Source organism: Ruditapes philippinarum, unplaced genomic scaffold, assembly GCF_026571515.1.
Source record: "Ruditapes philippinarum isolate M1 unplaced genomic scaffold, ASM2657151v2 ctg3163_1_1_1_1, whole genome shotgun sequence".
In the NCBI taxonomy this organism is placed as follows: Eukaryota; Metazoa; Mollusca; class Bivalvia; order Venerida; family Veneridae; genus Ruditapes; species Ruditapes philippinarum.
The window spans coordinates 44483-116571 of record NW_026852395.1 but is presented as its reverse complement, the minus strand read 5'-3'; the positions used below and the strand labels follow the sequence as shown (position 1 = coordinate 116571).

The 72089-nt window shown below is 32.5% G+C and overlaps 7 protein-coding genes across 8 annotated transcripts in view; 4 read left to right on the top strand and 3 right to left on the bottom strand.

Moving 5' to 3' along the window:
* The window catches only part of LOC132759041 (uncharacterized), a 20144-nt gene extending 7782 nt beyond the window's left edge, over nucleotides 1–12362 (top strand). The window contains exons 4-10 of the mRNA XM_060750767.1: nucleotides 352–511; nucleotides 2349–2409; nucleotides 4910–5188; nucleotides 6983–7186; nucleotides 8358–8396; nucleotides 8897–9034; nucleotides 9714–12362. Of these exons, the coding sequence (XP_060606750.1) occupies nucleotides 352–511; nucleotides 2349–2409; nucleotides 4910–5188; nucleotides 6983–7186; nucleotides 8358–8396; nucleotides 8897–9034; nucleotides 9714–9757 (925 nt within the window). The 3' untranslated portion in view covers nucleotides 9758–12362. The remainder of the gene's footprint in view (nucleotides 1–351; nucleotides 512–2348; nucleotides 2410–4909; nucleotides 5189–6982; nucleotides 7187–8357; nucleotides 8397–8896; nucleotides 9035–9713) is intronic.
* A 3484-nt stretch (nucleotides 12363–15846) lies between these two features.
* LOC132759009 (uncharacterized) lies at nucleotides 15847–22921 on the top strand. The gene is made up of 5 exons (XM_060750736.1): nucleotides 15847–15948; nucleotides 17321–17436; nucleotides 17942–18098; nucleotides 18584–20467; nucleotides 20999–22921. The coding sequence occupies exons 2-5, from the start codon at nucleotides 17347–17349 to the stop codon at nucleotides 21691–21693; spliced, it is 2826 nt and encodes a 941-aa protein (XP_060606719.1). The 5' UTR covers nucleotides 15847–15948; nucleotides 17321–17346; the 3' UTR covers nucleotides 21694–22921.
* A 1513-nt stretch (nucleotides 22922–24434) lies between these two features.
* Nucleotides 24435–25810, bottom strand: LOC132759030 (uncharacterized). Its single transcript, XM_060750757.1, has 3 exons — nucleotides 25653–25810; nucleotides 25209–25362; nucleotides 24435–24707 (listed from the first exon to the last, which is right to left on the bottom strand). Exons 1-3 carry the CDS (start codon nucleotides 25698–25700, stop codon nucleotides 24511–24513), a joined length of 399 nt encoding a protein of 132 aa, XP_060606740.1. The 5' UTR covers nucleotides 25701–25810; the 3' UTR covers nucleotides 24435–24510.
* A 2134-nt stretch (nucleotides 25811–27944) lies between these two features.
* Nucleotides 27945–29515, bottom strand: LOC132759020 (uncharacterized). The gene is made up of 3 exons (XM_060750746.1): nucleotides 29367–29515; nucleotides 28581–28743; nucleotides 27945–28205 (listed from the first exon to the last, which is right to left on the bottom strand). Exons 1-3 carry the CDS (start codon nucleotides 29412–29414, stop codon nucleotides 28009–28011), a joined length of 408 nt encoding a protein of 135 aa, XP_060606729.1. The 5' UTR covers nucleotides 29415–29515; the 3' UTR covers nucleotides 27945–28008.
* A 697-nt stretch (nucleotides 29516–30212) lies between these two features.
* On the bottom strand, nucleotides 30213–58122 carry LOC132758995 (DNA topoisomerase 3-alpha-like). Of its 2 annotated transcripts, none has more exons than XM_060750721.1 (30): nucleotides 57847–58122; nucleotides 53334–53467; nucleotides 52850–52925; nucleotides 51621–51729; nucleotides 51174–51225; nucleotides 50074–50165; nucleotides 49491–49661; nucleotides 48636–48681; nucleotides 47867–47921; nucleotides 47162–47236; nucleotides 43183–43363; nucleotides 42539–42756; nucleotides 41731–41805; nucleotides 41315–41365; nucleotides 40104–40182; nucleotides 39642–39755; nucleotides 39255–39324; nucleotides 38797–38825; nucleotides 38297–38355; nucleotides 37526–37595; nucleotides 36348–36429; nucleotides 35694–35793; nucleotides 34713–34783; nucleotides 34140–34237; nucleotides 33196–33576; nucleotides 32787–32901; nucleotides 32149–32283; nucleotides 31500–31627; nucleotides 30746–30880; nucleotides 30213–30316 (listed from the first exon to the last, which is right to left on the bottom strand). In XM_060750721.1, exons 1-30 carry the CDS (start codon nucleotides 57982–57984, stop codon nucleotides 30285–30287), a joined length of 3171 nt encoding a protein of 1056 aa, XP_060606704.1. In that variant the 5' UTR covers nucleotides 57985–58122; the 3' UTR covers nucleotides 30213–30284. The 2 variants fall into 2 exon arrangements, with proteins under 2 accessions (XP_060606704.1, XP_060606708.1); XM_060750725.1 differs by having other exon boundaries at nucleotides 30746–30877.
* Nucleotides 58123–60257: 2135 nt separating this feature from the next.
* LOC132758987 (uncharacterized) lies at nucleotides 60258–65350 on the top strand. The gene is made up of 2 exons (XM_060750711.1): nucleotides 60258–60412; nucleotides 64400–65350. Exons 1-2 carry the CDS (start codon nucleotides 60348–60350, stop codon nucleotides 64770–64772), a joined length of 438 nt encoding a protein of 145 aa, XP_060606694.1. The 5' UTR covers nucleotides 60258–60347; the 3' UTR covers nucleotides 64773–65350.
* Nucleotides 65351–68203: 2853 nt separating this feature from the next.
* Nucleotides 68204–72089, top strand: part of LOC132758959 (ankyrin repeat domain-containing protein 11-like) — a 4364-nt gene continuing 478 nt past the window's right edge. Inside the window, exons 1-3 of the mRNA XM_060750670.1 lie at nucleotides 68204–68858; nucleotides 70801–71795; nucleotides 72036–72089. The exon at nucleotides 72036–72089 is cut by the window's right edge and continues 478 nt beyond it. Of these exons, the coding sequence (XP_060606653.1) occupies nucleotides 68704–68858; nucleotides 70801–71795; nucleotides 72036–72089 (1204 nt within the window). The 5' untranslated portion in view covers nucleotides 68204–68703. The remainder of the gene's footprint in view (nucleotides 68859–70800; nucleotides 71796–72035) is intronic.

Sequence of the window (72089 nt, the reverse complement as noted above, 5' to 3'; positions counted from 1 at the left end):
AGTTTTACCATCTTAGCATGAATATTAATACTGTATGCCAACAGTCAAAATGTTTGTCAGCCAATAATAAACAATGTTAACTATTCAATTTTATCCTGATAATAAAATCCTTATACTGACAATGTTCAATTTCAAACACTAAATCAGAAAGAGAAAAATAATAGATAATTAGCGTGGTAAAAATTGAGAAAAAAGTAAAATAACCAAATAATTCAGAAAACTTAAAAAATAGGAGTTATCTATACTCTTAAATGTTTTAAGAACCCTAGTTTATAATGTAGTGCGATCAATTAAGCAATACAGAATTCTTCAACTTTTTCCCTAAAATCGAACTTTTTTGTTTGGTTTTAGCCGCCGACTATTCCGTGACTTTCATAAAGAGAAACAAATCCTGAAGCATGACAAAAAGGACTTCCTAGACAGTAAATTGAGCCGAGCTGAACACATGCAAGATGTATATGAACTTATTGATGAATACAACAAGAAACATGACAAAAAAGTTCATATGAAGGTAAATAGATTAATCCTTACAATGCTTAATTTCCTAAATGCTTTGGTAGTTTAGCGTGGAGGAAGGTAGTCTAGTACTGTAACTCTCTAGGAACGAATGTAAGGAAACTACCCGCCTATATGACTGAAATACTGTTGGGAAAAGGCGTAAAATGAAACAAACAAACAAACAAAAATCTTAAATGAACTTGTCAAGCTTCCTTATTTTGAAATTGTCCATTACCAATTTTTGTTATATCAAGATGAAAATTCAAAGTTAGTAAACCAACAGTATAGAGTCTGGTCAGACTAAACTTAAATGCAGGCTGGCCTGTCTCTCTAATTGTGGCAAACACTAAATACTTTACTTTCCAGCAGAGTAAGGGTGAAAAGAGTAGCAATGGAATTGTGATTAATGTGCCTGTGCCACAACCCAAAGATCATGGTTTGAGCATTTTGTTCCAGCCATTTTGCCTCATGTGGTAACAGTATTTCTCACTAACCAGATAGAAAAATCCTTAAATGTTACTAAAAATAGCGGTGTTGGAAAATCTTATCTCACATGGGCTTATCTCACACTCAACGTGCAGCACTTCTAAATAATACGCGATTCACTCCTATTTTAATAAAAATGAAACGTCAGAAGGTCAAAATGTATTAAATATTTGTGAGCTAATCTATTAAATTGTCTACGGAATCAAAATAGATTGATATTAACTTTCACACTGCAATGAGTCCTACTCTACCTAGATCCGCCCTTTTCAATAACGATCTGTTACTAAAAAAAAAATAGCACACTTTAAAATATCGAAACATTTTTCGTAAAATCGGATATTATGACACTTTGCCTGAAAAACATTCATGTTTTTTGTTATGATAACGATGCTTCTTGATGACGAATCTCATTTTGATATATTTTAATTGAATATTCGGCCAAAATAACCGAAAAAGTAGAAAAATCTTTGCAAACGGTAAACGCTTTTTTGTCAACCATTGAAGTATGGACTGAAGTCCTTATAAACACTAATATTATGGCACTTTCCGTTTTTAATATCGATGTGTTTTATCATGATAACCTTGCTTTTTGATGAGGGATCTTATATGAATTTATTCTCATTAAATTTTTCACACATAAACTTGGTCAGAAGAATTTTTTGCGGACGTACATAATGCTTTTTAATCCTAAGCCCCGCCCCCTTTTCAAAACTAGGTACGTTGTAATGCGCGTAGCAAGTAGATTCACTGATATTTGTGTGTCCAGGTGAGTGAGAAAAATAATCAACCATTGGGTTAGCTAGAGGATAGGGAAATCCCAACCCTCGGGCAATCGGTTCCATCGGGAACTCGCCAAGGCTCGTTCCCGATGGAACCGATCACCCTCGGGTTGGGATTTCCGTATCCTCTATCAAACCCAATGATAGATTCTATTAGTCTTCCTGGTGGTCTTTCTGGTGTCAGACCTATCTACATTCTAGATCTTTATCTGACACCAGTACTGGTTTAGTTTTGAAAGCAGGCCCTTAATTGATTATTATAGGTTAAAACTTTTTTATAATCAAACTAAGATATTCAAGTGATTGTTTCAAAAGGTTATAGCTTCCAAGATAATCAAACTAAATTATTTTCAAATATCTAACTTTTAAAACTAAATTGAAATATGAATGTCTTAACTATGGTACAATAAAACCAAGATAAGTTGAAAGTTGGTGACATGAATTTTGTTTGATCTTAAGAGATAAAACAGTTAATTAAACAGGTGCATGTTTGATATGATTGCATGCATTTTAAGATAGCATTATTTCTTAAGACTGGCATAATTGATGATTAAATTACTAATGACATTCACTTTAATCTTTCAGCCAGTATCTGCTAAGACATTAGACGAGACTCCAACTGAGGTTGCCACGGATACTGCTCAAGGTAATGTATATATAAAATATTTAATATTTGTTCTCTAAATGCATAATTTTGCCAAGTTATTTTATTTCCAGACATCATAATCATATCCTCCGTTTATGTTAAGTGATATGATAAGTTTGTTGTCTGTTTAAAATGTTGCCTTGGTAGCAGTTATACAGAAATAAATTTCTCTGAAAGAATCAATAAATAAAGCAAAAAAATCAAGATGCGAAGATATATTAATGCAACTTTGATGTCTTTGATATATGACATGTTTATTTAGGATTGTAAGAAGAACAAAATATTTAGCACTCCATATTGATTTTTGTAGAGATGATAAAGGTCACGTCTACCTTTAGACGTGTTGTATTTTCCAATTTCAAAATAAGAAATCAAAAGAATAAAACTGTTCTCATTTAAATTTTACACAAATATATTATATTGATGTTAATGTATGTTTTTTGACATGCATTTGTAATAATAAAAATAAAAATAATGCCATACAGATCCTAGTAAGTAAAAATAACATGTCCTCAAATTAGTGATAAATAGTGTGGAGTTATGTCCACTCTATAAAATTTTGATATGTGAGGTATTGACGTGTGGGATTTTGTTTGTCTCCCCTTTCTTTGACTTACGAGTACTTTTGTCATATCATTATTTTTATATGCCCGAAAGGGCATATTATGTTATACCCCCTGGCGTCTGTCTGTCCGTCCGTCCATCTGTCCGTCCGTCCGGTTTCCGGAGCATAACTTAAGTTCCATTTGGCCCACAATGTTCAAACTTCATAGGATGATTGTCCATATTTGGTAGAAGACCCCTATTGATTTTGGGGTCAAAAGGTCAAAGGTCAAGGTCACTATTACCTTAAAACTGTAAACAGTTCCGTCCGTTAGCAATTTGGTTTCCGGAGCATAACTTAAGTTCCATTTGGCCCACAATGTTCAAACTTCATAGGATGATTGTCCATATTGGGTAGAAGACCCCTATTGATTTTGGGGTCACAAGGTCAAAGGTCAAGGTCACTATTACCTTGATACTGAAAACAGTTTCCGGAGCATAACTTAAGTTCCATTTGGCCCACAATATTCAAACTTCATAGGATGATTGTCCATATTGGGTAGAAGACCCCTTTTGATTTTGGGGTCAAAAGGTCAAAGGTCAAGGTCGCTATTACCTTAAAATTGAAAACAGTTTCCGGAGCATAACTTAAGTTCCATTTGACCCACAATATTCAAACTTCATAGAATGATTGTCCATATATGGTAGGAGACCCCTATTGATTTTGGGGTCACAAGGTCAAAGGTCAAGGTCACTATTACCTTAATACTGAAAACAGTTTCCGAAGCATAACTTAAGTTCCATTTGGCCCACAATATTCAAACTTCATAGGATGATTGTCCATATTGGGCAAAAGACCCCTATTGATTTTGGGGTCACTAGGTCAAAGGTCAAGGTCACAATTACCTTAAAACCAAAAACAGTTTCCGGAGCATAACTTAAGTTCCATTTTGCCCACTATATTCAAACTTCATAGGTAGATTGTCCATATTGGGTAGAAGACCCCTATTGATTTTGGGGTCACAAGGTCAAAGTCACTTTTACCTTAATACTGAAAATAGTTTCTAGAGCATAACTTAAGTTCCATTTGGCCCACAATATTCAAACTTCATAGTATGATTGTGCATATTAGAGAGAAGACCCCTATTGATTTTGGGTCACAAGGTCAAAGGTTAAGGTCATTTATAACTTAAGTATTAATCAACCTACAGCTGTAAAATTTTATAGGATGAACAACTAATTCCCATGTCTTACAAATGCTTCATCCTTACTAAAAAAAACACTTTCGGGCATATAATGCTCCGCCTAGCGGTGCTCTTGTTACTATATTGTTTTGCTTAATAGTTACACCAATATTCAAAGATTTATATGGTAACCTTCAACCTTTACTGGTGTATGTAGAAGTCTAATGCACATCTCTGTATTATTACTAGCAAAGGTGTACACCTTAGTGAAAATACTGCAGACTTTCCTTTAAAGATATATGGATAACTTTGTCATATGAAAGAGCTCTGTAATAGCTGAGGTCATATTAGGAATTGTTGCATTAAGCTCTATTAAGGGGAGTGCAAAATCATTTATCTCTGATGCCCAGCTTGGCCCACAGCAAATACGGACAAGTGACAATTTTCCCGATTTCATTTATAAATGTCATAATAATGGACATGTTACAAAATGTTTTAGAAAAAAGTTAGACAACAAGTAAGTCAAGATCACATTTTGCTGGCCTTGATGTCCAATAGTTTTGAAAGGAAATGTAAAAGAAATGTTATATTTTGTGTAGACCCATGTCATATATATTTTTTTTATGGTTTTCATACAGTACTGTTTATCACAAAATTATCAGTGTATTATATATGTAAATATTTCTGGACATTACTTATACATGTATAGATAAACTGTAGTTTACATTACTATAACAACAAAGGTATATGAACAAATTGTTTTTGTATTTAAGAATGTCGTCCCACGGAGCTATATGAGCTGAGAAAGCGAATGGTTGGTTGGTTTGTTTTGTTGCACACTGAAAGCCGTAGAAGTCGCCATAAGATGAATCACAAGAAACACGGCAAACATGGCCGAAAATATCACAAGAAACACTACGACTTCATGGATAAGAAGCACAAATTTGATAAACTTGATTTTATGGATAAGAAGATTAACATGAAGAAAGCTGATATGAAGGAGATTAAACGAGGCAAGCGTGCTGTAACAGACACTGTTGCCACAGAATCACGTAAGTTAATTTATTAATGTTGTCAATATATTCTTATGTTATACATAGAGTAAAACAGAAAAGCACGATGTCCAGTCCAGTTTTCATAGTTTTAAGCTCTCACACAAAGTTGTAAGGGCTTGTATACTAAAATTGTCTAGCCATTGGATTTTTTAGCTCGACTATTCGATAAGAATAAGTAGAGCTATTGCAGTCACCCGAGCGTCGGCGTCGGCGTCGGCGTAACCACTAATGTTAAAGTTTTTGTAATAGTTCAAATATTTTCAAAGTCCATAGACATATGGCTTTGAAACTTTGCACACTTGTTCACCATCATGACCCCAACCTGTAGACAGGAGGAGGTAACTCTATCAAGCATTTTGACAGAATTATGCCCCTTTTTCGACTTAGAATTTACGTTAAAGTTTTTGTAATAGTTCAAATATTTTCAAAGTCCATTGACATATGGCTTTGAAACTTTGCACACTTGTTCACCATCATGACCCCAACCTGTAAACAGGAGGAGGTAACTCTATCAAGCATTTTGACAGAATTATGCCCCTTTTTCGACTTAGAATTTACGTTAAAGTTTTTGTAATAGTTCAAATATTTTCAAAGTCCATTGACATATGGCTTTGAAACTTTGCACACTTGTTCACCATCATGACCCCAACCTGTAAACAGGAGGAGGTAACTCTATCAAGCATTTTGACAGAATTATGCCCCTTTTTCGACTTAGAATTTACGTTAAAGTTTTTGTAATAGTTCAAATATTTTCAAAGTCCATTGACATATGGCTTTGAAACTTTGCACACTTGTTCACCATCATGACCCCAACCTGTAAACAGGAGGAGGTAACTCTATCAAGCATTTTGACAGAATTATGCCCCTTTTTCGACTTAGAATTTACGTTAAAGTTTTTGTAATAGTTCAAATATTTTCAAAGTCCATTGACATATGGCTTTGAAACTTTGCACACTTGTTCACCATCATGACCCCAACCTGGAAACAGGTGGAGGTAACTCTATCAAGCATTTTGACAGAATTATGCCCCTTTTTCGACTTAGAATTTACGTTAAAGTTTTTGTAATAGTTCAAATATTTTCAAAGTCCATTGACATATGGCTTTGAAACTTTGCACACTTGTTCACCATCATGACCCCAACCTGTAAACAGGAGGAGGTAACTCTATCAAGCATTTTGACAGAATGATGCCCCTTTTTCGACTTAGAATTTACGTTAAAGTTTTTGTAATATTTCAAATATTTTCAAAGTCCATTGACATATGGCTTTGAAACTTTGCACACTTGTTCACCATCATGACCCCAACCTGTAAACAGGAGGAGGTAACTCTATCAAGCATTTTTTTTACTATCAAGCACTAAGAATAGTCGAGCGTTGCTGTCCTACCGACAGCTCTTGTTTCTGTTATGTACCACAAATAATGTAGAAGGTATCAGGATGAAACTACATAGGTAGATTGAAGACAAGACGGTGTATTAATAAAGATTTTGTGGGGGGGGGAGAGTTTTAGATTATTTGTGCTGCAACAGTAGCAAACATGAAAAGAGGTAAAACTGTAAGTTCATATTTGGTCGATAGTGAATAATGTACTATCGCAATTCTTAAAGATTTCTGTTAAGTATAATTGATACACAACATAAAATAATAACATTAATATTAACCAACAAAAAGTACTTGTTGAGGGGACATTTATGTCACTATAATGGGCACATGTCTCTAAGTTTCTGCTCTAAAGTGATGTTTTCATTAATATGGCCACTAAACTTTAATAATTTTAACATTTCATTTCAGACAAATGTAAATGTGCCAAGTCAGTGATGTGGGAGTTCAGGAAACAAGACAAAGATAGGAACAGGATACTCAGTGATAGCGAGCTTGAAGTGATGGCGGCAAACAGACGCGAGCCTTGTATGAAGCCACTGTTGAAGTCATGTGACACTGATGCTGATGGAGCCCTCACACATGGTGAATGGTGCTGCTGTATGGCATATACAAGTAAGTATTATATTTTGAAATAATCTGCACATGTTAATTATTTTGAATGGTTGGTGAAACTGACAGTATAGTAGCCTCCCTTTAGGTCAAGAAAAAATGTTGTTTCAGGTTACCTACCTTCTCTTTAAATATGCTGTAATAGGGAACGCGGCTTCCTATACATGATTTATTCATTCTTTTATTCAAATTAGACATATTCTGTAAGAATTTAATAGATTTCAATAAATTTCTGTGTTTAAAATATTTTACTTAAGGATGAACATAGTCCATATCTTTAAACTTTACCCTGCTTATTACAAATGAATCTATAGATATAACTGTCAGCTGTTCAGTCAGTACTAATCTTGAAGTTTCCCCAAAAATGATGAGAAATATTAAAGGGATACTCAGGCAAATTAAATATTACAATGATCTTATTATATACTAAAATCAAGCTAAAACGACATTTTCTTAAAGTCCCAGCATGAATGTCTGTTTAAATTCTATATACATGTATTTATGGTTTGAAGCATAAAAATATCTATATATGTTGAACGAAATTTAAATGCTGACAGAATCACCGAGTAGTTTTAAAACAAGTCATGTGACTTGAAAAAACCCTGAAAGACAAATAACAGATATTGTGGATATTGTATAATTGAAACAAGTCTAAGCAATTCATTTGACATGTTCATTAACGTTAATTTCCAGAGTTCACTGTGACAACTGTTATGAAATTTTAACAATCTATAGTTAGGAAACCAACATTTTATTCTTTATAAGAAGAAAAGTTTTGCTCCTGTGACTACCTAGTGTATTCATTTTGAGGACATTTACAGAATAATGAATGAAAAATTTTAAAGGAAGAAATTGAAATTTTGCCTGTGTCTCCCTTTAAGTCTTATGGTATTTTCAGTCAAAAAAGGGTTTTCAAATTTTAAAACTCAAATATTTAAAATTGATAACCTCAATAGTAAGTTTATTTTATGCAAAATATTTGTACAACATGTCCTATAATATATATAATTCAAACAATCATAATTCAAGAGAAACGTTGTTGAAAAAAAAGTTGATATTTCCATCTATTGTAACAAGTAAGAACCATTTAAATTGAATGAAGGCATATTTAATTATTTTTTGTCACTTTCTGTATTTTCTGTTTCTTGTACTGTTACCTTATTTATCGTTTTAGTTCCACCTTGCCTGGAGAAGAAACGCCTTACAGATCCTAGTAAGTAAATTAACATTTATTTTATACAGGTCATCATATTGGCATTTTAAATTGGCAAGTAAATATAGTGGATTCTTTTTGCTTGATTACCCTTAATTCAAGAAAGATAATTTAAGCATAAAAGGGATTGATAAAAGGACATGCTGTTATCTGTTACCATAGTAACATAACAGTAGAAGATTCTTTATGCAGGTTTTCTATATTTAGATAACTAGTATAGATAATTTTGTAAAGCAAACCTTCAAGTAAATACTCATATTTCACTGAGATATTTTTGTAGACAAGTAATAACATAAAGAGTTTAAGACAGAGGATTTTGAGTATTCTGACAAGCCTTGGAATGTAATTAGTATAGACATGTTAAAGGGACTCCACTCAGGTTTTTTTATGTGACTGGAACTGGAATTTATTCCTGTTAAAGTCCACTTTTTGTTTGTTAATTAAAAAAGGGTGTATTAAGTATAATCATAAAACTGATTGATTAAAATTGACCCTTGTAGAGGACTGGGTACCACAATGTGACAAGGAAGGTTTCTACAAACGTGAACAATGTCACAAGTTATCCGGGTATTGCTGGTGTGTAGATATCAACGGAAATGAAATTGTTGGAACAAAGAAGTTGGGAGGTGGTCATTGTGGTAAGATTATACTTATATTTTGTAACCTTAAATGTGGCTATGCCATATGATTATGGTCTACACTGTTTGCTATTCAGTCAGTACATGTATATATTTTGAAATTTACCTGAAAAAAAAAAGGATGAATGGTCTTGTTCAGATTGAAAGATTGACAAGCCATTGATGATAGTTAGCATTGCAAGGGCTAATTTAGGTCTTAACATTGTAGAAAAGTTTACCAATAAGTTTTGGCAAGACTCTGCAGTTTATTTATGTCAAGATAAGGTAGAACAAAATACCAAATTGGATTAAAATGTCCAGGCCCAGAGGGCACTGGACTGTTTGTTTAAAATATAAAGCTTTTACAAGTAAATAACACGACATAAAGTTGGACAGCAACTTGTCAACCACTAGTCCAACCAATGAGACTTGACAGGCGCAAATTTAAAAAAAAACATATGTCATTTTAGTCAGATTAGCGATCTTTTTATGTTTTACTGTTTTTATCTATTGATAGTTTCAACATAAGATATAAATGAGAACATTTTGTGAGCTTTTCTTAAAAATTAACCACCCTTCAATGATTTTGTCAGATAGTTTAATAAATTTTGTTTTCCCTTGGAACTTGAACATACCTTTACAATAGGTAAGCTATGATGGTAATATATTTTGTTATATATGTTCATTATATTTATTTCAGGTCAGTATGACCCAAATGGTCGTCTTGATGTGAAGAAGCAGTAGAGATGCAGAGAGAGAGGGTGGTTCAAGAGTAACAACAATAACAACATCAGTTACAACAAAAACATCAGCAGTGCTTAAATATCCTAATTTTTCAACATAACAGTAAATCATGAACATAAGAAAAAAATAATTATTGAGTTATACTCTATGCTGAAATAATCATCAATGTAAATTATTTGATAGAGTCATTGGGATATTAACAAGAACAAGAACAATAATTAAATATACCAATATGTCATCATTATGATACTGCAACATTTTAAACATTTCCTTTTGAAAAAAAAAAAGTTAAATGCAGAATCAGATTTCTTAGCTTTCTTTGTAAATCAGGACCTGGAAATTAAAAAAAAGGTTAAGTTAAACAGGTGTATAGTATATTAAACATGTATTTGTACCAAAAAAACGTAAATGTTCTAGTACAAAATTGTTTTACAGTTTTTCACTTGCTGTTGTTGAATGCATAATTTTAATGAAGAAGCCAACAAGAACTAATGCTCATCAATTTTATCATTATTAAAAATTCTCGAGAAGGTTTTTGTAGAAATTTTTAAAAATTTATTCTATCACAATTATTTCATATATTTTACAAAGTCTTTATATTTCCTTTTTATGATACCTTTTTTAAAAAAAAAGAGAATTTCATTGTATTTTTATTGAACAATGTTAATTAATTTAGCTTTTTTATTATTGTTAAATAAGTGTATTTTAACTAGCATTATAGATAAAGTATTGTTTACCTTGCTTAAGGCAAACATTAAAGCAGCACTTTATATAATTAACATTTTGCTCTCATATCAATATTATATTCATTTTACAAACATAACATTGATATGCTTTAAAAATGAGAAGAATAACGATACCTTTTTAAGATACAAGTGATGATTTTTATTAAATATATTCATAGATGCATTTTATCACAACCTTTTCATAGATGCATTGCATTGCAATCAAATAAAAAAATTATAAAAAAAAAATTTACTATGAGTACATTATGGTATAATATCAAATTTATTTACCTTCTTTTTCAGCTATACTAACTATATTTACAGTCTTTGCATGGTTTTTATGTTTTAGCATTAGAATCAAATGTTTTCTGTTGGAATATCAAGTGATATTTGTATACATTTTTGTAATGTTATGTAATGTGGCAGGATTAATTCCTACAACGAAGTGCTGTAAATTTGTTAAAATGTTCAATGTTTTGTTCCAGATATTTGTAGCTGATTATGAACATAGATTCATATCTTATAAGCTTCTGTTTTTTTGTTATTATTTTTCCCAGAGAAAACTTTGCAGTAAACATGATATTTTTTAATGACTAATAATTCAACCTTTTCTATGATCAGAATTTGACAAGTTAACTTTTTATGAAAAAAGATAAATCTATTGTAGTTTTTTTAATTCTTGTGTTTAAAAATAAAGTATCTGATCTTCAACAGGGTACAATTTGTTACTAATATTTACATAAAAAACAAAGTCTGACACTAAAATATAATACTTTATTATATGTTTCTTTTTTAAAGATTATTGAATAATGTGTGCCTTATTAAAATATCTAGATGTGCCAAGTTGTTTTTCTGTAAAATTTCTATATGACTAGAGATAAGTGAGTTTTTGGAAAAAAAGTAAAATTTAAAATGTGATTTTCTTGTGATAATTAAAATAGCTACATTGTGTTCCTGTACAATAACGCTGGAGTTTTCCATTTGCTTTTTCAAATTTTGCTTTATGTTAACAGTGTAAAAATAGTTTCATGCAAATATGTACAATTAAAACAACAGTACGGTGGTGGTAATACATGTATATCTCAGTGAAATATCATTTATGTAATAATTATATCAATATGTGTGCCATATTATCCTGTAAGATCTGTAGCTATTCCCAACACTAGCACACCAAAATGTCGCAGACGATCTGTAGCTGTTCTTAAATTTGAGCACCATTGAAGTGGTAGAAGAATCTCTAGCTGGCTGTTCTAATTATTCGCACACTAGTCGTTTAACATATTTAGCTATTCTTAATTTTAGTTCATCATTTGTCATAGAAGATTGTAGCTATTTTTAATACTTAAAACTGCCATAATGTCGTAATAGATCTGTAGTTACTTTGTATACAAAGTTGTAACATAACACATTGTCTTAAAAGATCTGTAGCTAATCTGAACAACATGCCATATTGTCATAACATATCTATATTTAATATCATCACTTTTTTTTTCTTAAAAGATCTGTAATAACATAATCATATTAGTCATGGCATTAAAATAAAAGAGGAGCAGTTATTCTGTATAACATACTGTAGTTTCTGAGAAATTTTAGAGAAATATTACAATATTCATTAATTTTTGTATATATTTAATAAACAGAAAAGCTAATAATAAACAGAATAGCTAATAATATATTTTTCAACATAATGTGTGTGTTTACAAAATCAAAACTTGTTAGAATATAAAAAAGTGTACAATTATTCAGGTTTCTTATTTCTGTGTTAAAATTATGGTTGGCCAATTTAACATTCCATTTTTATGAAGATATTTTGTAGATCTATTCAGAGTTTTCAAAATTCATTTTATTATTAAAAAAGAATAAAAAGATTGTTCTATTAATTATTTGTGTTTGTTTTATTGAATGTCAAGAAGACTGGAAGATGCATTAATATCTGGATTTAGAGTTCAGTTTACATTACTGGTAATGGGGCGTCCGTGGCCGTGTGGTTATGGTCGTTGACTTCAAACCACTTACCCCTCACTGCTGTGGGTTCGAATCTCGACAGGGACTTTGGATTCTTTCATGTGAGGAAGCTATCCAGCTAGCTTACGGAACGTCGGTGGTTCTACTCAGGTGCCCGTTCGTGCCTGAAATAATGCACGGAAGGGCACCTGAGGTCTTCCTCCACCAGTAAAGCTGGAATATCGCCATATGACCTATAATGTGTCGGTGTGGCGTAAAACCCAAATAAACAAACTACTGGTAACTGAAACATAATCTTGTAAACCTTAATTATTATGTGCGTCAATTAAGTACTGGAAATCGTGGATTGAAGACATATTTTGATGTGCTGACATCAGATGACTTCTGTCTCTAAAGTATGTGCATAACTCTGAATAAACTTGGAGAAAGTAATCTTTGTATCAGAATATTTTTTGTTGTTTCTGCCCACTTAACTTAGGATGGCATATAATTTTTTAGTTGTCCGCTTTTTGTCCAGCCGTATCTTTGTGATTCACTGATGGTTTTTAAAAATAATACTGAACAAATGTGTAGCACATTTAGAGAATATGTCAAATGGAATATCCAGGTTTGTAGGTCAAAGGCCATAGCAACGCAAGGGCTTGTAAAGAATACCGGTATTTTATAAAAGAACATTGATGGTAGTGTCAAGACAATTTATTTATTATCTAAACAATGCAACAGAACATAAATGAACGACTGAGAACATAAGTACATACTAGAAAATCAAAAACCTGGACACCCCATGGAATGAAATATCTACAACAATAATGCTGAAAGGTACGATGTTTTACACACTTATACAAAAGATGAAATGAGTACATTGAACTTTATAGAAACAAAAAAACATAGCTGCATAATTTGCCATCAATTTTTCATATGATGAAGACGTTTTATGAGCAAGTGGGAGTTCAAAGTCAAACCTTAAACTCCAAAGTCATATAATGCTTGTGAATAGATGGTCATGTCTGGCTGCTGATTGCTTGGGTGCAAACCCTGTCGTGGGCAAGCTATTGTTTCCTTGAGCAAAAAGCTTTACACTCATTGCTTAGTACTGGTTCGTTCCAGGAACTGATTCGCAAGTGTTTCAGTAAGCTTATAGTTTCCAACACAAACTAAAATAAATCAGTATAAACTAAATTCTCACAAAACTGTTTTTAATTAAATACAAATGGCAAAAATCGATTTAACAGGAGGAATATAATGTTCTGCATACCTTAGTTTGCATTGAACTAAATGATAATCACTCAGGCTCCACTCTCGCAACTTTATCTTTTAATCAAATGTGAACTAACCTTTATATTTCGCTCCATATAATGTGGCTATCTACATGTATGAAGAAATATTACAAAAATAATTTTCTTACCGAAATTGTTTAAGTCCACTCACTAGATCAGAAACCACTATGTACTGATGCATCCTAGCTGGGCCAAATCTTTATGTTCTGTGAAAGAACTCACTCCCAGTTAGAAATTTTAAAAATGCCTTCCTTGGACATAAACAGCTTAATTTTCAGTTATAAAAGCCTAATTAGGAAAAATAAAGAAAATTAGGACTTGGTAACTCCTAGTTAGGACTTAAAAAGCCCTAATTAGTCCCCTACCGGTTTACCGGAGGGGACTTTAGGTTTACCCTCCGTCCGTCTGTCCGTCAGTCCGTCCGTCTGTCCGTCCGTCAGTCCGTCCGTCCACAAAACTGGATCCCGCGATAACGCAAAAAGTACTGAAAATATTTTAATGAAACTTGATATATGGATAGATGGCAGTATGGAGATTATGCACGTCTTTTTCTTTTCTTCCTATGTTGAAAATTCTGGTTGCTATGGCAACAAATAGACTGAAAATATGACAAATTTTACACATAAACTGGATCCCGCGATAACACAAAAAGTACTGAAAATATTTTAATGAAACTTGATATATAGATAGATGGCAGTATGGAGATTATGCACGTCTTTTTTTTTTTTCCTATGTGGAAAATTCTGGTTGCTATGGCAACAAATAGCCTGAAAATATGGCAAATTGAACACATAAACTGGATCCCGCTATAACGCAAAAAGTACTGAAAATATTTTTATGAAACTTGATATATGGATAGATGGCAGTATGGAGATTATACACGTCTTTTTTTTTCTTCCTATGTTGAAAATTCTGGTTGCTATGGCAACAAATAGCCTGAATTTCAAGATTTCTGATTTAAATTTTTCAGCTTTTCACTATAAGTTTTTTATTTCTTAAGGTGTTTACTTCAAACTTTAAATATAAGTTTCTGGTCATCAACCACATCATATGTGACAAGGTTTACAACTTTAGCACAAAAATTATCAGTATTACCTCCCTTGAACTTAGAATTTTTATGAAAAAAATGTTGTCTTTTTTAAATAACTTCTTCATTTCCTAATGTATCTACTTCAAACTTCATATATATGTTTCTTATTATCACTCAACATTTTTGAGAAGGTTAAATACTCTAGCAAGACTATTTCCAGAATTATGTCCCCCTTGAACTTAGATTTTTTTCGAGAAATTGGTATTTTTCACTCCAACTTCTTCATTTATTATAGGATTTACTTTAAAATCCCACATCATAATAATATGACAAGGTTGTATAAACATAATTTCCTTACTAGGCAGGGAAACTTAACACATTACTGTGATATAGACAAACTTAGAACTCAAAAGATTTAAGTTCATTCATGTCATTCATTCACTGGTAAAATTGACTGGCCAATGGCCCATCAGAAAGTTGCTGGGGTTCTAACCGGTAGGGGACTTATGGATTGCTTGCAATACTATGATAATTGCTTGTTTACAAAGTCCTTAAGCATAATTAGATTACATAAAAACCCAAGTAGAATTTTTTTACCCTTAATATGTAAAATAAAAAAGACTAATAATAAGAAATAAAAATGTAATTTAGATATTTAGTCTCTAATTAGAACTTACTAAAGCTCGACAGGATACACTTTCTCGCTCACCGGATAAACCTTCTCCATCCCGACATCAACCATGTATTTTCTATTTTCATATTTCATAAACTTCAAAAAGGTGTTGTCATTAAAAATTTCTAATAAGGAATTTTACAAGCCTCAAATTTCCATAGTACATTTTGTCTCTTTTTTGTATGAAAAAACTAGGTCTAAATAAGCCCCAGAAAAGTTGAAAATAATGATTTAAGTATATATAAAATATTTCTGATTAAGTATATATAAAAGTATAAAATATATTTTTAAGTCCAAATTTGACTTTTACAACTACTTATAAGAAATAATTTTTTGAAAACCACTAAGATTTGGTACAATGAGCCTTAAATCGAATTTGTACGGTATGGAACGTGAATAAAACTAAATATGTCATACAGTACAGTTGTAGTTGCTTCCCTTTTATAATTTTCGCCATTTGTACTAAATTTGAAGGATTTATTTTCCATTAACAAAAGAACACTTTGGACAAATCATTTCAGGTAAGATAGCATTGATATCACGCTAAAACATAAAGTTCATTAATGTCGATATTAAATATATATTTTTTAGGATAAAATTCTATTAAAAGTAATTTTTTATTTTTTTTTAACAAATATTTAAAAGGGAGAAAAACGCCCAAAATTGAAAATGCTGCAGGCTCGGTTTGACTTAGCCTGTACATAGAGAATAATAGGTTGGTGCCGTGGATGGAGAAAGTTTATCTGGCGAGGCGGAGGAATTTATTGGGTGAGCCAAAGGCGAACCCAATAAATTCCGGAGCAGATCCAGATAAACTTTTTCCATTCACGGCACCAATCTATTATTCTATTTATCCTGTCACCGTTTTTTTAAAGAATTTTATTAGGCAAACTACCTTTAATCACACTATCGAAAACGTTTCTATATAAACAAAGACACCGAAGCGTGCATTATTCTACAACAATGCACTCGCCGTTCTTATTATCTCCCTGTGTATTTTCACATTGAGGGCGCCATTTTGTTTGAAAAATGTGATAAATAAAAACAATTTTTTGTCGAATTTTGTTGTGAAAACTATCTAGAATGAAAGAAAATGGTCTAACTAAGAAAATGAATTCGAACATCAATATCTTTTATTCAGTCGTTAACGATGTACAGACGTTTAAAGTATTGTTTACGTGACGTCACAATGTAGCGCCAAACAGCACATGCAAAACAATCAAATCAAGTACGCTATTTTAATGTCGCAAACGAGTTAAGTTTTACATTTATTCACTTTTAATAATTTTTATTTCGCTTGAAAAATTATAGAGTGAAATAAAATTAACAAACAAAGTTTTATCAACGTTTCCAAAATTCGTTATTCTACACACAGAAGATTTAACGAACGTTTCTATTGGAAATTCTGAGGCGAAAACAAATTTAACCACCAAATATAATAATAATTATATTTTTTCTTTATGGAAGATACCACTACGTCTGTTTCAATTTTATTGATTTAACAATTTATTTTTGAAAAAATTGCAATAGATATTTAATAAAGGAATATTGATAATTTTCAAATGCATCATATTTTCACCTTTAACGGTAAAATAATGATAGAAAAATAGAAATATCTTGTAACTGTGTTACGTACTTCATTTGGTGTAATTCCCCAGAGCTAAATCCGTAACGTACCGGAAAACGGTGTTTAGCTTGGTTTTTGAAAAGGTCAATACTCTAATGTTGTCATGTTTTGACAACACACAGGTGAAACTTTTGTTTACCTTCTGCCAGATTAGCACATCTGCTTGATCAAGGATTTTGGTAAAAAACAGGCTTAAGGCAAACTCCCAATCTGTCATCAATTATTTATATTTCATATATCATAATGTACATTCAACAATATTTCAGGTCTTGTCTCAACATTAGTGACCAACATGAAGGTGTTGGATGTATCTAGTATACAGGATATACCTGGCTATGTTGAGATTTTGAAATTTGTCCTTAAAACTCAGATACAAAATCTGGTAAGTAAATGAAAAATGTCAGAATCTGATATATTGTATGAAATAATTCTATTTTAGGGGCCACCATAGTAAAGTTGTAAAGGTCCTTGAGGCTTGACTTTGAATCACTTGCTTTTCAATTTCACTGCACTGACGTTAAAATCCCTGCCAGTGACTTGAGATTCTTTTATGCGAGAAAGCAATTGAGCTAGCATATTGAAGGTCAATGGTCATGTGCCCACTTGTGCCTGAAATGAATGCATGGATATTGTTCATCACTAAAGCTGGAGAGTCCTTTACAGTATTTCGGATGATTTATATCTTAACAAAAAGTTTTTTTTGAAATTTAAATCAGTACCTTACATAAAAACATTCAGGCTTTAATCTGCTCAATTTTTTTCATGAATAAAAAGATGTAAGTAGAATTATTTATTGTCATCCAGAATAAAAATTAAGATTAGATTATAGATGCAATTTTGTATTGAAGTATATAATAGTTATCCTAATGTTGTTTATTTTATGACAGGTGGAGCAGTTACAGGATCATGCAGGGGAGGAAACTCTTGTTCTCTCTGCCAATCTTACAGCAGGAACATTAAGTCACCTGGAATCTGAGAGAGGTCAGGGGTTTTTAGATATGAGAGATGACATCAAGTCTCAGTTCCTGACTCATTGTTTACAAGGTTATTACTTCAACCCTTTCTGCTATTCTGTGCTTAACTAAGTTGTTTTAATTAGCCATTACCATGTCTTTATGAACTTGTCCATCTTTCAATTTAGACAAAACCATTAGTCGTTGGTAGGGAAAATTTTCAAAATAATTACTGTCAGAATTGCAAACTGTGTATGATCTTGGTCTTCATTGGCTGCATGGGTAGAATTAGTTGCCACCAGCAAGCTAAAGGTGAACTTTTAACCTTTTATAAATGATTCTATATGAGTCATAAAATGGTCGGATTTCATACCAGAAAAGTAGCAAAGGCTGGCATTTTCATATAAAAAAGTATTTTGCTGATATGGTGTACTGGGTTTCCAAGATAGATAACCAATTAACCAAATTATGTTTGTATTATGTTAATGGTTGAGTAAAGCAAGCTGAATAAGTAAAGGTGGTTTTGTTTATTATGTGAAAGATAAAATTACAGTGATAATTATTTTACTGTTTTAGGGAAGCAGAAATACCATACAGCTGAACCACCTGGTCAGAGAACTGCATGTCAGAGGGTAATAGTACCTCCTAATGTTGACCTTAAAGGTGATAGAGTCATGGCTGAACAACTTTCAGAATCTTTGAAATCTACTACCACTGAGAGGGAACCAGCCTGTACTACAATGTCACATGATGGTTCCACCATTCTATCTCAGTCAGAAAGGTTTGAGTTTATACATGCAGGAACCAGTAAATTAACAGAAATAGGAGATTTTGGAAAACTGAGTACAAGGTCAACACAGGCAGAAAGTTCAAGGCCATTTGAAAAAAATGCTTTAAAGTTATCAGAGTCAAGAAGTGTTGTGTTTCCCCAATTAAATTCAACCTTATTAACTCAGTCTAGTGGTACAGGGTATCACCTGTTTAACAAGAAGTTATTTGTTGATAATATAAGTGGAGAACCTACTTCTGATACTCATAATTTGTTGTTGCCAGGCAACCAAGCTGATACTCATAATTTATTGTTACTAGGTAACCAAGCAGAAACTCACAGGTTGCTGTTGCCTAGCAACCAGGGGCAGCCACAGCAAACAATTTCTAACTCTTTAACAAATCAAACAGATAATTTTAAAGATGCTCCAGTAATGACAAACATTCAACAGCATGACAAAGTTGACTGTATCCCCAGACAGAACTCAAACAAAATGATGTCTCCACTTAATACATTGTTGTCTGGCCAGCCAGTAACTAATTTACCATTTGTTGCACATTCAGTGTCGGGACAATTTACAAATCTACCAACTATAAACCAGTCCGCTGTAAAGGACATTTTGAATTTTCCTATGAATACTCCAGTTGTCCCACAGTTTTTATCAAATTTACAATCTAACATTTCCCCAGTAAAAGTTACTGATAAAAATCCAAGTGTAACATCTTCAGCAAAATTAGAACAAACTACATCTTTACTATGCCCCGATACTTTATACAACTTGTTTGGAAATCTGAAAAGTTCACCTGTTAAAACTGTACCAGTTTCCAGTGTACATGTACCAAATCAGGAAAATATAACAGGATTTAAAGTTAATGCAGATTTTAATTTATTACAAGATAACACACAAGTGTCTACAAACTGTTCACAGAATGCAAATTTAAAACAAAGTAGCATATCAACCGCCAATGAAGTTGTATGTAAAACTACAAAAAGAAAACAGAAAAGAAGTACAGGGCCAAAGCTTCAAACAGAAAATACTATCTTGCAAGATACACCAGTAAAGAAGGTTCGAGTTTTATCACCAGAATTTTCAGCCAATCAAACCATTGTAACAATGCATCAAATGACGTCATCCTGTCAGAGTAAAGACATATCAAATTCTCCTTCAGTGACCTCTATGATTACAAACTTTTCTACTCCAAATGTTAGCAATACAGCAGGATTCTCACTTCTCAAAATGCCGCCTGTTGTTTTAATAGATGATCCAAATCATGGAAAGAGAAAAATATTTCTGGAATCTGGTTCCCTGAATACTGCTGACAGCTGCAGTAAATCACTGGACCATTCTAAATCATTGCTGGACGAATCAAATGGCCAGAGTGTTCATTCAGTCAGTAGTGTAACCAAGCATGCCCTAGATGGGAAGGAGAAAGACAAAACAAAGAAAACTTTATCAAGTAAAATAGATGAAATCACACAGCGTATAACGAAGGATGATGCTATAAAGCAGCACACAGTTCAGACCAGTGACTGTGATCATGATAACAATATGACAACATGCTCTAATAATTCTAGAACAACACCAGCTGGTTACCATAGCAACAATGACAGTTTAAATAATGACAGTCCTAATGTATCTACTCCTCCTAGTGTGGAACATCTACATGATGGTGACCCTACAAAATTAAAAGGTTTGATTTTTTCTTTTATTCTTACATAAATACATTGTTTATCTTTCTATGTGTCAGAGCATTTTATATACATGTACTTTTATTGATTGCTGTAATCAGGGCTTTAATTGGTGTAATTTAAGCAGGAAACCATCATAGTTGATTTTAAACAGACTTTAACTAACAACTTGATGCAATCAATAGCTGAGCACAGTTTGTAGCTTTGCTGGTATTGACAAATGTAAAACCAATTATAATTTTGTCATCATCACATTGAAATGTGAGTTAGTTGCATTATTTTTGGACAATTCTCTTAAAACAATAGTACAGTATGAAAAAGTAGGACAATAGTTATAACCACTGTTATCAGCAGGGCACATTGGTTGTGGTGTATCTGTTTGGATAAATTTGATGAGTTAGACTTAGTTCATATCTTTTTACACTGATAGTTTACAGATATGCTGACATACTTTAATGTCATTGCAAGCAATCTTTCATATTGAATATATAGATTTTACAGAATTACAAATCTGGAAATATTTCTTTTTGCAGATGGCTCCAGAGCTTCACACAGGAAACCGAAACTACCAAGATACAATATAGGAGTAGCTAGTGATGACGAGGACAACTCGGAAGTTATAAAACCCCCATGCATCTCAAGCCCAGAAACTCCCATCAAATCACACATTAGTCAGTTCCCTATATCACCCTCAGCTGTTAACATTGGTCATGACGAGGCACAGGATATAATCAGTATTCAAGTTGCTGGGGAAGACTCTGAGACATCATTCCCTCATATAAACCTAGAGGAGCTAGCTGACGGACTTTTGTTGACAGATTTACCAATTGTTAGTTATTATAATAATGTTGAGGACTCTAGTAAATCTCTGATTGAAAGTGTGTTTAATTTAAAACCTGGTAGAGACCCAAACACTAAAAAACCTCTAAATTCTCAGTCTGTAATTGTTAGTGGTTCTAAGTTAGAGAAAGATTGGGTAAAATGTCCGTTATGTCCGGACAAGTTCCTCACAGTTGAAGCGCTTCAGTATCATATAAAGAACGTGAATCATGTTGCCAAGAGATACGAGTGTGATTTATGTAAACGTAAGTTTAGTCAGTTACGTGATATGGAGCGACATAGACGTATTCACACAGGTGAACGACCTTTTACCTGCGATGTTTGTAACAAATCTTTCTCTCGGAAAGATAATCTTAAATCTCATGCAAGGAAACATACTTTAAAGTAAATTACTAAAAATATTTTATATTGTTTTGAATAAGGACTGTTAGTGTTTATGTATGAATTTGCCTTGATGATAAGATTTGGTGGGTAATTAAATAAATGCCTAGATTTAACTATTTTTAGCTCACCTGTCACAAAGTGACAGGGTGAGCTTTTGTGATCGCTTTTCGTCCGGCGTCCGTCCGTCCGTCGTCCGTCCGTAAACTTTTGCTTTAAATGACATCTCCTCATAAACCACTGAGCCAATTTCATCCAAACTTCACAGGAATGTTCCTTTGGTGGTCACCTTTAAAAATTATTCAAAGAATTTAATTCCATGCAGAACTCTGGTTGCCATGGCAACCGAAAGAAAAATCTTTAAATATCTTCTTTTAAACAACCCTAAGAGCTAGAGCTTAGATATTTGGCATGAAACATCTTCTAGTGAGTGTCTACCAAGTTTGTTCAAATAAAAGCCCTGGGGTCAAAATTGGCCCCGCCCCGGGGGGTCATTGATTTTCCCTATATGCATATAGTAAACACTTAAAAAATCTTCTTTTAAAGAACTGTAAGAGCTAGAGCTTAGATATTTGGCATGAAACATCTTCTAGTGAATGTCTACCAAGTTTGTTCAAATAAAAGCCCGTGGGTCAAAATTGGCCCCGCCCCAGGGGGTCATTGATTTTCCCTATATGCATAAAGTAAAAACTTAAAAAATCTTCTTTTAAAGAACCCAAAGAGCTAGAGCATAGATATTTGCCATGAAACATCTTCTAGTGAATGTCTACCAAGTTTGTTCAAATAAAAGCCCGTGGGTCAAAATTGGCCCCGCCCTGGGGGGTAATTGATTTTCCCTATATGCATATAGTAAAAACTTAAAAAATCTTCTTTTAAAGAACCGTAAGAGCTAGAGCTTAGATATTTGGCATAAAACATCTTCTAGTAAATGTCTACCAAGTTTGTTCAAATAAAAGCCCTGGGGTCAAAATTGCCCCGCCCCAGGGGGTCATTGATTTTCCCTATATGCATATAGTAAAAACTTAAAAAATCTTCTTTTAAAGAACTGTAAGAGCTAGAGCTTAGATATTTGGCATGAAACATCTTCTAGTGAATGTCTACCAAGTTTGTTCAAATAAAAGCCCTGGGGTCCAAATTGGCCCCGCCCCAGGGGGTCATTGATTTTCCTTATATGCATATAGTAAAAACTTATAAAATCTTCTTTTAAAGAACCCAAAGAGCTAGAGCTAAGATATTTAGCATGAGACATGTTCTAATGGGTGTCTACCAAGTATGTTCAAATAAAAGCCCTGGGGTCAAAACTGGCCCCGCCCCGGGGGTCATTGATTTTCCTTATATACATAGCAAAAACTTAAAAATCTTCTTTGAAAAAACCCAAATAACTAGAGTTTAGATATTAAGCATGAAACATCTTTAAGTAAATATCTACAAAGTTTGTTCAAATAAAAGCCCAGGGGTCAAAACTGGCCCTGCCCAAGGGGTGTCATTGTTTTTAACTATATGTGTATAGTAAAAACTTAAAAAATCTTCTTTTAAAAAACCCAGTGAGCTAGAACTTAGATGTTTTGCATGAAACATCTTTTTATGGGTGTCTACCAAGTCTGTTCAAATAAACAAATAAAAGCCCTTGGGTAAAAATTGGACCGGGGGGGGGGGGGGGGGGGGCTATATACAGGTGAGCGACCTCAGGGCCATCATGGCCCTCTTGTTTTACATTTATCTTTAAATTGTATATACTTGGTTGAAGTTTGGTGGAAATAAAATGAAAGGATGACTGTGATTATTCCATTTTATGCTGTTTGCTCATATTAAATATGTTGATAAGCTTTCTTCAGTTATGGAATTAACATATATATACAGCTATATCCAAGTAATTGGGTTCACTATTAAAGTTTTACTGTCATGATTATTTTTGTTTAAGTAAACTGGTTAAAATTACATCAAGAAGGTTTCAGGATTAGTTAGATCTGATCCATACACTCCCTGTAAATGATTAAAATACCACTGTATTTTCTTAATCAGGACCAAGTGATCCTTGTAGCTTGTCCAGATACTCTCTATTTCTTATCCATGTTCTACCTGTATCTGGTCCAATTGTACTCTATATATCTGCTCAATGTACTCCTGAATGGTTATGTACTTGTGTATCTGTTCCGGTTGCTCCCTGTATCTGGTCGGTGTACTCATTGTATCTGTTCCGTGTGCTCCCTGTATCTGGTCGGTGTACTCATTGTATCTGTTCCGTGTGCTCCCTGTATCTGGTCGGTGTACTCATTGTATCTGTTCCGTGTGCTCTCTGTATCTGGTCGGTGTACTCATTGTATCTGTTCCGTGTGCTCCCTGTATCTGGTCGGTGTACTCATTGTATCTGTTCCGTGTGCTCCCTGTTTCTGGTCGGTGTACTCAACGTCTCATGAATCTCTGTTTCCTGTCCCATGTGCCCCCTGTCTGGTCCACGTGCCCGCTGTATCTCTTCTATTATGTACATTCTGTAACAAGTACGTCTGGCCCTTGTACTCTTGTATCTGATCAGTTTACCATCCGGTAACGGGTTTATGCACTTTGTAACGGTTCAGTGTATTTCCAGTATTGAGTTTGTTTACTTCCTGTATCTGGTTTAAATCCTTCCTGTGCCCATGTATTTGTTCAGCCCATCTTCTACTGATTCTTTACCCACTTATTCAATCTTTTTTTTTTCTTTAAAAAAAAAGAAGAAAAACAACACAAAAAAGACAATTAAAATCTAAGTGATTTATACACCAAATGAAACAATTTATTTATTTTTAATAATTTAATAAACGATTCATTTTACATTTAATAAGATTTATTTCTTGGAAGCAGCTTGTGGACTTATAGCACACCGGTATATTCCTAGACCAGCTATTGGGTATGGGCTGTAGGTCGGGTCAGTTTTTGAGAATTGACATGTTAGTCCCTTCTTATCATTACAGCTACAGCGTCCATTAGATTTATCGAGAAATCCACAAGTATCACCTTCATTAGAATATGCCTGACAAACACCTGTAATATAACAACACAATTTTTATAGCAAAATTGTTAAACTTTGCATAGAATGAATTTATTTAAATACAATGTATAAAAGTGATAACAGTGATTCTTCAATTTAAGTGTAGGGCAAAATCGCTACAACAAAAGCCTTTCCTTAAGAGACTGACAGGGAAGAAAAAACAGGTCTACCATGAATTCCTGACGGTGGAGTAAAAAGATCAGAACTTATTGGGGGCCAATACCGCAAACCTGTTCTTGTACAGCTTGAACATGACATTATCTACTTTACAGAAATTTAAGTTTCGAAAAAGGCCGTCGCTTGAAATTAGTCTACGTTCATTGCTCTTTCTCCCTTATCACTATAAAGTACGGTGAATCCAGGGCAAAAAAAAATATTCGTTGATACTTATTGTAATGAGACTAGTAGCAGAGTATGCCAGATAAATGTAACTCAAACTGGTTCACGTGTTCTCTTTTATTTATTTTAAACAGATTCAATTAATTTCTAGATACCTTTGGCGTCAGCGGGATGAATGGGGTTATATGGTTGTGGGACCTGACGTTTCTTGCTGACCACGAGGAACTCTGGCTCTTTGTAACAGCACTCATCAGCCGTACAGTCCGCGTCACTCATACATTCCTTAGGGGCAACAGTTGTTGGAATAGCCTTAAAAAATAAATAAAATAAATAAAAATAAATGTGGAAGTGATGAACATTTTAAACATTCGGTCACTTCATTAATTTTGCCAATTCGTAATTACGAAGATAGAGTAAGCATGTGTTCTTTTTTCCACCATAGAAAGGGCTTTTAAAGATGCAGGTACAACCGTTAATTGAATATCACATTTTTATTAATAATTATAAAACTAAGTTGAAATGATATATATTTAATAAATAAGTTGATTATACTGTGTATTGATGCACAGTGAAAGTATTGAACAAAAGATAAAGTATACCTGGCATTGCACAAGAATCACCACCAAAATACACACTGTAAATTTCATAGTTCTACTAGCAGACAATGTTAGATAAGTAATGGTAACTGTAATTAGTGACGTGTTTTATATAGTTAACATTTTATCTACAGTTTAAAAAGAAGTTCATTTACAATCTTTGAGGAATGGAATTCGTACAGGTGTGCAATAATTTCAATTTAATTTGTCACATTGATATATCGGCCTCAGACCAGCTGCGCCCACAATGTGGAGGTGGTCCGACTATACGTGTATACTTGTGTAGAGTTAATCAGTACAGTTCACATTTAAATACGCTCACATTTGAATTCGAACAGTTTATAATTGAGTATATTGCCTCTTTTCTTGTAAACTAAATTGCCAGATCTAGAAAAGCTAATTGAACTGAAAACAGTTCGTTTAATTATAGTCTGTGGCCTTAGTCAAAATACCGGTACTTCTCTCAGACTGACTGGCTTTTATACATGTATATCCATATGCCGTTACTTTATATGATAATGACACTTAACTTACAAATAAAGATTTTTGGTCGCCATACTTTTTAAAATACTAGGTTATTCATTAAAATTTTCAAGCATTCTAATATGCTATGAATGGAATGAACATTGGGTAACAGAGCAAAGGTGAAATACTGCAATTGCCGTGGATGCAGGACAAAACATTTTAATTGTCAAAAAAAATGTAACAGCAGCCAGAGTTTATGTGATAGGCCTTTACTTAACGTGATTAATGTATGTAATCTTGTCAGTGGGGTCCGTACTCTCAGTGCCTGAAAGGGCTGATGGAGCCTCAATAAGCCTAGATTACACACATATAATCATGCCAGTTAAAAAACTTCAATAGGCCTAGATATGACAGTGTGATGTCAGAGATAAGTTGATCATTTCAAAATAAAACGTAATCAACAAGTTCAAAATCTAATGGAGTTATGTGCCAATGTTCATTCTAATCTTGATCCATATATTTAAGAAGAATCATTTCGAGTTTGTTCTTAAAACATTTGATCCTGCAGATATATAAATATGATAACCTACAAGTCATTAAGGAATCTGGAACCTCCCCATACACAAATTTCCGTATATTCATTGTTTTTCATCTACATGGTCTAGTGAGTATTTGATAATAAATTTATTATTTACGCATTTTTGCTTTTCCGGACATTTTGCTTGGAATGGTTAGGATATAATTAATGTTGTTGTTTTTTTTAATTGGTTTTGAAACCTTAGGTACGGTCACTACATTGTTTCAAATCTTTATTTTAAATAACAAGAGCTTAAGTTCTTATGTGCACACCAACTTTGTACACAAACTGTGTATTGCTTTAATCTTTGATACAAAAACATTGCCCGCAATGAATACTAGTAATACGGAAATCGGCATTTCTTAACCTGATGCATATTTACTTAAGATCGAGTGTGATATCAGTATTTGTTGCAGACATTGCCATATGTTATTCTACAAGTAATTAAAATGTATTTTCTACTACATGTATATTATTTAAAATTCTGTTTATTATACTTTCTAACGGTGTTGTCGGAGTTAACGTTTTGCACGGATTTTTATCAGTTACCCTTTGCATCATGCACGTACGCTTATGTAAGATAAACCTATAGTCTTAGTCCCCTTTGTGCAAGAGAAATGATATTGTTCATGTTTTACATGTTTTTCGCTTCATGAGCGAGAAATTATTAGTATAAAAAGGGTGCTTTAATTTGTTACTTCTGAAATGACATGAAATAATTATAAAAGTGAGATGTTTATCTCATAAGAAATGAGTTATGTGAATACTTATATTGAAAATAGTATAATATAAAAAAAAGATTTGTTAGTTTCTTCCATTTTCATCAGCATGGACAATTAAAGTTTAAATGAACGAAATAAAAGGATATTTATGACATTATTCTCTTTCGAGTCAGCTTCATGGATCTATTCCAACGCTGTTAAATCTACTTTATGTATTTATTGACCAACATTATAAATTTATAAGAGGTCATGTATCTGAATATCGATAAACTTTTTTCAAGGTTATGACTTCAGTTTATCACGTGATCTTTTTCCTGGTCTCGTGCCCTTCGTCTTTTTTTCCAGGAACAAGAGGACGCCATCCCTTCATATAACAAGTTGACTATTTTCAGCATAATAGTAACTAATAAAGTTTTAAGTCTTTAGCAAGGTTGGAACCAGGAGAGACGAATGGAGAGATTAGAAGAATGGATCTTGAATCAATCACGAAGACCATTTGTTTGATTATCAATCATTAATGAAAGACCTGTGAATATTTTCTAGTAATTTTATTTTTTATTTTACAGAATACATCTCGCGACTACAGTTTTATTGTTTATGATACAGTTTGTAATTGTTGTTTGGCGCATTGGTATGATCCGAAGGCGTTGTCGAATTGTCTCTTGACGCTGGTCACTGGATGACGGACAAACTGACAGGACAATCCTTTCTTGTCGTTACAACTACAGTAACCATTTCTCTTGTCATACATACTGCAGTGATCTCCCTCGTCATGGTAACTCTGACATACACCTGGCAGTAAATATGGTAAAAAATAGTCAGACTTAGTCACCTGATTATTATCAGTTATACATGTACGTCTACTTTCTGTTCTTCCAAAAATCAGTTATAGAAGTGTGTGCAATTTTTTTTTTGAAAAAAAGCACACAATTTAAACTGATAATTGTAGAATTAGTATGAAAATGCAATACATATATTTTCAATAACCATAGAACTGAAAGATCTATAAGAAATTGTACCGAGATTATGAAATAAATGAAAGGCCGCATGTTGGAATTTGTTAAGCTTTGCTAATTGATGGAATTCGCAGTCGTCCATTTTTGCAGCAATGACCGAAAGCTTGAAGTGCCAAATATAAACCTTCACGTAATCACATCATTATTATACCTTTAGTGTGGGCTAAATCTTGATGGTTGATTGGGTATCCCTCAAATGTTCCCTGACGTTTCTTGCTCACTATGAGAAATTCATGTTTCTTGTAGCAACATTCTGTATCCATGCAGTCCGAGTCACTCATACATTCCTTGGGGGCGGGCGTGGTGTCGGCAGCCTATTCAAGGCAAAAATAGTCTTATTTCTATTAACATGAAAAAGAAGAAGTTGTTATTAAAAATGTATACTATTCAGATAACATATTTTCTTTCACAATTTCGGCTTATTTAATGTGGTCAGTCAATTCATCAATTTTATGATTTGATACATACATCTTTCCGCGCTAGTTCCCGGACTTCAAAAACTAATATCAGATATACGATAGATGGCAGCAAACAAACTGACAGTTAAATGTGCATGGAATCTTGTTTTTGAAATAATGCAGGAGACAAAGATAACATAATCTGAAGGCATTGTTGCCCTATTTTTCGTATTTTTTTCAAACGTATTACTTGTGTTTTGAAATAAGCTTTGAACTGGACATTTTTAAAAAGAAAAAAAAAATGGAAATAATAAGCTTCTTGAATATACGTGAATCAGCCAATTTTAGTTTAAACAATATTTTATTTATAATCCAGTAAATCCACACATTTACATTATAAAGTACATATAATAAAAATTACGGATTGAGTAGGAAGCTTGTAAAGTTTTTTTGAATACTCTCTCTAGCCAATTTTGACAGTATTGCGTATCTAAGATGACAAGACAAAAGTACATGTATATCAAAGTAAAATATCTTACCTGACTAAGCCCTACAATTACAGCAAGTACACAGATGGCAAGTTTCATTGTTTTATCAGTTTACTAACGTGTGATAATGACAGATTAATAAATGAACTCTAGTTTTATATACGTCATTCCTTATCTCCTCGTCTATATAGGGAACAATCAAATATATGCCAACAGTTCAATGGCATGTACATGTTAGATCCATGCTGCAAGACATTGTTCCGATACTTTGGGTTGTTTTTAACAGTATGACGAACTGTTTCTTGACTGACGGACAAACTGGCAGGATCATGGTAGTAGTCTATGGTTCTTTCAAGGATTTCTAGTCTATAAAATGTTACATATTACAATCTCAAATTGCATCCCGGAACAATAATTCATGTACATGGTGAGGTCAATAGCATTTAAAATACTAAGTAATTCAGATATTAGAAAACATTACAGTATATTTGTGTCGGACTTTTTTTTAAAGCAGCAATTTTGTTTTATAAATTAAACATACAAGTTTTCTTTTGTTTCTGAATTCAGTGATTGTTCCGCTATCTAATGCGGTTTAATACTACAAAACGTTCAAGGTCGGGGTTATTCTATTCAAGTAATGATTTGCAGTTATAATTCAGAATTAATATTTGACTGTATTACTTTAGATATACTCGTAATTGGTAATCTGTAATTGGTAATCTGAAGCGTGTACTCTTCTTTAATCTTCTAGGGTTTTCTGCTTCAACAGAGACATACGCGTAATTATTTACCTGTTTTTTTTTGTGGAACAGTGGGAATATGGAGCGTATTTATTACTATTTACAAACAGTTCTATAAACAAAACCACACTTAAGAAAATACCGAGTAACACAGATATGCATATCACATAAATTTATTATAATAATTAACAAATAAATAACAATCAACTTTCGTATGAAATGGGACTTGTCATCTGTGCGGACATGTTCTTTTGGTGTGACCTAAAAATACATTAAACATATGAATGCATGTTAGTGCAGCAAATAGTATTGGGATAAACATATGATATGAATGCCATTCAACAATTCTATATAAACATGCATAAGTGTACATTAGCCCAAGTGACTTAATGCAGTCTAAAATAATAAATTACTGAGTAAATATTGACTCCCTAACAATCCCTCCATGACACATGGAATTACACAGAAAACGCTGTATTAAATTTAAAGTATTATACTTATATGTGAGAATATGTTTAAGTAAGTAATTTTCTTCTGGTTTTATCAACAAATACAACAAAATCATTCTCTGTTTTATAAGCTTTTAAGTCTTACGACTTCTTAATTTCAAACCCCTGTATTTAATCAAAAATAAACCAAGCCCCCTAATGTACATAATATCTGTACGTAAATCACGTAGTCTTAAATTACCTTCAGTTCCACACAGCCCACATTTCTTAGCTGCTCTTTTAACAGGTGCCCCGTCATCACCTGGTGCTGATCTTTTCCTGCCTCCACCTCGACTAACGTTACCTCCTCCCCTACCTCTACCACCACCACCACCTCCTGTTATAATGTAATTATAGCATAGTATTTGAATGATAATCAGTTAATGCATGTATTTAAAACTTTCTGTTTACAAAATATTGGTCCTATCCTGCTGCATATTTCAACCATACAAATGACAATAAAATTTTGATTAAAAAAATAAAACCTATTCAGTAAGGTGTGGTATGTAAGTGGTTTACCCAGGATAGAGTACTATTTTATGAAAAGCAAGGAAGGAATATGAATGTTTATTCAATAGTGAATTTGAAAGTTTTCTTGGGTGCTTAGTGATTTTGGGGTAATTTCTACTCCTTTTATTCTTTCTATGCCATAATCCTTAACAAATGCATGTTCATTACCGTTTTATGTGACTGGAATATGAAAAAAACAAAAACAAAAAAATATGTTATCAGATTACGAAAAATTCTGGCAAAAAATAGTTTTGCATAATAATTTCTTTTTGTACCAAGTTAAAAAAAGATGAATTTCAACGTAGAATTAATCATTCACTTCGACATTCAAATGTGCTTGGAAAGCAATTAACAACATATTGTTCTTGTAGAACATTGTTTTTCATTAATTTGTGGCATTATTTTGACTCTAGAATAACCAGTCACTAATTAACATGTATATTTACCTGAGGAAAATCCTCCTCCCCCAGGCTGATCATCTGCCCACTGGAAGAAATTACAACCCTCTCCTCGTGGGGCGGGACATGCATAGAATTGTCTCCCTTTGTTTGGTCCCTCTTTTTGGACAGTTAAACTGTGAATAAAGAAAAGATGACTATATTAAAGAATGATTAATTCAACAAGAAATATTTCACAATTAAAAGCAAGAAAAATGCCACAATTTCATTCAATTTATAATTTGGGTCTTTTGTTTATCATTCAATAACAGAGACTATCACCAGGGTATTTCAACACAGAGTACATGTATCAGAATATTCCAGGGTGTACAAAAACAATTCAATCTGTCTGACTAATTCAGTTAACAGTTTATAAACAAATATTTATAAATCCCTTTTTCCTTATATGAGCCGCGTCATGACAAAACCAACATAATGGGTTTGCGACCAGCATGGATCCAGACCAGCCTGCGCATCCGCGCAGTCTGATCAGGATCCATGCTGTTCGCTATCAGTTTCTGCATTTGCTATAGGGTTTGTAAGCGAACAGCATGGATCCTGATCAGACTGCGCGGATGCGCAGGCTGGTCTGAATCCATGCTGGTCGCAAACCCATTATGTTGGTTTCGTCATGACGCGACTCAAATTATATATTTACCTTTTTGCTGTCTGACCACACTGACATGTCACTGCCTCACCAGGATCTGTATTTTGATTTCTATGATTACTAGGTGGAGGATTAAAGTTGTTGTTGTTTGTGTAACGGTTACTGGTGTAACTGGTTGAGCTTGATCTGACAATGTAGTAAAAAGTAATTAAATAATTTAGTAATATATAGATTGATATATAAAATATTGCTCTTTCACAAATACATCTGGAAGAATATGGTATTTTATGCTAAAATATATAAATGACCATAGAAATTGTCAAAATTACTCTAAATATAACAAGACCTATGATGAATCACATAAGAAAGGATGCTTCCTTCAATATAGCAATACTTATCAATCAATCTTATTTTACTACACAAATGATCTTTGTAACCCCATTAACACATATTTTTTTTTTTTTCAGACAATAAAGTACATTTGTCACTCTAAACAAATCACCACTGCCAGCGAATTATTGTTCAATACTTAAGGAATAATTTATACATTTAAAGTACAAAAAAATCACCATAGTAATGAAGATAAACAGGATGCAAAATGGAAAAGCAAAAGATAAATGACACAACACTGATTATTCAAGAAATAAAAGTATAAAGTTGGAGAAAATATCATATAATAGTATAACCACCTGTTCGTGGTATGCCCGCCACCACCACTACCACCACCACCTCCATCATTACCAGCCTCATCTGACCACAGGAAAAAATTACATGCTGAACTTCCACATTTATAAAACTGTCGCCCTGTAAAAATAATTATACATGTATAATTTATATTAAACTTTAAAACTGATTTATTGCATTTTACCAGGGTCTTTCAAATATCTGAAAATTTCTAAATCTACCGGGCTATTTCTAAATCCCTAATTAATGGCATAAATCGTAGCATATACTTAGTGTGAATAGTTGGCCTTACATAAATTCATTATAGGAAAAAAACATCAATAATGTCATTAACAATGTAGATAACTGTTTCAAACTTATCTTTTCTACTGTTTGAATGTTAATCTTAAAATGTGTTGGAACTAAAATTGTTACCAGTATTTGGTCCTTCTTTCCTCACAGTAAGTTGTATTGCATCATTCCCACAATTACACACCACATTGTTCCCTGACTCTGAATTCCCAGAATTCCCTGAACTTCCTGCCAAAGGTGCCAATGGTGTCCTAGAAGTCTCATAATTCCTAGCTGTATTTTGATTGGTTCTATTATAATTCCATTGATTTGATTGGCTAGGAGGTGATGTAAAGCTAGAGTTGTTAAATGTATTTTGATTGGTCCTTGCAGTATTAGGATAACTGTTTCTAGCACTGACAGACTGTGTAGATGATTGTGTAGAGTAGTTTCTAGATGATACAGAACTTGTTGAAGAATTAAGAGAACTCCCTATACCAGAATCATTCTGACTTCTCATAGGACCTGTTGTCACGACAATGAAATACCGGTAGTTTTAAAAAATAGTAAGCACACATAAATCTTGCAATTTGTTAAAAACTAAAACTGAATAATATTAAATGTACTTTTCTACTTTTTTGGCTGGTTGGGTTTTATATGGCACCAACACTGTAAACATCATATTGCGACTATCCAGCTTTCCTGATGGAGGCTCAGGTATCCCTTTGTGCAGGTACAAACTGACATTTAATTACAACCATGGACCTATTGTAGGCTAGCTGGTTAGCTTCCTGATATGAAAAAATCCAACTCACAGCAGTAAGTGCATATGTTTGGAGATCTGTGAAATCTGTCAAGGAAGCCACTTGTTACACAGTATTCAACTTTCTTAGCAGGAAGTAACATGTTTCCAACAAGTGTTAATCATGCTTAATTACAAATCATCTACATTTTTCTTATACCACAATGTTTTACTTTTATCCCTTTAGCATTGTAGGAGCCTAATAATTTCACATATGTAAACAATAACCAGTTTCATTTAATATAGATCAAATATTCAGCTATTTAAATAGATATGAATAACATACCATTATTTCTCTGTGTAGTCTGTGTAGAAGATCTAGAAACTTTAATGCCTATGTCTGTAGTTAATATATCATCACAACCAGCCACACATCCTGTATATCTATAATATATCAACATAAATATACATTGACACCTACTGTTGTGAAGTGGAAGAAGAGTGATTTCATGTTGGCCTTTAACCTCCTAGGACCAAATGATTAGCTTTTATCAACAGTATTGAGTCAGGCCAGTCTGCACATCCATGGAGTCTGATCAGGCTCTTTACAGTTGGCTTACTTTAAATTTTCACCATGTTAACCCAACAATTATAATTCATCAGAGCAAGATCAAGTGACTAAGAAGACTCTATGTTGTTGACTTCCAAGTTTTTGTATTTAGACATAAAAATCCCTGCAAGAAGAGTGATGGCCTAGTGTTTAAGGTTGTCTTACCTTTAAACCCAGGGATCATGGATAGCCCCACTAAGGTCACAACCATCTTTCATCAGACTAGTTCTAATTAGTTCCAGAAAAAAGATAGAGTTTTCTTTAGAGCTAATCATATTAAACATTGTAACTAACACTGACAAAACTTACGATGTTGGTATAGTTGGAAGAACTGATCCTCTTTTAAACTTGAAGTTAACTAGATGTACATCTGGACCACACTGTAACATTTATATATCAACAAATAAATTAGTGTCAAACTAAAACAGCATGGGGTTTTTAATACAGTTTTTAATCTTAGTGTGGGATATAATCTCACCTTTTTCCGGCTTCATCTACGGCAATTATTTGCCGATTTAGGGCAGGAAATATGGCACTCACTAGCCACATATGCAGTTATTTAACTAAATACAATTTTTCCCTATCATAAATGAAGCATATGCTTGCCCAAATGGTTTTATACCGGTGGCGAGGGTAAATAAACCCAACACACACACACCCACACAGCATGGGGTATATTTTTATTAGAAATAACAGACTAAACTAAAGGATCAAAAGAAACTAATAATAATGCTTTTCTCATTTTTTTTTAATATCTTTTGATTATCTTTAAGTATTGAATTTGATACCATTAAAATGTACTGTTATGCACTGAAATATACTGTACAGAAGAAACAGTGAAAATATGAAATCTTAAAGGGACTCCACTTAGATTTTATTTGACATGACAAGACTGGAACTAATTTTTCGAGATTAATGTTCCGTTTGATGTAGGTCTACACCAATAACTTGTTTGCAAAATTTAGATTATTCACTTACTCCAATAATTTTTCTCATTGTGAAAAATTACATATAACTGAAATGTTACAAAGCTTTTCACTCAATCATGGTAAGAATAGCACAAAAATAAAAATTTTAATTTGTTTCTGAGTATATTTCTTAATTATTTTTTGCATATCTGTTGGTATCAAATGCCCCAGTTCATATATGGAAGAAATGCATTTTTTTAAAGGTTTTAAACCTCAGTGGAGTTTCTTTAATACACATCATTGCTCATAAAAAATTTTTTTTTCGAGGAAATTATCATGTGTGTTATTTTTACATGTATAATTGTATGTACTACAGACTTACCCTTGAACATGTACTGTCATTAACAGTTGCTTCTGCCACACAGTCTGGCAGCCATACTGCATTACGACAATTTGGATATCCCATACAACCTATATAAAACCTGTTCAAAACACATAATAACTCTATTACACTATGTTATATATAGAATATTTGATTTTTTTGCTCCTGGTAAAAAGTAAGATGTAATAACAATTTTAGGTGATTAATTTACGTAATATGTTTATATCTGTTTTCAGAGATATGAGACTAAATAAAACTAAATGAATGATGTTAAAGGCCCATTATGCCCCAGAACTGCTTTCATTATTATTTCTCAAAAGTTTTTTTTTTATTTTTTGGTGGTCTGTTCAAAGTTTCCCAAAAGTTAATCATTGGCCAATTACCTGAACAATTTTTTGCTTGCACTACCTATTGGCAATTAGTACATTTATTGTGATTTAGTATTTTGTACGGAAGTCAAAATTCTAATTTGTTTACATTTTGCTATGTTTAAGGCAAATAAATTCACATTAAACACTACTTTCTTCAGATGATAAACATCTAACATGCTCTAAAAACCATTATTTAAATGTTATAAAACTAAAGTTTGCTCTTTCTAGAGGAGGAAAACTTTTATTCCTTTCTAAGTCATAATGTGCCTTTAAAATAACTCACCCTTTATTGTCTTTCTTTGGTTTTAGTAACATATCTGATCCACACATATGACATTTCATTACTGGGGTAGACATCTCTATCCCTATAATAAATGCAAATATATCAGTGTGTAATAGATACAGATAATACAAAAGAATCAATAGAGTATCTTAGAGAAAACTCACTAGGCTAACAGTTCAAATTCTATAACCAAAGACTTTTTATATATTGTATCTATAATAGAAACTTGTCAATGTCGCAAACTGTCTCTTACATTACTTATGCATTTATTTAATCAACCTAAAAACAACAAGTTTTGTTGGTATAACTAACAATGACATGACAAGAGTTATCAATTTCCCAACCTGAATTAATATCACCCAAATTATTTATTATTTATATCAGAAGATAAATTGGCATTTTTTAAATTAGCATTAAACTTCAACTAGCTGTCATACATAACAACACTGCACAGCAAAAAAAAGGCAAGTATCTAAAAGCTAACCACTTAAGTACTTTACCTCTGCAAAGCCTTAAACAACATAGATCACAAGCTTATTAAAGTTATAAAGATTTTTATTGGTTATATTATTAGTTATAAATATTATTTACAGGTTATATGGCACTACATAAATGGCTGTTTGGAAATATAACACGAGCCGCTAGGCAACCGTTTACTTGGTCATATAACCTGTCAGGAATATTCATGACGAATTTATAATACAGCAAGCGTCCTTTTTTTGGAGAAAATGTGAGATTTCTTAGAAAATTGGCAGCAGCCGTGTATATAAACCTCAAGATTATCCAATGAAAAGTGACGTTACAAACATGCAGTATTATAAAGCCCTATATAAATGGTTGTTTTCATTTATAACCTGAGCAACTAGGAAAATGTTAAAACTGTTAACAACAAAATTTTAATATCTCAAACTTTCAATATTTCAGAATGAAAAATGAAAAAAAAATTCATACAATGACTGAAGCAATGTATACTGTTTATATACAAATATATATTTTTTGTTGTTGTAGTTAGGTTTTACGTCACACCAACACAGAAGTATAGGTCATATGGTGACTTTCCAGCTTTACTGGTGAAAGAAAATCTCAAGTGCCATTCCATAAATCATTTCAAGCACGAAATGGCATATAGTTTATATAAACATCACGATAATGCTATGAAAAGTGAAACTGATACATACGTTCCTCGGGTGGGGCAGGTTGAGCATCTTGACCTAGATATGTAGATAATGACTCATCTATCTTCTCTGCCTGTAATATATGTCATAATAGTTGTCATAGATACCGTCATATATATTCTTAATATATATATATATAGACGATATTGAATGAGTGTAGTTTAATACTAAATTTATTGAACAAGTTGAATAAAATCATATTATGCGAGCCTCTGGCGAGCATAATATTGTTTTATTCAACGAGTTCAATAAATTTAGTATTGAATCTACACGAATATAATATTCTTTTTATCACATATATAAAATAAGAATGGTAAACTGTTAAAATGAGTAATTTTTCAATGACGTGTTTATAGTGTAACGCTAACATTAGCGCGCTTTAACGCTATGTTTCTATGTAGCGCAAATGACGTCACGTCAAAGTGTTATTACACTAGTGTAATATCGTTTTTATTAAATGGCTTTATTACACTCCTGCGCTGCGGTTTATGTGATAAATATATAAAGCAGTACTGTCGTGTTAGATACCTTAATGTATTCTTATATACATACCATATCTTCATATATACATTCTTATCAGATATGTTTTAATTCTAAATAGATATCATACCTGACATAAATAAGTAAATAAATAACCCTTCATCGAGACAATTATACTTAATACAAAGCTTTATGTAAGAAATTGCAAAATTCAATTAAGAATGTCCTTTTTTCTTTCTTAAAATTAAGCTATTTGTAATAAGAACATTGTTTTACATGTACAGTATATTATACCTGTCTACAAGCTTCAAGGAACACCTCTCTATACTTTCTAACTTGTGCATCTAACACCTCTGAAACAAATACACAATAATAATATTTACTCAGTCATACTGCACTTACTAATTGCACTGAAAATAAATATGTGTTGAAACTAGTTTTAACTAAAAGTGAAAGTGACACTGTATCAAATATCTTGGTTTCCAACAATTCATTACACTATAATACAAAGCACAATAAGTGGCGGCATGGCCTAGTTAATGTGTCAGACCAGTAATCTAATGATCGCTAGCTGCATGGGTTCAAACCCCGTCAGGGGCAAGTCCTTGTTTCCTTGAGCAAGAAACTATACACTCATTGCTCTGTACTCAGTTATATTGTTGTCACTCAATATATGAATTTTCAGTTAGATATTTACCTGAAAAAGAATTATATTCTTGTGCTACATACAAAACCATCAAAATGAAAATTATTAATTATAATAATGTTATGATAGTTTGTTATTGCTCACTTACCCTGTTTTTCTTTTCTCCCTTCACATATCCTGCAATAATGTAAAAATCCAAATAATAAAATCATATAAATATCAAGCATACAATATCTTGAAATTTTAGAAACTATTATTGTAAAGCAAGTATTTAGGATTTCCTTACAAGAATAAAAAGACAGAACTTAATTCATCAAAAGCATTAATCAATTAAACTTTGTACATTTGTTTAACATAAAGATGCTTTGTTTTATAATCTTTTCTACATATTGTAGCAATGCACAGTATAGATATCATTTTACCCCTATACAGCTTCAATGATGTGCTATGAACTATATATATACAGAGTAAACTCACCTTGGTCGGGAACATTTCCGGTTTAGGGAGTTTTTTTTCTGTTTATGGTCAAAGCCCCTTATATAACTGATTAACCAACGTCGTTATCTAAATAATTACCAACAAAAAGTATATGAAAGGAAAATTTACTTTTTCAGATCAGCTTCCAATTCAGCCCTCAGATGTGGTTTTGACATTTCATATCCCATTGCATCATATCCTGCAAAACAATCAATATTTTATTTCATTCATATACAATTTTTAGCCGTATAATTACTAACAAAGTTGTATCTTATATTTAAACTTTCAAGGTCAGATCTAGACTAGTAAGGTAACATACACTACAAAGGTCAAACAGAGGTTATCAAGGTCATCTAGAGATTACCATATTGAATTGCAAATGTTATTTGCAATGATAACTTGATTGTAATAAAAGTAATAAAATATTATAAACATATATACAATTTTTAGAAGTTAATGTTAATGTTAACGTTACGTATCCAACGTATAACATGAATGTTGACCATCTGTTACTACCTTCAACAAGTCCCATCCCTAGTTGGCCGGGTACAAATCTCCCATCAGGCCGTACACCAACATAATTCCTTGACTTTATTGTTTCTATATGCTCAGCATGGGTTGCATCAGTACCTGCAATATTCAAAATATTCCCATATTATATTAAAGACCTTTCACCAGAAAAACTATTACAGAGTATGTCCATTTTGATATCATATCAATTTCCTATTTCATATTCATGGACATGAAAACATTTGTATCAATTTCCTATTTAATATCCATGGAAAAATTTGAATCATTTTCCTATTTAGTATTCATTGACATGAAACTTTACACTCATTGCTTAGTACTGGTTGGTTCCAGGAACTGTTTGGAGAGTGTTTTAATAAGCTTATAGCTTCCAACACTATCAAACTTTATTCTTCTTCAAAAAGTGGTGATAATAATACTAATGGCTAATATACATGATGATAACCTTACCTATCCCATGTTTGTCCATTAATGCAATCAGATCTGCTTCACTCAACAGTGGTGGGGGTGATGTCTCGCCATTGTTCATCTAAATTATCAAATAGTTAACTTTATTAACATACATCAAATTAAAGAATAAATAATCATAACTTTCATAAGCAGGCTAAAATAGTGTAATTTTGGAAAATATTATTTCGGAGAAACTCCAATGAAGTTCAAAAGTTTAAAAATATAAAATTTGAATTACATAGATCACCTGAAGTTCTTATAATAGAAAATGTGAGAAAGTTAAATATACTCAGAAATAAATTGAAAATTGTGTTTTTGTGCAATTCTTAACCCAATTTTGGGTCATTTTTCACAATTAGAATATTTATCCTGGAATAATTGAGTGAGCGAATGATCTGAAATTTTGCACACAAGCTATAATTTTAGATCTTCATCAAATGGAACATCAAACTTGAAAAATTATTTCCAGTCCAGTTATGTAAAAAAAACTCAGTAAAATCCCTTTAATTCATATTAAACTGTAAAACAATTTCATTGACTTTATGATGTTGAGTAGTGACAAATAGTGCAAGGCCCTAAAAATGTATGTAATCAGAAAATGGGCTGAGTTGGTAGAACTCTGACCTTCAATAACATAGATGAATAAAAGAATAAGTCAGAAAAAAGTAATTTAATTAAAAGTTAAATCAAATGATGGTTCGAAGTAATCATTCTAATATAGCCTGAAAACAGACAGTATATATAAACACTATTTTAAATATCCTGTAACACTATTTTTTTATGGTTTTAAATCTCAAATTAAGATTTATCAATATTGTAGGTTCAAAAAAGCATTATTTATAAAGAATTAGATATTACTGAATTTAACATTTCATGAAAATAAAGGGAGGCAACAAAAAATTATTTTCTTTAAAGTTTAAGTCAAATTTTACAATAAGAAATGAATGCATATATTTTAATGATTACATATAATATGCACAAATATTTGCAGTACATATTTTACATATTCTTCGATGTTTGAAAACTGTTTTATTTGCATAATTATGTACATATAATATAATTTCACTTAGTGTGGTTTACCACTTTGATCACAACATACAGGAATAGGTTATACAAGTAAGTAATGGCAATGTTTCAAACTCCCTTTATTCTGACAAATACCATCTAGACATGTTAATACAAATTATTAATGTTATGAAAAATTATAATACCTCTATTGATGTTGGTTCAAATTCATCTCCTTTCTCAAACACTGGTATTTCCTGTAGAATACAAGTTGTTTAGTGATTTATTCAGAAAAACTGAACAAACTTTATTAAGATGATATTTAAGCCTTATTTGATTGTCTGGCTCTTAGGTTATTTTCAACACATTTTTCATCATATCTTGGCATTTGGTCCACTTGATTTTTTTCTGGATAACAAATCAGTAATTATCAATTTCAGCGCAAGTGACCAACTGTTAATCTAACATGATTTCTGAATCAGCAGATACAAATGACCATTTGACTCAATGTCTGTAAAAATATTTTAAATGTCAGAACATCCTTATGCTCTTTGAGTTTAGAAATAAACATTTATTATCTTTTTTTTTTTTAAATTGTATCAAAGTGGTTATGAACACTTACCTTGGCATTCCATTTTTCATAGATGTATACTTCTAAATAATTTTTGGCTGTAACCATCAGGCCTTGAGCTGTAAACTGTAACACAGTAAAATAACATACATATGATGATGATATAAACTAAATTTCTTAAGTATCCAAGTTGTATATAAACTTAAGCTTTTTTAACTTTTACTCATATGGAACAAAGTTAGCTTTAGTCACCAGTGAAGTCAGGTCAGACTGTACATCCATATTGCTGGGTGACAAACTTTATATTTTGGTCATGATATTGGGCATCCCCAAAATTGATAACAGACTATTCTAAAAATGTAAGCCAGACAAGTCCATTTCAAGATTCAGCTATTAAGTTCAATGTAAAACTACATCAATATTTCAGATATATTCTATAGAACAGTAAATATAATTTCTACATTCAAAACATACTTTTACACTCAACTCATGTAATACATTCATATAACAACAGATGTCAACAGTATTTCAATAATGTACTTCAAGTTCCCAGATTCAAAAACAAGTACTTTTTATCATATTCAAGTGATCTCTCCATATGAATCTGGAATCCTTTGTCTTCATCTTTAATAGTTACATAGATTCAACTATACAAATTGAGGTAAGCAAGATATATGGCACTTTGAGTGTAATTTCTGTAATAAAAACAATCCAACAATATCAAAACAGAAAGTAACATTTTTCAATAAGAACTTAAATGTTACTAATCTATACAAAACATGCAATTTATGTGAATTTTTGTTAAATATAGCTAAATGTCTTACTAAATTTCCCTGTAACAATTTAGCTAAGTACTTACCTGTTCATCAGCCACGTTTATTTCTATAGTTGTCTCGAAGCCTTGTGCATCTTGGGAACAACAAGCCAGGAAATGTCGAACTATAAACTCGTACAACTTCTTCTCATTACCTTGTAGACTGTCAGTATACTTGGTGGGGTGTATAGGGGGATGGGCATTATCTGTCTTGTTACCATTTCTAGGTGTCGGCCCTCGCTCCAACACTCTACTGGCAAACTCTAAACAGAAAACAGACAAAATTTAAGACATGACTCATTTCCAGGATTTTTTTCCAGGATTTCAGGAACATACATGACCCATTATCATGGAATTTGGAATTTTAGCAGTTTTTTGTTAAACTGGGAAAAAAATGCATGACTGAAATTAAAAAGTGATTAATTGAATGCAAACAATCAGTGTCTAGGATGGCGTTTTGATTTAATGAGTGCAACAAGCACTGTCTAGGATGGTATCTTTAAACATTTAAGCACTATAACAGTGAAGAAGCCCTAATTTTCAAAGATTTTAGATTTCTTTATTCAATATTTTTACTTTGTAACTTCTATTGGGAATTTTCTCCTGTGGATTGAGAAAATAATATTTTATTTTAAATGGGAATATATACTAGTATTCCCCAAGAATCGAAAGCAGTATGATACCATTACCTCCCCAGTTTGGGTCCCTTGTTTGATTCTCAACCATTGAAGCTAGATCTATCTCCTTGGCAAACATGTTAGTCTCAGTTCTTGGGTAACTGATGAATCCACTTGTGTACAACTTCTCAGCAATCTTCATTGTTTCTTTGGCACTAATACGTAACTTTCTAGATGCCAACTTTTCTAATTCCTGTACAAATAATGTTATAATTTCAAGCCACTTAGTGTCCTGATTCAATTCGAAGTATAACTGCACTGTTTAAGGTGACAACGGAGTCAATTATCACTGAAAATACCTAAAATAAGATTTTTGCTTAGTAAATTTATCAACCTTTTCTGAACACATTCGTGATTTAATTTTGGAAGCAGTTTGTCCAAAAAATGTGTTTTTAAACGTTTTAAAACGGTACCTGTACCAATTTTATCTGCTATTCGCGTAACCTGTCAATTATCGATAACTCTCCGCCCCCTGTTGAGGCATCAATGAGGGAAATCGGTATTTCCATATATCCGTGAATTACCGGTACATACTAGTCCATACTACTCGTAATTCATGTATCGTACAAATACCGTACATCTTTTATGAATATCGTCTACCTTTTATTTAGCCTTTTTTATAAAATAAGAAATTGTCGGCCAATGTACGTAACATAATGTACGAAACATAAATAATTAAGCATAGCGGCAAATCGCACGACCACGGGGTTGATTATAAATATAGTTGCTAAAATATCCATAATGTGTGAAAATAATTTGTCTGTCCCGTTAATCTGATAGATATTACATTAAGTTTATGGACTTTTGTACGGATTCAAGGGCTTGCTTTACATTCAACCTCGTTTTCTAACAACGTCAAGTAAAACAACAACAAAAACAGACAGCATTTTTTTATGTGAACGCCTATATGACTTGTGGTAAGGTGTCCCTGACAAATTTCTAATCCATTTTAGATTGATTAAGGATGATTATTTCTCTTTGAAGAAATAAAAAAAGATATTAATATTTATTATCAGTGAATGCTTTGAATAAATTGTTCACAAGTAAATCGAACAAAGTACTAATAAACCTAGGACAAAGTATGGAATTTATTGAATATCCCAGTAGAAACTGGATCTCTATGTCGTGCATAGATGATACGTGTATTCATGATAATAGAAGTCAAGAAGGTCAGATCATAATGATCGCGTGATACCTTTTAATTCTATAAAAATATGTGAAGCATTTATATCAAGTTGGAGGAAAAAATATATAATATCCCGTTCTTATTTGTACATCTACCATGGACTTTAAAAGACCGTCAGAAGCTCAGTTTTTGTTATTTTAATTTATATTTTAACGGAATTTCATACACGAATACACAGACAGATTGACACTGGTATAATATAATAATAATGCTGATGATGATAATAATAAACTTTAAAAGTGAAACAATAAAATATCCCGCTAGCGGTGCACAAATACGTTCCATTTCCCCCCACCGAGTGCCTCAAATTTTACCGAAAGTCACGTGACATGTGCGACCGATACCAGACGGACAGTAAATCACGTTAAGATTTGAAGAAATTTCTGTAATAAACTGATATTAATCAGCAACTTTTTAATTGGTCAGATGTCACTGGGTCATAAAATGTTGTTAGAGTATGTTACCGCAACTTGTGACCCTCTCTTGTGCGATATTTGTGTATTATGCAATTATTTAGCGTGAAACGTAGGGGTCCGAGAGAGAACAGCCGATTTATGACACTTCGTTTGATGCGGGTCGGACTAACTTTGAATCGGCATAACTTTTTTAATAATCAAGCAATTAACATGCGGTTTAAAACACATGAAAGGGAATTCATTTATGGAGGGAACCGTGTCAGGGATTTTTGTTTGCTCAATCAGCGACTTAATAATCTTTAATTACGTAATATGTATGGTGAAAAAAGTCGCATAAAATGTTTGACGTTACGTAATATTTTTTTAAGAAAAGATAGAAAATATTTGAGACACGGTATGTTTATTTTCCAAAAGTTTGATGACAAAAAGATACAAAATGACTTTGATATGACGATTTAAAATTTTACGATTTTTATTAAAAATCAATCATTTACAAAGGCATTTTTTTCAAATATGTTATTTTTTATGATGATCAACGACATTTAATGCAAATAGATTAAATAAATAACAATTTTTACTAAAATAAGTTGGATTAAATGACATTTATGTGAGTATCACGGAAAGTGTCTGTTGTCACCTTAAGTTTGTATCTTCTTTCAAGTATTAAAAACCAGTTGATTAATAAAGGCCACAAAAAGAACAGTTTATTCAAAATGTCATCATTTTACTACACAGTTATAATAATTTATTAATTTTCAAGAAACTATATCCAGTGCTCTCTTAAGACTTTAAGGTAGCCAAAAGTAAAGCACTAATATGAGCTACAATTATTTATCTTGGTTCTGATTTCAACACTTGGGCTTACAGAGAACATTAACAAGAGCTGTCACAGGAGACAGCCAAGCTCGACTAATAAAATACTGGACGCAGTAAGGAGGACAAAACTATGAAAGAAAAATCAATAATGTATAACTATGTATTAAGTTATAGTAAAAAAATAACATTTGTTAAAATAAATTCCAAGATCAAGGGAAATAATTCTAGAAATAGTCATGCTAGAGTTATGAACCTTGTCACACAGCATGTATGTAATGATAAGAAGTATATATTTGAAGTTTGAAGTAGATACCTTAATAAATTAAAAAGTAACAAAGTTATAATATTTCTTAAAGAAAATCCTAAGTTCAAAGAGAAATAAATCTGTAAAAATTACTTCAAGAGTTATGAACATTGTCACATAAAATATAATTGATTATAAGGAATAAGTATTTGAAGTTTGAGGTAGATACCTTTAAAACTAAAAAAGTTATAGTAAAAAATAACATTTTTCTAGTAAAAAAATCTAAGTTGATGAGGAGATAATTCTTGCAATATTGGTGCTAGAGTTATGAACCATGTCACATAAGATGTGAATGATGATAAGGTACATTTATTTGAAGTATGAAGTTGATCCGTTTAGAAATAAATAAGTTACAGTAAAAAATAGTATTTTTTAAAGAAAATTCTAAGTTCAAGGGGAGATAAATCTGAAAATATTGGTGCTAAAGTTATGAACCTTGTCACATAAGATGGGGATGATGATAAGGTACATATATTTGAAGTATGGGGTTGATCCCTTAAGAAATAAAGAAGTAACAGTAAAAAATAGTATTTTTTAAGGAAAATTCTAAGTTCAAGGGGAGATAACTTTGAACATATTGGTGCTAGAGTTATGAACTTGTCACATAAGATGTGGTTGATGGTAAGGAACATATATTTGAAGTATGAAGTTGATACCTTAAGAAATAAATAAGTAACAGTAAAAAATAATATTTTTAAGGAAAATTCTAAGCTCAAGGGGAGATAAATCTGAAAATATTGGTGTTAGAGTTATGAACCTTGACACATAAGATGTAGTTGATAATAAGGAACATATATTTGAAGTTTGAAGTTGATACCTTAAAAAATGAAAAAGTTATAGTGAAAAAAAAAATTCTGCACCAAAACTTTAATCTAAAATCTGGACGCGGACGCCGCCGACGCCGGGGCGAGTAGGACAGCTCTCCATATACTTCGTATAGTCGAGCTAAAAATTAAACTTTCAACAAACCCCTTTCTTCGTTTTCCAAATACAGTTTTGTGTATATACATGTTTAAATGAATGTTACTTGCTTGGGTTATGATTGATAACCAATTAAGCAGATTTCCACACACTATGCATGTAATGTCATAATTATAATGATAATTGGGTATACAACATCTACTACCAAACTATTGTGTTGCCAATTAATTTTTATAGAAAAGTTCAATTTCTGCATACATGTATATAACTTCTAATTAAGATATACTAGTTTCACTTCTTTAATGGTGCAATTTACATTTAACATATAGAGAACATAAGTTAACTCACCACTGTATCCAAAGCTACAGGTCTCCACTTGCTTTTACTCCGACCTTTTGTATCCACCACCTTTGCTTGTGGGGACTGAAAAAAATAGAACAAATGGTCTGTCAGCAAACTGCAGCATAGTATATGTTGATCATTAAAAATTAACCATACATATGTAATATGAACTTTATATATTTCACACTTTTCTTTCATTGTATGTTTTTAAAATAAAGCAAACAGTGTTACAGTCATATAGTATTCTTCCTGTATCAGTGGAGAGGGACCTAAGTGTAAATAGATGCACTATTTCAGGCATCTGAATAGACCAAATCATCTTAGTTAAGTCAGACTGATATAAATGTTGTAGATAATACAAGAACCTCATTGGAAGAATGTCATGTCATTTTTGTCCTTTCTTTTAATATTAACAAATTATAATACATAAGAAATGCTAATGTCTCATGGTTTTCACTCAGCATATAATAAGATGTTCATTGGGAAAAATATCAATAAAGCAATCAATGGTTGAAATAAGCATCAGCTGGACAACATTAAGTAAATAGATATTCTCTCAGAAAACTAAACACTTCTGTTGCAGAATCATCAAGTTTTCATAGTCTTTTGGACGATTTTTGCAATGAATAATGTAAATCCGCTAAACATAAAATATAAAACATTATTCATATGAAAGAAAACTGGAATATTAACTAAAATGAAATGTCTTACCTCTAGACAGTTTTGATATAAAACAAAACACGCCATGTAGTTAAATAATCTCACCCTAAAAATATATAGAGGATATTTGTTTAAAACATTGAAATTATCATCAGTTTTATATCACTGATATATTTCTATAATCCACTGAAAAGCATGTAATAAATAATAATATAATCTAACAGTAGAAATAGATATGACTCATCATTAAGCTACATCAATTACTGAATTCTTTTATTATCAAGTTTCTGTACCCCCACATGTTAAAGGTGTCAGAAAAGACTTTTTTAACCACATAAATATATGGACCACTAAACTGATCATGACTGATGTTCCGTAGCTCTTACCATTGTAAAAAGAATATCTGTTAATAAAAGCCACTTCATGCTATTACATACTTGTAAGCTTATTTCATAAATACTATTACTACTCTTTAAAACATATATGAGCCGCGTCATGACAAAACCAGCGACCAGCATGGATCCAGACCAGCCTGCGCATCCGCGCTGTCTGGTCAGGATCCATGCTGTTCGCTTACCAACCCTATTACATGTAGAGAAACTGATAGCGAACAGCATGGATCCTGATCAGACTGCGCGGATGCGCAGGCTGGTCTGGATCCATGCTGATCGCTAACCCATAATGTTGGTTTTGTCATGACGCGGCTCATATCTAACTCACAGTTATTGTTGGAAACAGTGAAAGCTATCCAAAGTAAAATTCTTAGTAGCATTCAGATTAAATAAGAAGTTGCATAGTTTAATTACAGGAAATTACTTACCTTTTCCAGTTAAAGTCCACCATTATATCATCCAGTTTGTAAGATACTGTAAAATGTCAAAATATATAACTAAACACTTACGATAAACACAAGACAATTATCTTACATCACATGTGCATTCAATTTCACTGACAAAATATTGACCAAAATATTTTTTAGTTAAAATTTGTTACATATGTGTTATACTTATTTACAAGTGTTTAAAAGAGATGTTTATTCTAGCTTCAGAAATTCAGTGCTTGCTTCTAAATGATTTTTTCTGTATTTGCTTTTCCACCAAGTCCTGCATACATAATTTGTTAATAAATCATCACATGATTCTATCTGCATGATATTATAATACATTCAATACAGTTCACACTTTATCTTAATTTTAGTCAACAATACATTTCCTCAAACCATACAGGGTGTTCACTAGCCATGAAATCCTGAGGGTCACTGTGACTAAGTTTTACCGACTACAAGGCCAAATCCCCATGATTTTAACAAAATTTGACCCACCAATCAAAATCCTGAGGGTCAAATCAGGCCTTTTTCAAATTTGAAGGGTCAAAGAGACACCCTGCCATACATTGAAATATAGAGTAATCTGCAATTCTAAAATCACTCAACTTGTATTGATCAGAATTTGTATTGGGTACAAGTTCCAAATGTCAGTAAAGGCTGAAAACCCTGAATAAAGCAGTACTTTAACTTGTTTATTTACAGTTTGTATATTCTATTATATAGAGAGAGTGCTTTCAGGAGTCCTAAATCTGAACTAATGGCAAATGCCTGAAAACTTGAAAACATATGAATTTGTAACAATCCATTGTTAAATGCTGCAGTAAAAACTTGCTACATGTATAATGTTACCTTTAAGTTTCCAGAAAGGTTCTGGTACAAAAGCCTGCACTTGTTTATATCTTTCTACAACAAAACCGAGTGTTGGAAACTGACAACTTCCGTAACTTATTAATTGATCCGCTAAAACACTTGGAAATATTTTCTGTAATCTCTTGGTTTGAAATCTGGTGAACGCAGCACCTGAGACATGAAAATACCTCTTATCATATAATATATACATCGTAAATATATACGTAATTTCGTTATTCATAACCTTGCAATATCTAGAAACTTAAACTTGACAAAAGAAGCACCATAAAACCATATTAGCCATGTTTCATAATTGATTGAAAGTACAAATAAATTTTAAGACACGTAACTATAGTGAAAGTAAATGGAAAGTAACTTAAATTCAATGTTTGATAGAATGTCCAGTTTTAAATACATTTTTTTTTTCAATAGCAAACAAATGTATGAGAACTTAATTTTTGTGAATAAAATACTTGTCCCTGACTACCTCAGGAAACTGGTAATAAAAATAATAATATCTGAACATTTTCTGTTAAAAACTTATCTCATTTGAAGTTGTTGTAACACAAGTATAATTACTAACCTATCCGTAGATCAAGCTCCATTCTAACATCTACAGCATCACTTGTTCGTTTATCAGGTGGTATCAGATTTTGACAGGCTCTGGCTATTGCTCTAAATATACCATACGAGCCACGTCACAAAAAAACCAACGTAATGCATTTGCGACCAGCATGGATCCAGACCAGCCAGCACATCCGCGCAGTCTGATCAAGATCCATGCTTGCTTACAAACCCTATAACAAGTAGAGAAACTGATAGCAAACAGCATGGATCCTGATCAGACTGCGTGGATGCCAGGCTGATCTGGATCCATGCTGGTCGCAAACACATTACCTTGGTTTTGTCATGGCGCGGCTCATATAAAGTCCAAACAATAATCTCGAAAATTTTTAAAAAGTACACAGCTTTGAATGCACACACAAAAATTTATCACCTGCAAACACTGAACTGGACTACTCTCAGAGGTTGACAATGAAACAAGATCAGTTTACAATGAGAATTGACAAAGTAAAATTCTATGCTGCAGGAAAAAGGTCAAAGTCAGTGACCTACAATTGCAAGTATCATTATGAAGACTTGTGTTAAGGTAAAATTCAAAACAAATCCATCCAGTGGTTAGGAAGGTAGAACTAGCATTCAAAACCTTCAACAGCTCATTGGGGTATATGTCATCACAATTCATGCTAGAGTTATAGGTCTTGCACACTGGGCATACAATTATGTCCCTTTAATGTGTAAAGTTTCTAGTAATTTTCCAAGGTGTAAAATTGCATGCAACACCTCAACCAAATTTTTCAACAACAACAACAAACATGTTAGTGTGAACCCCATTTTCTTTGAATTGTCGAGCTAAATCTTATTGTTATATTCATGTATGTGACCGAAATACTGAGCTACATCATCAGTTAAAATTCTAACTAAACATTGACCTTTAACTTTTGTTGCCATGCACTTCCTTTAAAAAAACTTTTATTTATAGCTTTAACTATATGTAAGTGTCAGTCATTGATGCCAGATCAAATTCCTAATTTTAAATTAATCAAAATACATCCTTCATTATCCATGTAAAAAAAACAAAAATTAGAATTATAGGTTTGATTTGACAAACATATTACTTACTGTGGTGTTATCTCTGAAAACTTCGCCCTGTACACTTGAATGTTTGGTTTTACTGAAAACAGAATTACAACTGAATTTTACATATGTTTATTTAAAAACTTATATGGACTTTTAATAACTAAATTTATCAAGTACATATAGGTTGACAGACTTCACAGTACACTGTATAATCATATCAATGTATTTCAACCCGTTATCCCCGGAATGTGTGTAATGGATTTGCCATGCTTTGAATTTGGAACGGTCCATTTGAATTTCAAGGCATTTTATAAGCAATATTCAAAAATTGAGCTGCCAACAGTATGGAGCCTGGTCAGACTGCACAAATATGTAGACTGGCCAGGCACTATACTGGTAGCAAACACTTATCACTTTCAATTTTAACAGTTTCAGGCTATACAAAAACCAGTATTTTTCAAAAACTGTCAATCAAACAGACATTCGTACCTGCTTTACAAACTTGTATGACCTCAAATCCTATATTCTCCCCTTCTCTATCACAATCTGTCCATATAACAAGGAACTGAGCACCTCTTACCTCTCGTTCCAATGTTCGCTGAAATCAATATCAACTCACTTTATAATTCAAGACAGTTTTAGGAATTGAAATAACTGTATATTTCAAAGCACAGTTTGAAGAATGAATTGAAGCTTATTGTATATGTAAAAGCAGGGTTCAGGAATTGACGATCAGCGCATTATCTCAAAGTATCTAGAGCTGTTGTAATTTAACTACATTATTATTATTTATAAAGATTTTTTTGACATGTTATATGGCCATATATAAACAGTTGTTTGGAAATATAACCCAACCGCTAGGCATTATTATAAATATTTCTGACAGGTTATATGGCCATATACATGTATAAACGGTTGTTTGGAAATATAAGCTGAGCCGCTAGGGGAATTTATAATACTGAAATCATTTTATTTTAGAGAAAAAAGTAAGATTTCTTCATAAATCGACAGCAGTCGTGTTTATAAAACTATAGTGTTTATAAAACTATATAAACATCACAATTATCCAATGAAAGGGACGTGCAATATTATAATACATATAAAGAAGTCTGAGAGATTACAAGGCCATTACTTATTACAAGGATTAACAACAATTAGAACAAAAAATCTTGCCAATGAATAAAATTGGCCAGATAAAAACTTAATTTAGTCAGATAAAATATCCAGTCAGTCAGTTATCATAAAATATTTAGGAATGTGACTGGCCAGTTGTTTGATAAAAGTTTTGAAAAGTTCAGTCATACCAGATTCACTGGTAAAGCAAGACCTGAATTCATTGTAAGTTGTTACCATTGTAGAAAACAACAGACTTACTGATCTCCAGTAACACTTGCTGTAGAACTTAATCAAATAGGACATTCGTTTACAACTAGAACTGACTGTGAATTAGTTGGGACAAAGGGTTCAGTCAAGATTAATTGCTCGAAAAAGAAAACCATTGGTTTCAGGTAAATTGAATGTATACTATCAGAATGTTTGAGAAATACAACTGATTTTCTAATAAATAATTAGTAGTAAAGAGCTTTTAAGGAAAGATCTAAAGCTAACTTGATATTAATAAACATATTCTTAAGACTGTATCAAATCTATACAGCCAGAAAAGACATGTATGACGAGAAGTTAATAACTTTAATATTAACTTTATTAACAATTTATACCTTAATATCTGTGAAATTTTCAGGACAGTATTTTTCCACTTGTATATCAAACAATGAAGCTGGGCTACAGCTGTTCCTGTATGGAAATATTGACATATTAAAATCAAACAATTTACAACAATTTAACCACTTTTTATTTACAATATATAATATAATATTAAGAAACCTGTCACCAGCTGAGTATGTGTAGAGTATAACACTGCTTTTAATTTTGAACATTCAATTTAAAGTTAAAATGACCTTAATTAACATAATTAACATAAAATTCAAACACATGTAGTATAGAGCCTGGTCAACACTTCACGAACATCAAGGTTGGCCTAACTCTACTACAACTACAAGAATAAGGATGGCAAATAGCCAATAAATTTATCGCAAGTAAAGGAGAAAACCAACAGGCCATGGCCGAAAAAATACTAAAGATAATGTTGTCAGATAAACAGATAGTCAAATAGAATCATACTGTATGTTTTAAAAAGCTTACCATTTTCTGTATTGCCCTATAAAATCCATACCAAGAAGATGGCCGGAAACTGATGTCATCATCATGTTACATTTCTGGTTAAACAACATGTACTCATACTCATAAATCTTGTTAAATCTGGAAAATCCTTCCCTCTGTAAATATAACAGAGAACAAACATGTACTCAAACTCATAAATCTGGAAAATCCTCTGTAAATATAACAGAGAACACACAATTTCAATGTGCTAAAGATAAGAAATTTCTAAGCATATTATTTTTTTTGATTAAGTAACCAATAATTTTTTTAACCATAACACACTTAATCACTTATCAGTGTCCAGTGTTCAAAAGCTTTAAGGAAATTTAATATGAAATCTCAAAAAATTAAGTTATAACAATCAACAGTATAGAGCCTGGTCCGACTGCATGGAGGTGATGACTGGCCTGACTTTATATTGGTTGCATTCTGATTCACTAATCACTTTTTGGTCATCATAATCCAAGCTTGATGATTCTAAGCTAGTACTAGTAGCATATTTCTGAACTCTCTCCAAACATTCAATATCTTTGATGTAGTGTGGGTTCCGACAGCATATTCCATTAAGGATCAAATGCATGTTGAAAACTGTTACTGTCAATTTATTTGAAAACATTGAAAACCCTTTTTTGGGTAAAGGCCTCTGGCATTAATTGGGGGGAGGGATCGGAAATTTTGCATTTAAACTGATGATTTTGCTAAATTTGAGAAATCAGTGCTTTTTTCACTTTTGGAGGAATGATGCCAGTGCCAATGGAGAGGGGAAAATGCATTGCAAAGGAGAACTTTCAAAACAGATAAAACAGTCTATTCTATGTTAATTTAGAAACAATACCCAGAACAACAATGCTCTCCTCTGTAAGATAGGTCTCATTTTATTTTTCACTTTTGAGAACATTTTTCAGAAATTTTAGAAACAAGTCAAAAGAGTTCAAGATCTTTCTGGCTTTTTTTTTTTAACATAAGACTGAAACTAAATGCTGTTTGCCTTCTTACAAATCTATCGATATGATGGTTCCATGATAGGTTGTTGGAGATGTTGACCATTAGGTACTTGGCCTTGGTTGTAACAGCCAGCTCTTCCCCATGAATATAGTATGGTACAATGCGTTGATTCCATTTGGTGGTGATACAGATAAACTTGCACTTGTCTGGATTGAAGTGCATTATCCAGTCAGATTCCCAGAGTTGAGGTTGTCAAGGTCCATCTGGAGATGCCTGGTGTCAGCCTCTGTAGTGATGGACCGTTACAGAAGGCTGTGGTTCGCGAACAATCTGGCCTTGGATCTCACTCTGGAGGGCAGGTCGTCGATATACCCCTGGAAGAGCAGTGGACCGAGGACCGTTCCTTGGGGGAACTCCAAACCTTAGCAGGGTTCGTACAGACATCCAGTATCAAAATTCAAGGACTTTTTAAGCACTATTTAAGCATGTTTTTCCATTTTTCAAGCACAATTTGTTGCGTCTATATCCTACACAATGTTTAACCAATATTATAAGACTATAAGTCATTTTTTGTTGAAAACACATTTTCTGGCTACAGTACACTTTATATAGAACAAGAGCTGTCCGTAAGACAGCGCGCTCGACTTTTTTATTGCTTGCCAATAAAAAAAGTTTTTGCAGTAAAAGGCAATACAAGAATCTCTGTATTTTTAAAGTGAACAATGGCCATGAGCATTAAGATATTTAGTGAAGAATTATTTTATTATGACATAATTTATGGTAAAGTGAACAAGTGGATAGGAATGAATTTTTTTAGATTTTTTAAGTTTTTTAGTGCTTGCCTATAATACAAAACATTGACAGTTAAGGGCCATAATTCAAATAAAATCTTTGACAGAATTACCTTCTCCTGGACATGTTTGGGAATCATGATTGTAAACAAGTATTCCAACTTTCAAATTAATATCTCAAACAGTTCAGTCAAAAAGTGGACTGGTACTAAAAACTTAACCAAGATTCTAAGTCGATAAAAGGCCTTAATTTTTAAAACAAATCCTTGACAGAGTTACCTTCTCTTGCGTACAGATGGGGGTAATGATGTGAAATAGCATTAAAAGTTTTCAAAGCAATATCTCAAAGGGTTAAGGCAATAAGTGGATTTTACCCATATTCAATGTATTTTCTAAGTCAAAAAGGGGCATAATTCTGTCAAAAACCTTGACAGAGTTATGTCCTCTTGTCTGTTGATGAAGGTCGTGATGGTAAACAAGTATGGTCAGTTTCAAAGCAATACCTCCAATGGTTTTGAAATAAAGTGAGGTGGTACAAAAAACTTAACCAAGCTCAATACACTTTCTAAGTCAAAAAAGGGCCATAATTCTGTCAAAAACCTTGACAGAGTTATGTACTCTTGTCTGTAGATGGAGGTTATGATGGTGAACAAGTATGGTAAGTTTCAAAGCCATACTTGTAATACTTCTGAAATAAAGTGGGGTGGTACGAAAAACTTAACCAAGGTGTGACGCCAACGCCGACGCCAACGCCGACGCCGGGGCGAGTAGGATAGCTCCCCTTTTCATAGAAAAGTCGAGCTAAAAACAACAACGATGGCAATAAATACAAATTTAACTGCCATCCTGTTTTATGGCCCCCTTTTAAAACCCCTAACTTCAATATATCAAGCTCCCCCGCCCCCCCCCCCCAAAAAAAAAAAACAAAACAAAAAAAAAGAGAATAGTATTTATGATGATTATTTTTTTCATGTAGACTAGTTTTATAACTGTGCTAATATAAGCAGAAAAAATGTGAAAAGAGCACATATGCAGGTAATCGTTTATCGGCTCTTTTGTTTTTTACCTGTCAATCAGTCAGGCATCATATTGTTACAAAAAATCTCGAATTTATACCATAACTGTGACATGCAAACATTGCTGAATTAAGTTAATCACACAAGCCCAAAATCAATCATAAAGCCTACACTTTTTACTGATGAGGATAAATGGGGTTTGATTAACTAAGGGGCACAACTAATGCTGGAAGCTTTCACTATGATTGTAATGGCTGTATCCTTTTGTGATATATGTTTTTCTTTCGTAGGTTTTCCGTTTCTTTTAAATATAAATACTATTTATTAGTATTAAGTATTAGATTAAAATTCGCCAATTAAAGATTTTATGCGCCAGAAGTAATAGCGAGCTCGACGAGCTGGCCCGAAGGGCCTGCTCGCAAAGCGAGCTTTACGGTAACGCGAGTACCTGCTAAGTGATGGCTTTGAAAACTTTCGTCCAAAGTACCGAATTGGACACATCGCAACCTTTCGAATTTAAAGATAATGATAAAAACTGAGGAATTCTGACTGAAAACGGATGTGTAGACTGGTCACCCGCGCACGTCTATGGGAACCATAATTGGACAGGGAACCAGAATAACGGAAGCTGTGTATAAAAAATGAAAATCAAAGGCGCCATTTTGTTTGAAATCTGATAAATAAAAACAATTTTTTGTCGAATTTTGTTGTGAAAACTATCTAGAATGAAAGAAAATGGTCTAACTAAGAAAATCAATCCGAACACCAATATCTTTTATTCAGTCGTTAACGCTGTACAGACGTTTAAAGTATTGTTTACGTGACGTCACAATGTAGCGCCAAACAGCGCGTGCAAAACAAACAAATCAAGTACGCTATTTTAATGTCGCAAACGTTTTAAGTTTTACATTTATTTCACTTTAAATAATCTTTATTTCGCTTGAAAAATTATAGAGTGAAATAAAATAAACATAGTTTTATAAACGTTTTCAAAACTCGTTATTCATTTTACGACAGGTGCGGAGCCATTTATAACACAGTACGTGTGACGTCACACGCACTCGTCACTGCATTTGAAATAAAAATGAGCGATTATTTCATACTATTTCACATAAAAAGTACATCGAGCTCGCTTTGAGGCTTTGCCTTTTTCATACGGGGAAGTCAAAGACCGGGCCCGCGAAGCGGGTCCGGGCTTTGGCTTGCCCGGCTATAGACTACACGTGTATATTTAAAAGAAAATCAAATAAAAAACAATTAAAAAATATATAGAATTCTATACCTATCAATGAAATTTTCAGTGTCAGTTCTAGTCGGGCGCTGCCATTTACAATGTAACTCAATGATAAAAGGTGGGGTATTCCGATAATGGAACAAATCTCAACTTTTCGGATCAATAATAAACGTTGAGTGTTCCGAGTGAAAACGGAAGCGGTGCATGTAATACCGAATGACAATTTTAAAACGGAAAGAATGAAAGGAATTTTTTAACGACTTCCCCGTTCATAGGCTTTGCCTAATTTCATATTATTATATTATTACATTTGGCGCGAGTGGCGAGGGACAGCGGGAACTCTGGACCCTTGAGTGAGTGACATAAATTTTCATCTGAGTTTCCTGTTCAGAGGCTTTGCCTAGATTCATATAATTATTACATGTGTTTAACTGTTTAAGGTATGTTGATTCCTCAAACTATATTGTAATGCAATGAAAATTTTGAAGTAGAACTTTTCTTAATCTTACCCGATTTGTTCTCCCTCTTGACATCACTTCTGCAATCGACTTAGCAGCATCATTTTTCTCTGCAACATTCAGTACCTTCACCATTTTCTCAGCAGCAATCGAACAATACTTACGCCTAAAAACTTTCAAAATGTTCATTACTTGAACACAAAACAACTATTTATTTTATCTGTGTGCTCTGACAACACAAAATGGTAATGAAAATTGCAAATAACATAATCTCATTATTTTTCTAAAAAGCCGCCATTTTGAAGAGTTTAGCAATTAACCCAAATGAGCAGCAAAGATCAAAAAGTATTCGCCGATATTCCCGGTCTCTCCCGGCAATTACTAGAGACCGGCAGATAATATCACACGTTTATTGAACGGTCTCTCCTGGTTTTGACGTATATATCTTATTTGATTTCGCAACAACAACAAAATTGCCCCCCCCCCCCCATAAAAAAATGAATGTTGATCATTTAGTTTGGTTACAATAATTAATTAATATCATCTCTTAAATAATTTAATATTATTTTACATAAACATGCAATTCCAAAAAAAAGCAATATAATTGTTTAATTTCAAATATGTCAGAAAAAAATGTATACAATGGTTGAATAAAAAGATACATTTTTATTGTCTTAATATGACACAATCAACTTTGAAACATTTCATTTGCTGTTCGCGTTTAGTAAATAGATTCAAAACAATTATATGTTGCAAATAAGATTTTATGATTTATCCTTATTCAAAAAATGTGTTAAAAAACTCATAACCCCCCTCCCCCCAAAAAACCAGGTACGTATGTTAATATTATTATATATACCTGAAAAAAATTGAATGGTTTAAGAGTAATGAATTAAATTTATCGCAAGATTAGTCATAATTGAAATAAACTTTATGACATATTTTCAGTAAATTTTAGATTCATAAAAATTGGAAAATATGACAATTAAATTATATAAATTTAAATTACATTTTAGATATAAAAATAGAAGTAAATAAACCAAGCAAAGCATTAAAAAAGGAGGCACAAAAACTAAAACATCATGAAAGAAATAGAAAAAAATAAACATAATAAAACAGATATTACATTTGTTGAATAATAAAAAAATATGATAAAAAATATCAAGAAGGAAATATAGAGAAAATAAGAACCCCTAAAGAAAGCCCAACACGGCAAAACTGAAAATGTAAATGCCACTTTCAGTGAACGCAACCCCTACAGGACCCAGCAAGAAGAACTAGTGACAATGAGCCTAGGAGGACTCTTGAAAAACAAAAAAAGGACAGGGCGCAAGGCAGAGCACGGACAGGCTTATCTCTAAAATGATACATAAGAAATAATAGTAAACGTCAAGAAAATCAAAGAAAACAAATAGATGATTGGTTCATAGGTCCACTAAGTAAAGGGCACAGGGAAAGGGTATAGGAGATTCGGGGAAGAAATAAAAGAAATAAAACTAGGGGCAAAAAGGGAAGATACTTACCGTAGACGAGAAAACAACAAGGGACACAAACAAAAGTGTCACAAAACAGTATGAAACAAGACATACATCTGATGAACACAGAGGGGCGCCGCCTTGAAACGGTCAGCAGCATAAGTACTACTGGGGAGTTTAAACATATTAATGGTGCATCAAACCTCACTCTTAGCTTAGCCCCACCATGTTCCTATAAACAAGACAGTGTAAATAAAATGAATCCCCGCCAAGTGAAATTCTAACAGTTGTTATGGTTACAAAAGGTTAAATAAGTAAAACACCAAAATGATCATGTTGAAACATATAAAAGAAAGTCAAGTCAAAATGTTATCTTCTGGCTGTTTTATTTTGGTTTATATGTTTCATATTTAGATGGTCTGTTAGAATAAAGGAAGTTTGAGACATTGCCATTACTTGCCTGTACAACCTATTTCTGTTTAAAATAGTGTTTATATATAAACAACTTAAATCAAGGTTTTTAATCTGGATTTTTGTGTAAAAACCCAGTTCTTAGAAAAATAAATAAATTTATTCTTTAGTTGATCACGCAGGTCATCATTTTAGATTTTTTTCCAGGCTTTTGATATTGTATCTTACCAGGAACTCTAACATAAATTGGAAAGTTCCAATGTGGATAGATCTATTTACAGTACAAATGGTTGGAACCATTTACTGTAGCATCATTTTTATAGCTCTGGCTTCCATAACTTTATATGTCGCTTCTATTTTGACGTTGCGACGTTGCGAACAGGTCTAGCAGAACTATAAAACCTGTTCGCTGAAGTATCTTTACAGTAGCTACATTATTAAAGCAATAAAGTATTTTTTGGATTTGCCTTCAGCGCTTTTCTAGGCAGCTAAATATAATTTGCAATTTAAGTTGATTGTTTGGGCATGTGATATATGACAAAGTTATTAAAACTATAATGGGGCAATAGCTTTTAATACTTTTTGAGGAAATGAATTCTTTTCGCTCTTTTGAAAAAATATAAACAAATGTCAAAATAATTTTCAAGTTTTAACAGCTTAAATAAGATGAATCTAGCAAGAACGTCTCGATTTGTCGTAAAATGTAGATGTATTATTTTAAATAATTACAGGTGAGTTTATAAAGATATATGTTTAAATCTAAATATCATTTCACACTTCATAAATTAAGATTGTAATATGTTTTCGCGAAGGCTTTTACATAACCTGGTAATGATTTGCAATGTGCAGAAGTTCTCAGATATGAACTTATAATAGCTATTTGTGAAAATAAAATTTAAAAGGAAATTTCTTTAACAGTTAAAAGCTATACAAAGCTGGCGGTACAAGTCAACCCGGCCCCAAGTCAACCCGGCCGCAAGTCAGCCCGGCCCCAAATTGGTCAACCCGGCCCCCAAACCAATGTTATTTCTGGTCAACCCGGCCCCATTTTTTTTTATTATTTATTTTGCTTTAAAATATAAACACTTATCAAGGAATGAAATAAAAATTAACAACAAAAACAACAACAAAAGTTTAACGCTGATATCTTTTATTATTTATGTTATATAAAAACTATCAATATTAACAAACAAGCAACACATGCATAGTTTACTGTTTTTACCGTCACGAAAATAGGTGACGTCTGTCTTCAACCTTAACCTCTCTACTATAGAAGTTTTAAGAAAAAAACAAAACTTTTTTATTGATATATCATGGAAAAGAAACCTTAATGTGTTCAAATCAAAAAAAGAAATGACCAAAAGCACACTAAAGTGTTTCCATGAACAGTAAGATTAATTATAGAGATTCTGCCATCTATCACAGGTATCGCAGGTCACTGCCTCCTGTCTGTCACGCACAATATATCCACAATCAATACAGTTATCAGTCATAATGACATAAAGTGATTAAACACAAAACACTATCAATTTTTCGAAGACTTAGAGAATTGAGTACCGCTCAAGCCGGTGCTAGGGGGCGTGAGGGATGTTGCACTTATTCATTATCCCTCATGTACAGACTCAATCAAACCGAGTCTGCAATTCTTATGTTATTTTGTTGTGATTAATGCTTCCGAGGGATCACTTTGTTTCCAGAATTTAGTAATAGTCCAGTACTGAAAAAAAGATTGTTGGACACTTAATTTATACAAACCTTTTAACTCGAAATTCTATGCATTTCTTCCTAATTATCGCATTAACACTCACAAAACCATCTTTAATTTACATCGAATAAAGACATGAGAGATACTACCAACTTATTTAAAGGATTTGTTTTCACAGCTATACCTTTTTTAACTGTTTGATTATCACATCTGAAATAATGTTGATGTACATATGTACATATAATTGTTGATGTTATATGATTATTCATTATCACTATTGCGTATTAAACTATTAAAGTCTTAATCGGCACAATTAAATTTACTGACACTTTTATGCCAGTTCATGTTTTTTTTACTATTGTTCTATAGTTAATAATATTCAATCAATAATAAATCATTTTTATTCCATCATACAACAAAATGACCTGAATAGTTTTCTTTGAAAATATATATTTTGGGGCCGGAATGACCGATTTTGGGGCCGCACTGACCAATTTTGGGGCCGCATTGACCAAATAAAAATACTGTGTGGCCGGATTGACCAATTTTGGGGCCGGGTTGACCAATTTTGAGGCCGGGTTGACTTGGGGGCCGGGTTAACTTGGGGCCGGGTTGACTGTAATTCAAAGCTGGCCATGTTGGAGATCTTCAACTAACAGACGTTATTTTGTCAATATTTCGATATCAATCAAATTCATTATAAATTTTACATGAAAGAACTATTTAAAGACATTGATTTACAACATAATAGTGACAAATAGATCGAAAGTAGGGGACGAGTTGACCATATTAAGGATGAGTTGACTCTTTGAGGACGAGTTGACCAAAAGTAGGGGACAAGTTGACTAAAAAGGTGACGAGTTGACCAGGGGACAAGTTGACCAGGGGACGAGCTGACCAGATTGCCTGATTATCACTCCTGAGGTCCCAGGTTCGATTCTGGGTTATAACCTTGGGATTTTTCAGAGACACTTTTAGTGTTTCCCACCTACCTAGAGGTGTACTGGTAATCCTAGCATGTATTGATCAGTGCTATACACTGGGCATGTAAAAGAACCAAGGGGCCTATTCAATAAGAGCTAGGGACTGGTTCCCGGATTTCCTTGTATCTCGTAGCTGTCTCTTAAAAATGTATACAATGTATACCTGCTTAGAGTGATCGTAAAGTTTTTAAAGCAGTATGATGTAGAATAGAATAGAATGTCCAGGGCCTTATGTAATTCACTGATTAATTAAGCTGTTAAGCTACTGTCAAACCTTTAACATTGGAGTAAGACAACGCCTGTCCAAAATCATCTTAATTCCTCTTTGACAAGTCTAATTAGTTGGACTAGCTGCTCTTAATTGTTCCTAATGACCTTCGCCCTTGACTTTTCTCCTCAGAATAATGTTACAAATGTATTTAATTATTCATTTTCATATTTTAAAAAGGATTTTTATTGAACTTATCTTTATTTTCTAACAATATGAGAAATATTGGAAACAGTGTACTGAAGGCAAAATATTTTTTAAATATATTAGCAAGCAATTATGAAACAATATCTAATCACCATACTGTAGATGATGAATTTGATTGATAGTAAACCAACTTGTTAAAAGAATATTCCTGAAAATCCTACTTAAAATGTTTTAGATTGAATGTATCTGTGACCTCCGTGGCCTAGTGGTTAAGGTCGCTGACTTGAGATCACACCGCTGTAGGTTCAATCCTCACTAGGGTCGAAATCTTTCATGTGAGGAAGCGATCCAGCTGGCTTACGGGAAGGTCGGTGGTTCTACCCAGGTGCCTGCTCGTGTCTGAAATAATGCCCGGAGGGGCACCTGGGGTCTTCCTCCACCAATAAAAGCTGGAAAAAAATTGATGAAAAAATCTCGGCGGGTAAAGGGAAAAATAGTCTTGACTACCTTTGTTCCTACCCTGATGTTTCTTTCCTGACTGTTTTCCACCCAGGCTGTTACCTGTTGACATATGTGCTGTATTTGCAGACTCATCCTGTACATTTTTAACTCAATTCTTTTTTTTTCGGAGAATAAAATAAAGGTGTTGTTACAGTTATGTTGGCGTTCCTGATGCCATTGCTGTTCTTCAAGCAGACCAGACTAAATTGATCTTCATTCATAAATGACCTTGACCTTCAATGTCAAATGTCTAATGATAATCTTTGCTTGATTTTTGCTAAAAGTGGCTATAACTTTGTTATTTTTGAATGGATTGTCCTCGAACTTAAAGACAACAATCTTCTAAGATAGACTTCTAAGTAAATCAGACAGATCTTGACCTTCAGTCATAAATGACCTTGACTTTGAAGGTCAAATTATTGAAATTTTCTTTTTCTTACTGTAACTGGCTATAACTGTTGTTGAGTTAAGAATTAAGATGTCATTATTTTGTTATTTATGTATGAATTTGATTTATATGTAAACAAAACAAGACTTGTTACCAAAGAAACATATTGAATAATTTAGATGTGTCCTTGAGCTTTAAATAACCTTGACCATCAAGGTCAAATTATTGAATTTGGTTAAATTGTCATAATATTGTTATATACATACATATCTGATTTATACACAGAAAAAACAAGACTTGTCACCAAATAAACATATTGAATAATTAAGATGTGACCTTGACCTTTAATTGACCTTGACTGTCAAGGTCAAGTTAATGAAATTCTATTGTTATTTCCTACAGCAATGTGATTTGGACCATGTGCACAGCTTTAGATGTAAAATTGAGCTTTGATAACAGCTGACTTTGATCTTGATGAATGGTGCCTTACTTTTTAACTTTGATTTTAGCTGACCTAGATGATTTGACCAAGTGACCTACTTGATTTTAGCTGACCTAGATGATTTGACCAAGTGACCTACTTTCTTGTCCTTTGATAGACAGCTATGACATTTGGACCATGTTGCTGATTTAACAAAAAATGTTTATTAAAGAACTTATATTTAAGCCAATATTTAAAGTTCAAATGCTTTAAAAATTTAATCATGAACATACTTTATTTTTCAGGTCAACTGCTAACATATGTACATCTACTGCTGTTCGAAAACAAGAGTCAGAATTCGAAATTGAGAAACCTTATCCATTTTTATCAAAGATGAAAGAAGGTGGATTCAAAGTCGAAGAATCTTTTCCATTTGAACAAAATTACTCTTGGAAGTATCAACCACTTGTGATTGGCGCATGTTTTGCTATATTTCTCCTGTATTTTTGTGTTTTACGAGAACCACATGATGTTGATGATGCTATTGCTAAACATTTGTATGCTGCATTTCCTGATCTAGAGGTACAAGATCTAAAAAGGGACATTATATTGGCAAAGAAAAAAGGCAAATATACAAAGGAAATGGAAGAAAGACTTAATACCTTACAAAAAAAATAATTAATTAACACAGATAAATTGTTGAGACTTTGTGTGTTTGTTTAACCTGAATATTTGGATTATTTATGTGATAGGTATTGTTGAATTGAGACATGCATTCATTGAGGTTTCCATGCTCTAGTCTTTCTATGAAATGAAGGTGACAGAAGATCACTGACATTGTTACTTGCTGTAATTCTTTAAAGAATTCTTATTACAGTTGTTAATTGTCTATATTTTACAGACTTATATAACATTATCTCAATGAATAAGCATCACCTAGTTAATCGATATTTATAGAAAATCATGGACATTTCTAAGAAGATACTAGTTTTTGGAAGGAAAAATAATCGGTATTAAATTTTTGTAATGCTGTGTGTGTGCTTTGTTGTGGAGGCGACAAGTAATAAATAAAGGAAAGTGATGTGACAGTTAATAGAGAAATTTTGAAGTTTCACCAGTTATATATTATTATCTTAATATAATAGTAATGTGTATATGAAATTGTACTAGATTATTATGTTTGTAAAAATTGAGTTTGTAAAAAAAAATCTCTGTATTAAATGACTGAGTATGAAGAAATAAAAACTTATTTATATATGAAACTTCTCCAGAGACTGTGTAAATTGAAATCTATTTATAGAATGATCAGATCAAATCTTATATTTCAAGCTCGAAATATGTGGTTGACTCTAAGATTTTACGTAAAGTGATATAGATTGAAAAGAAGAAAAAAAAGAAAGAAAGAAAAAGTTGTCCCACGCTCCTCTGACAATGCGTCTAACCTATTTTTATACTCTTCAAAGTAGAGGTTATGCATTAGGGATGGTCTACCTTTATTGTTGAGCTTAAAATAGTATTACTCATTTGAATAGAAATTTGTTTCCTCCACGAGTAAATCTTGAAACGTTGTCATATGATTACTATTATGTTCTACTATGATGATGCAAACCACATCCCAAAGAAAGAAAAGAAAAACATGGAAATCTTAAGATAAATTTTGCGGTGTGACTTTATTTGTAAAGCTTTTGTTTATTCAGCTAATTATTTATGTCAAAAGTAAAGTTAAAATTGGCATTGGAAAAATAATCACAATTTAAATGAAGGTTTTTGTCACACAACAAAGTTTTCAGAGATGAAACAATATTTGCGAATGTGGCAAACAGAGATTTATTTTGAAGTCGTGAAGTGTATGTACAACACTATGCATGTATTATTATTTTAAAAATAGATAGATCTAACAAAATAATGTCCATTTGAAATTGAAGGATACACTCCGGGCGTTAATATTATATGAGTTTTGTTCAAATACTTGGTAATAATGGTTAATAATGAGGAACATGATTACCCTAGATCACTCCCTTGAGTTCAATTGCAAGAAATTGTAATAAATCTCCGCATAAGGGAGGACCATATTTGACCTCAGGGCCATAATCCATCTACCTTTTATGGAAGTCCTCTAGGCGAAGTTACACGCCAATACATGTACATAAAATGATTGATATATGATTTCCTGTATAAATCTATGTAAAGAAAGTGACTGCCATGCAGGATGGTGCCAGTTTTCACCCTACAAATGACTTACATAACCTTTATAAAGGATCTCAAGGTGATAGTTCCTGGTATGATTTCAGGGGGAAATGTTTATAGAAATTCTCGGACAAACGATGGACATACGGGTAATGCTATCGAAACACGCACCTCTGATCAAGGAAAAATGTAACATTTGTTCAGAAATCGCAAAATTACATTACTGAACTATACATTGATATACGTCCCCTGAACTATACATTGATATACGTCTCCTGAACTATACATTGATATACGTCCCCTGAACTTTACATTGATATACGTTCCCCTGAACTATACATTGATATACGTCCCCTGAACTATACATTTATATTAGTCCCCTGAACTATACATTTATGAACGTCCCCTGAACTATACATTTATATACGTCCCCTGAACTGTACATTTATATACATCCCCTGAACTATACATTGATATACGTTCCCTGAACTGTACATTGACATACGTCCGCTGAACTATACATTTAAATACGTCCCCTGAATTATACATTGGTATACGTCCCCTGAACTATACATTTATATACGTCCCCTGAACTATACATTTATGAACGTCCCCTGAACTATACATTGATATACGTCCCCTGAACTATACATTTATATACGTCCCCTGAACTGTACATTTATATACGTCCCCTGAACTATACATTGGTATACGTCCCCTGAACTATACATTGATATACGTCACCTGAACTATGCATTTATAAACTTCTCTTTAACTATACATTGATATAAGTCTCCTGAACTATACATTGATATATGCCCCTGAACTATACATTGATATACTTCCCCTTAACTATACATTGATATACGTCCCCTGAACTATACATTGACATACTTCCCCTGAACTATATACATTTATATACTTCTCCTTAACTTTACATTGATATATGGCCCCTGAACTATACATTGATATACGTCCCCTGAACTATACATTTATATACTTCTCCTTAACTATACATTGATAACATGCCCCTGAACTATGCATTTATAAACTTCTCTTTAACTATACATTGATATACGTCCTCTGAACTATACATTGATATACGTCCCCTGAACTATACATTTATAAACTTCTCTTTAACTATACATTGATATACGGCCCCTGAACTATACATTTATATACTTCTCCTTAACTATACATTGATAACATGCCCCTGAACTATGCATTGATATACGACCCCTGAACTATACATTTATAAACTTCTCCTTAACTATACATTGATATACGTCCCCTGAACTATACATTGACATACTTCCCCCTGAACTATACATTGATACACGTCCACTGAACTATACATTGATATACGTCTCCCCTGAACTATACATTGATATACATCCCCTGGACTATACATTGATATATGATAATGTACACGTAAAAGCAGCATTGACTGATAAGTAGCCTTGATGTCGAATTACAATTAGTTATTTCGCTTGTCTTCGTAATATGTACATGTTTGAAAATATCGTTATTGTAAGATACACCTTTTAAATAATAAATAAATTATTTATGCAATTTTTACTTACAAATAATTTAACATACTCGTATACACATGCATTATAGGTAGTAAGAAATATTCGTATATTATAACTGTAGTTGCAAAAGGACTGAATCACTTAGTTCACCTATATTTAATATTGTAGTGCTGTAAAAAGTTGATGCCAATTACATTAATGAAAAGTAATGGTGAAATGTTATTCTGAAAACAACATAATAAAAATAAGATTGATAAAAAAAAAACATTTTTCAATTAAGATAACGTAATTGAATTCTAATTGAAGTTTAATTGAAAAAACTATCATGATAATTGTGAAACATAGTTTAAATTTTCTTGTCTGTTCAAGTCTTACAGGTTTTTAATTTATGCGCAACTACGTCGTAATTAAGTAGTCTGTTTCTTTGTGTATATCTTCAGTTACGATGTTTATTTTACATGGATTTTCATATCAGTTTTACATTGTTTTGACGTTCTTGTGAAAGTTGAAACGTAAACTCCATTTGATAAAATGACAGAAGAGAGTCGTGTTTTCTTATTAATTGAAAATGTCAGAGTGTTGATCACAAATACTTCACAGTTTGTCATTTTTTATGTTGTTGAAATATTCAATATATGTAAGTACTAAATAAACTGTAGACAAGATCTTCAGACTGAGGGTTATTATAGTATGAACGAGGTAAAAACTGGCATTTCTAATGACACCCTTATCTAAAGAAACGATCAAGAGTTTTTTTTTATTTCTACAGATAATAAAATGAGGTGGATTTGAATTATTTAAGTAAACAACATTACGTGAAAAGGACTTAATTAATAACGTAACTATATATGAAATATTGCTTGTTTTAAAATAATAAAATTAGTAAAACAATGTCATGTCCGAAGACACTGTTGAAGGCGGTAAGTGCAGGGCGCACGCGACAAGTTCGTCTGCTACTAGAGCTGGGGGCATCGACGGAAGAGCAAGATGACTGCGGACAGACGCCGTTAATACGTGCAGCTCTTCTAGAACATGATAGAAATAGGTAAATTTGATATACAAACTACAGTTTTATATTTCCTTACTTCTTTTTTGTAAGATATACTTTGCTCAAATTTAATATTAGAAAATATTGATATTTGCTACACAGTCTCTTTGTTAATATAAAATGAACATGCATGTTTTGACCTCACACAACGTAGATATGCTATGTTTGATAAAATTCTAATCACGTTAAAAATGGCAGTATTTTCAAAAAAGACCAACTTTAATAGACGTTATGATTTGGGATGCAGCTACCCATATATAGCTTATAAATTCTTATATTAAAATTAGCCATATTCAGTAATAATTTTATAGAGTTCAATATTTTTCTGTGATTAAAATGTTTTACTTTAGGATGAGCATAGTATATCTTTCAGGTTTTTAACATAGTTATACGAATAAACGACACCATACGTAATCCTACAATATGATTTTTTTCTATTCTATTCTGAAAAATAGAAAATTGTCATGTTAATATGTGACTAATGTTAGGTGATATTAGTTTGACCACCTACCAGTACAACTGTTAATAAAATACACAAGTTGTGAATAAGATAAAATTGAGGGAGCGTATATACATGTATATATATATATTTCTTCTTTCTTAGTTTAAAGGCCAATTATGCCTCAGAAATGCTTTTATTTTAATTTTTCTAAAAACCTTTTATTTTTGGTGTCATGTTATAACTTCAAAATAAATTCTCATTGGTCAATTACCTGAATCACCTTTTGCTTCAATTAGTATCGTCATAGTGGTTTATTGCCTTGTATGGAAGTCAAAATACTACTGTTTATGTTTGGTACTTTCATAACAAATAATATCACATTCAGTGCTACTTTCTTCATGTTTTAAGCATTTTACATGCTTTAAAACCATTATTTAGAGGTTATAAATTAAATGTTTGCCCTTTCTAAAGAAAGAAAGTTTATTCGTTTCTGAGGCATAATGTGACATATTTATTCCCAGTATACATACTATATATATTTACATACAAGAATTCATTAAAAATATATTTTTACATAATGGAAAGCATCTGAATAAAAGACAAGGCTTAAAGAATTATTTTCCTTCTTTCTTTAACGTCAAAATAAAAAGTAACACTGCATAATTTAATTTGAATAGAGACTATTCTAGGAGGGGGGTGGGGATCAACAAATGTAATAAATTCTCACTTTTCGATAAAAAATCACCCCTGTTTTTCAAATCCTAGAATAGACACTGCATTACAACAGGTGTTTATACACAAATTACTCGTCGATTGAAACCTTCTTAAATTTTGGAATGTTAAGAAATAAAAAAAATTAACCATATTCTAACACAAAATGAACCCACAATACGTAAACCAGATAAAAAAAAAACATTGTAAGAAACTCAGTTTGAAATGCTATGATAAAATTTACGTAATAATTCTATTGTTAACAGATCTATATTTTTCACGAATTGATATCTTCAAGTTTTCCCTTTAAGGCGTTTAAAATAGTATCAAATAACTTTGATAAATCTCGTCGTTTTGAATTAATTAGTCGTTTTGAAAATATACGCGACCTCGACATGGTTTTAACTAACACAAAACGAACCCATGATACGTAAACCTGGTAAAAAAAGCAGAAAAAGAAACTGTGTGTGCAACTTATGCATGAAATGTTATGATAAAATTTACATAATAATTCTATTGTTGACTGATATATATTTTTCACGAATTAATATTTTCAAGTTTTACCTTTCAGGCGTTTAAAATAGTATAACAAAAACTTTGATCAAAATCTGTATTAGTCGTTTTGAAAAATATACGCGACTGAGTAATTAATTATAATTTTACACAACCTCGATATGGTTTCTACAACAATCGAAGAAAAGGTTGTTACATTCTTACGAGTAGCTACATGCACGAGATTTTTTCTTAATCATCAAAGTTCATTCCTTGTAAATGTGATTATTTCAGGGATAAAATTCTGAGAACGTTGTTAAAAAAAGGTGCACAGGTTAGCCGAGCAGACGTTGTTGGTAGGAACGCTTTGATGTGGGCTTGTTTGTACGGCCGAGACAACGATGTAGCGCTCATGATCGAATATGCTGATGTAGATATAGATTATAATAAATGTGATATCAACGGACAGACTGCGCTGTTCCACGCCGTGTCGTCTGGTAATGCAGCAACTGTTAAACTAATAGTATCAGTGTTGATGAAATATGGACTCTCCGCAGACACACCCGACAGTCGCGGATCAACACCATTAATGCAGGCAATGCGTCTTGGACATGACGTGTGTGAAAGCATCCTTATATTTGAAGGCAACGCTAAAGTAGGTTTAAGTGGGAATTCTGAATTTGAAAAGTTTAATAGACGTGAAAAATGGGCAGTGATTAGTCTAAGAGATAGATCAAAGGTTAAACTTAATAGCACAAAGAAATCGCAGTTCCCGCCTATTGAGAAATTTAAGACGTCTGTCACAGATTCTCCTAGTAATACCAACAGACGTATTGATAGACTGCACTTGAAAAATTCTGACACTGATGAAAGTGCTTTATCGTCTGATGAAGATGACTTTGATCCTCTGACAGGATTCTCATATCGAAGGAGTAGGAAAGGGCACGCTCAAATTGAAACAAACAATAGCAATACTCCAATGTTAAATTGTCTTCAGAATTTTCCTCCATGTAAAATACCACCGTCAATTCTTGCCTCTCCGACAGTAAGCTCTGTCGGTAATATGTCAAGTGGAGACGAGTCTGAGGTGGATTCTGTTGCTAGTACAGTAATTGATGGTAAATCTCTCCGAAAACATGTCCGCCCTCCTGCCGACCTAAACTCTATGTATGGTATGAAGGAAGAACAAATGACGCCATCTTACAGACAGACAGTTGTAAAGGTGGAACAACCACCGGAAGTGATTGAAGACGCACCGGAAGCTGAAACACCGATTGGAACTAAAAAGGGTAAGTTTTTTTCTCTAGAAAAATGATTAAAACCCAGTAGGTTCAAAGATAATAGTAAAATATTTGAAAATAAGCTATAAAAGGCTCTGAACTACAGAATAATTGACTTCTATCAAATACTTTTTAACATTTAACTTATCTATGCAAATATGTAAAGATGTCTGTAATTTTGTTATGAAAGTTATCATTTAGACAGTACCGGCCTGATTATATAAACTTAACAGTGTATTTACTTTTAAGGTCGTAAAGAATTTGAGGCAAAGAAATGGTCTTCATTAAAAAGAAGTTTGCGGC

Coding starts and splice junctions, on each gene's coding strand:
- LOC132759009 (XM_060750736.1), top strand. CDS start 17,347: ATGAAGGTGTTGGATGTATCTAGTATACAGGATATACCTGGCTATGTT. Junction 17,437..17,941: donor AAACTCAGATACAAAATCTG/GTAAGTAAATGA, acceptor ATTTTATGACAG/GTGGAGCAGTTACAGGATCA. Junction 20,468..20,998: donor TGACCCTACAAAATTAAAAG/GTTTGATTTTTT, acceptor TTCTTTTTGCAG/ATGGCTCCAGAGCTTCACAC.
- LOC132759030 (XM_060750757.1), bottom strand. CDS start 25,700: ATGAAATTTACAGTGTGTATTTTGGTGGTGATTCTTGTGCAATGCCAG. Junction 25,363..25,652: donor TGATTCTTGTGCAATGCCAG/GTATACTTTATC, acceptor TTATTTTTTAAG/GCTATTCCAACAACTGTTGC. Junction 24,708..25,208: donor TCATCCCGCTGACGCCAAAG/GTATCTAGAAAT, acceptor GTTATATTACAG/GTGTTTGTCAGGCATATTCT.
- LOC132759020 (XM_060750746.1), bottom strand. CDS start 29,414: ATGAAACTTGCCATCTGTGTACTTGCTGTAATTGTAGGGCTTAGTCAG. Junction 28,744..29,366: donor TAATTGTAGGGCTTAGTCAG/GTAAGATATTTT, acceptor TGCCTTGAATAG/GCTGCCGACACCACGCCCGC. Junction 28,206..28,580: donor AGATTTAGCCCACACTAAAG/GTATAATAATGA, acceptor ATTTACTGCCAG/GTGTATGTCAGAGTTACCAT.
- LOC132758995 (XM_060750721.1), bottom strand. CDS start 57,984: ATGAACATTTTGAAAGTTTTTAGGCGTAAGTATTGTTCGATTGCTGCT. Junction 39,325..39,641: donor AGGGATGGGACTTGTTGAAG/GTAGTAACAGAT, acceptor ATTGTTTTGCAG/GATATGATGCAATGGGATAT. Junction 36,430..37,525: donor ACCTGCCCCACCCGAGGAAC/GTATGTATCAGT, acceptor CATTTATTATAG/GGATAGAGATGTCTACCCCA.
- LOC132758987 (XM_060750711.1), top strand. CDS start 60,348: ATGAATCTAGCAAGAACGTCTCGATTTGTCGTAAAATGTAGATGTATT. Junction 60,413..64,399: donor ATTATTTTAAATAATTACAG/GTGAGTTTATAA, acceptor TTTATTTTTCAG/GTCAACTGCTAACATATGTA.